Consider the following 72,089-nt stretch of genomic DNA (forward strand, 5'->3'; position numbering starts at 1 on the left):
GAACTGAGAAGTTTGGTCGACCAGGTAGTTAGGGCATCTCCCGAGGACCCTCGGTCGACCAAAGCATTGGAGTACATTTTGGGCTCGGTCGTCCAGGTAGTCAAAAAGTTGAATCCCTAGGAGGTTCGGTCAACCGGGGTCAAATAAACTACATAAGCTCAGTCGACCGGACTGTGGTCAAACTGTTGACCTGGTCCGGGTTCGATAGATCGGGGACTTTTGAACGTGAACGGTCAGTCGACTGAGTGGGCACACATTGTGCATTTCGCTCCTGTTTCAGACAACAAACACCCTATTCAAATGACTAACATATATAAGTATATGGGTGAGTGTCCTAGGGTCATTTCTAGGTTCTTTTGAAGACACCAAAAAAATCCGGTGTCGGTCGACCTTGAAGCTTTCGTAAACTTTGTTTTAGCCCCGATTTTGACCCTAAAGCTATTCTAAAAACTTTATATGATTTTAGTCTTTTTAGAAAGAGGTTTTTGGTGAGATGTGATAGTCCCTAGGGTCTATCTACGGTTGTTTTGAGCATTCAAACACATCATGCAGATGCATGCATTATAACATAACAAAGATAGAAATTAAATACATATACAAATTAAAAACAAATGTCTTCTTCGTCTTTTTGCTCTTCCGACTTCATAGAATGCGCTTGATCGTATAGTCTTTAAGTCCTGCAAGCTTCCATCACCGTTTCTTTATGAGTGTGTTAGATAAATGGACCTATTCATATGCTAAATACACACATAAGAAACATGTACTTTGTCAGCATCAAAATAGGGATCAGACTCAAAAAGTCAACACGCATGTTTTTAGGAATTATGAAATAGTACAGTACATTATGATTTTGAAAATACATGATAATTGATTTATTATTCAGAATGATATGTATGAGATATTCGACGCAAATTTGTGATTGATAGCCAGCTTGAGGCCGTGTTTTACGTATGATTTCGGCGCAAGGCCATATTTATGAAATGTTTGGCGCGAGGCCGTATTTATGAAATATTCAGTGCGAGGCCTTTTTTATGAAATTATAGAAAATGCTATCAATCCATTTATGTTAAATGCTATAATATCATGTATTATATGTTATTAGAACCCAGATGTTAGTTTAGTTCAATTTCAAGAGCACGGTACCGTAGCTATATAGATCAGATATCTATGTTCAGATTGGTGCTAACCACCCCACGAGGGGGTGGAAGATGGATAGTCGATGTGACTTTTAGTGTAGAGTTGTAGATGTCCACCTTCGGGTCCTGCCTTCGGGCTGCACAACCCATCATGGGGGGGTAATACATGACATCAGCTAGCTATTCATCCTAGGTATGTTTTCAGTATTATTAGTTATACCAAACAGCTATGATTAGTATGATTTATTAAAATATGAAGGTATACATTTATGCAGTTGTTAAATGATCAATGTTTTCTGGTATGAAGAATGTACTATATATCTATATAATCATTAAATATTCATGTTGTCATGCAGCTATATTTAGTTTATTTTCCCTTACTGAAAAGTGTCTTACCCCCGAACATTAAATAATTTTCAAGAAACCCAAAAGAACCGGCAGGGTGAGGTCGCCGTTGAGTTAGTAATACTACCCCGCTAGGAGGGTAAGTTTTAATCTAAGGACAGTAGATGTGTGTTGTGGGTTCCTAGATATGCATATATGTTTTGTATTTTGGGAGATGTACATAAATACCATATTTATGGATTATAGTTAACTCTGATATTATATCTTTTGTGGTTATGATGATGATGTTTTTCATTTACTGTTGCCTAGGTTCCGTTGTGAATGACAGGTGTCCCCGTTACCCACGGGTTCAAGTTGACTTATTTATTAAATTTGTATTATTATATGATAAATTAAGTAGGACGTTACAGTTTGGTATCAGAGCCTGGTTGCTAGGTTCTGTAGACTTTAGAATGCAGCAGTAATAATACTAGAGTATAAGATAAGGGAATTTGAGGTCTGACTTTGTAGTCTAGATGCAGGACTTCCGTGGTGATTTGTGTGATTTTCCTAAGGTGACGATTTCAAGAAAGTCGTGGTAAACTATCGTCAGGTTGGGTATTTAGGTTGCAGGATTGAACATTAAATTAAGATCAGGAGAGATGAATTAATTAGGAGTATATACTATATTGGTTGGGTGGTATGTATAGTGAAGGGTTCTGAATTAAGTTATTTCTTTTTAGGATGGACCCTAGTGGCAGTAGTGCCCACGCTAGTGGGAATGAGGGTGCTGGACCCTCAGGCGCTGTGGGCAGTGATTTAGAAGCAGTTTTGCGTAGTGTAGCACAGCAAGTTATGGCAGAAATTGTCGGGAGTTCAAGGGAAAAGGGTGGTCTGTCGGCAGGTCATGGTAGCTTGATAGAGAAATTCATAAAGATGAATCCTCTAGCTTTCTTAGGGGGAACAGAAAACTAGGTGTAGGAGATAGAGAAAGTGTTTGCAGTGATGCAGTGTTCAGAGGAGCAAAAGGTACTATTCGCTACATATAAACTGACTAGAGAGGCTAAGAGATGGTGGTCGGCGGTGAAACTCCTAGAGCAGCAGAGGACAGTACCTGTGGAGATGACATGGGAACAGTTCAAGGAGATATTCTTCAACAGGTATTTTTTGGCTTCGTCCAGGGAAGCTAAGATAGAGGAGTTCCTAAAACTGAAGTAGGGACAGCAAACCGTACATCAATACGCGGCGAGGTTCATCGAATTATCTCGCTTTGCCCTGTACATCATACCAAGTGAAGCAAAGAAGGTATGACAGTTTGAGAGAGGTTTGAGAAGAGAAATACATAAGCAGGTATCGATATTGATGTTACAGGATTTTACTAAATTGGTGGATAAGGCCACTATAGTAGAGGTTGGAGAGCGGTAGGAGGCTGAGGAGCAGAGACAGAAGAAGAGATCCGCACCTTCTGGTTCCTAGTAGGGAGTTAGCCATGGTTTGTGGAAGAGAGGTTGTTGCTACAGAGATCAGAGGCAGGAGACCAGAATCACGGTTTTTCAGGTGTGTAGCCATCTCCAGTTTGCCCGACTTGCGGGAAGAGACACCTAGGGGAGTGTCGTGCCGGGCGAGGTGTCTGCTACTAGTGTGGGGAGTCGAGGCATATGATAAGGGACTGTCAGGCTTAGATTAGTGCTGCTCCTACTTCTAAACCTGCTCGAGGAGGCTACCAGGCGCCACGTGGAGGCCAGCAATGGAATATAGCCCCAGCTAGGGTTTTTGCTCTAACACTGGGTGATGTTGAGATAGCCGGTGATGTGGTGACAGGTACGGTTAATATGTTTTCATTTAAAGTTATTGCACTTTTTGACTCGGGGGCCACACACTCATTTGTATCTTTGGGGTGTGTTAAATTGTGTGGAGCTAAAACACAGACATTAGATGTTGAATTCTTAATAGTTACACCGACCGGATCAGTAGTGAGATATAGTAGGATGCTTCGTGGTTGTCCAGTTGATGTTCAGGGGAGGATTCTATCTGCTGATTTGGTAGTGCTAAACATGCATGCGTTTGATATTATTTTTGGCTTGGATTGGCTAGCAGTTAATTTTTCCAATATAGACTGCCATGCGAGAGAAGTAATTTTTAGACCGCCGGGAAGACTAGAATTCAGATTTACAGGGTCACAAGTGCAATCTCTACCTCAGATGGTTTCAGCTGTTCAGGCGAGGAGACTGCTCTTGAGTGGTTGCCAAGGATTTGTAGCCTTTGTAAAAGAAATGTTAGAGAATGAATTGAAGCTTGTTAACATGCCTGTAGTGAAAGAATTTACATGTGTTTTCAGATGAATTACCAGGTCTGCCACCTGATCATGAAGTAGATTTCCCTATTGATCTACTTCCAGGTACAACGCCGATCTCTAAAGCACCGTATCGAATGGCATCGGTAGAGTTAGCAGAATTAAAAGATCAATTGCAGGATTTGCTTGATAAGTGCTTCATACGACCTAGTGTATCTCCACGGGGAGCTCCAGTACTGTTCGTGAAGAAGAAGGACGAGTCTATGCGGATGTGCATAGATTACAGGGAAATTAATAAAGTGACCATCAAGAATAAGTATCCTTTGCCCCGTATAGATGATTTTTTTGACCAGCTCCAGGGTACACGGGTATATTCTAAGTTCGACCTCAGGTCAAGCTACCATCAGGTAAAGGTGAGAGCAAAAGATGTATCGAAGACAGCTTTTAGGACCAGATATAGGCATTATGAATTCTTTATGCCATTTGGTCTGGAAAATGCTTCTGTGATATTTATGGAATTGATGAATAGGATCTTCCATCCATAATTAGACCAATTTGTTGTTGTTTTTATTAATGATGTACTAATTTATTTGAGGAGTTATGAGGAGCATGAGGTATATTTGAGGCAGGGTATGCAGATGCTCAGGGAGAAGAAGTTGTATGCTAAATTCAGTAAATGTGACTTCTGGTTCGAGAAAGTTATGTTTTTGGGGCATGTTATCTCAGGCGACGGAATTTCTGTGGACCCCCGTAAGATTGAGGCGATAGTGAATTGGGCTAGACCGAGGAACGTCAAGGAGGTTAGGAGTTTCTTGGGATTAGCCGGATATTACCATTGTTTTGTCAAGGGATTCTCAGCTTTATCAGGGCCTCTGACATGATTGACTAGGAAAAATGCCAAATTTGAATGGGACAACAGCTGTGAGCAGAGTTTTGAGGAATTGAAGCAAAGGCTAGTCACAACACCAGTTCTAATCATCCCATTAGGGGGTGAGGGTTACGTTATTTACAGTGACACGTCCTTGAAAGGATTTGGTTGTGTATTGATGCAGCATGGTAGGGTGGTGGCATATGCATCCAGACAGTTGAAAGAATACGAAAAGAACTACCCTACCCACGATCTTGAATTGGCTGCAGTGGTACATGCATTGAAGATTTGGAGGCATTACCTGTGTGGCGAGCAGTGCGAGATTTTCTCTAACCATAAGAGTTTGAAGTATTTCTTCACCCAGAAGGAATTGAATATGAGACAGAGAAGGTGGTTAGAGTTAATTAAGGATTTTGATTGTACTATCAGTTACTACCCAGGGAAAGCAAATGTGGTGGCTGATGCACTGAGCAGGAAGTTTGGGGAATCAACATTGGTGGCTATAGAGATCCAGCATCCGATCATGATGGATTCAGAGAGACTCGACATTGAATTGATTGAGAGTAATTCTTCAGTATGTATTTCCAGCCTAGTGGTACAGCCTACTCTGCAAGAAAGAATTAAAGCTACTCAAAAGGAAGACCTAGAATTAGTAAAGGTGATAGATAGAGTGCAGACTGGCCAAGAAGAGGAATTTTGCATTTCAGATGACAGGGCTTTACGGTTCCATTCCAAACTGTGTGTTCCTGCTGATGCTGGGATCAGGAAGACTATTTTGGAAGAGGCTCACAGATTATTGTATACAGTTCATCCCAGTAGTACCAAAATGTACAGGGATCTGTGAGAGTTTTACTGGTGGAGTGGTATGAAGAGAGAGATCGCCGAGTATGTAGCCAGTGTCTAATGTGCCAACAGGTAAAAGCTAAGCACTAGAGGCCGACAGGTCAGTTGCAGCCGTTATTTATCCAAAAGTGGAAATGGCATCATATATCCATGGACTTCATTTCAGGGTTGCCATCAACATCGCATGGCAAGAATGCGATTTCAGTGATAGCAGATCGGTTGACTAAGACCGCCCATTTCCTCCCTATCAAGATCAGCTATTCCCTCAACCGTTTGGCAGAGATTTACGTCCAGGAGATAATTCATTCTTATGCAGTGCCTGTGTCCATAGTGTCAGATCGAGACCCGCGTTTCACGTCACGGTTCTAGAGAAGTTTGCAGGAAGCTCTAGGGTCTCAGGTATCATTTAGCATGACATTCCATCCTTAATCAGACCGGCAGACTAAGAGGACGATACAGATATTATAAGTTATACTCCGAGCATGTGTATTAGATTTTGGGGGTAGTTGGACTCAGTTCATATCGCTGGTGGAATTCGCGTATAATAACAGTTTTCGGGCCAGCATTGGTATGGCACCGTTTGAGGCACTGTACGGTAGGAGATGTCGATCTCCTTTATATTGGGATGAGATGGGTGAGCTATGAGTTGTGGGACCAGAGCTTGTGCAGTAGGCATACGATAAGGTTCGGCTCATCAAAGATAGAATTAGTGCAGCTCAGAGCCAACGGAAGAGTTATGCCGATAATCACCGCAGGAATTTGGAATTTGATATTGGGAATCAATGTATTTCTAAAGATAGCTCTGTTAAAAGGAGTTATGAGGTTTGGAAGAAAGGGTAAACTTAGCCCTAGGTTTATCGGTCCATTTGAGATTTTAGAGAAAGTGGGGTCGGTTGTCTACAGGTTAGCTTTACCACCTGCGTTATCCAAGATGCACGACGTATTCCATGTTTCCATACTGAGGAAATACGTCTTAGATCCTTCTTATATTATCAATTTTAGTGAATTAGAGTTTCGTGATTCACTAGTCTATGAGGAGGTACCCGTGCAGATTCTGGACAGAAAAGAACATGAAGTACGTAATAAGAAGATTCCTTTGGTAAAAGTTCTATGGAGGAATCATGCAGTAGAAGAGGCTTCTTGGGAGCTCGAGGAACAGATCAGACAGAAGTACTCGCAATTATTCTGAGAAGTTCATATGTAATTAGGAAATGTAAGTAAATATGTAGTATTTCCTTTGCAAGTACATGTAATACTTTAGTTAGTAAGTGGTATTTTAGTTTTGGGGGAATTTTATTTTGATATATGTAATCTCCCAAAACTCAAAATGTAACCACGGTATTCCTCTGCCATAAGTGAGGGTAAGTAATAAAATAAGTAGACCGTTTTGCCTTTAAGAGATAATGAGTTGTATGAATAGTAAATTTCGAGGACGAAATTTTATAAGGAGGGGAGAATGTAATAACCTGAAGTATAGTGGTATTTAAATAATAATTAAGAGAGAGGAAAAGGAATAGAAAAGAGGGTGCAGCGAACTTCGTCAACGAACGCAACACTGCATTTGGACTTATCGACGAGGGTATGTCTCGTCGACGAGAAAATACCGAGGAGGGCTTTGGCAATTCTGAATTTTGTCGACGAGGGGTGAAGGTTCGTCAACGAAACTCTTCAGGGACTCATCAACGAGGTGACGTGTCTTGTTAAATAGCCTAAAACTCGGATTAAACGCACAAAATTCAGAAAATTTCTTACTCACTCTCTCTCCCTATGGTTTCTCTCTCCTCTCTCTTCGATTTCGGCTCCGTCGTTGGCCGGATTGACGATCTAAAGCCACCATGACGCTCCTGGGGAAGTTCTCTTCAAATCTTCCGGAGCGGATCATTGGTGGAAGTAAGTTGAAGTTTATCCTTGAGTTGAGGTAAGGTTTTTTATGCCAAATTTGATCTTTTCGCAGTTATAGGAAATGATACTCACGTGAAAATAATGAAGTTTAGTTCTGTGAGTTATTGTTTTTAGGGAGTTGAACGAGGAACCCTGCGAGTGCAGGACCATAATTTTTAAGGGGTTTCTCTCTAGTGTCAGGAAGGGAATAAACTAAAGTAGTTATTTTTCCATACAAATTAGTATTATTTATGAGCAAATTAATTTTTAGTAAAGCATGTGTTATATTTGAATACTATTGAGTAAATGTATATTTGGGAAAATACTGCTGTTATACAAGAAATGAAATTTTAGAATGAAATGTATGATTTTACTCAGCATTGTGTGGCATGAATATTATTTTACGTGATAAGTATTATGCTATGGCAAATTTCACAAGTAACGCATGTTTTTAGGAATTATGAAATACTACAGTAGATTATGATTTTTAAAATACATGATAATTGATTTATTATCCAGAATGATATGTATGAGATATTCGGCGCAAGGCCATGATTGATAGTCGGCGCGAGGCCGTGTTTTACGTATGATTTCAGTGCAAGGCCGTATTTATGAAATGTTCGGCGCAAGGTTGTATTTATGAAATTATAGAAAATGCTATCAATCCATTTATGTTAAACACTATATTATCATGTATTATATGTTATCAAAACCTGGATGTTTGTTTAGTTCAGTTTCAGGAGCATGGTTTCGTAGCTATATAGATCAGATATCTATGTTCAGATTGGTGCTAACCAGCCCACGAGGGTGTGGGAGATGGACAGTCAATGTGGCTTTCAGTGTAGAGTTGTAGACGTCCTCCTGGAAGTCCGGACTAGGGTGTGGCGGGCCCATCGTACTTACAGGCATTTTTGACTCGACAATGGTCAGCCAGCCATTGTCGTGTCCCGCCTTCGGGCTGCACAACTCATCATGGGGGGGTAATATATGACATTAGCTAACTATTCATCCTAGTTATGTTTTCAGTATTATTTGCTATACCAGACAGTTATGATTAGTATGATTTATTAAAATATGAAGGTATACATTTATGCAGTTATTAAATGATTAATGTTTTCTGGTATGAAGAATATACTATATATCTATATAATCATTAAATATTCATGTTACCACATAGCTGTATTTTGTTTATTTTCCCTTACTGAGAAGTGTCTCACCCCCGAACATTAAATGATTTTCAGGAAACCCAAAAGAGCCAGCGGGGCGAGGCCGCCATTGAGTTAGTAGTACTACCCCGCTAGGAGGGTAAGTTTTGATCTAGGGACAGTAGATGTGTGTTGTGGGTTCCTAGATATGCATATATGTTTTGTATTTTGGGAGACGTATATAAATACCATATTTATGGATTAAAGTTAACTCTGGTATTATATCTTTTGTGGTTATGATGATGATGTTTTTTATTTACTGCTGCCTAAGTTCCGCTGTGAATGACAGGTGTCCTCGTTACCCACGGGTTCGGGATGACTTATTTATTAAATTCGTATTATTATATTATAATTAAGAAGGACGTTATAGTGGCAGCATGCTTTTCAGTGTATTCTAGAATCATACCTCTCTCTCTTACTGAACACAGTATGCATACTCATTTCTCATAACATAAATCAATACTGGAAAACATTTACATCATTACATAAATATACAAATATACATAAAAGATACACCCTAGAACTTCTCGCCATGTATAAACCCCCATGGTGAGGGTTGTGCAACCCGAAGGCTAGACTAAAACCCAGGGGATCAACCCAAGTCAAATCAACTCCCTGCTATATACTTCAGTAGGCTTCCACAAGCTCGCTTACAGATCCGATTGCATCTCGGTCAATCGGCTAGGACAACCCAACACCACACGCTTGTAGATGTGGGCGCACACGGTCAAATGGTGAAACTCTCTCTAGCAACGGTACCGCACTCGCAACACTGAGTTGACGGGTTTCCTAAAGCAAATCATACAATTTAAGAAAATAAAACTGTACTTTAAAACTCATTCCATAAAACCTGGCCACTCGCCATTTAACACCACTTGGGCCTCTGCCCTCTCATAAAGTAAAAATTTCGGGCCTTAACTCTCGGCCGTTTAATACAAACTCGAGCCTCAAAATAAACTCTATTATTTATAAAATCTGACCTCGGTTATTCAATACAAACTTGATCTCGGCCCTCTCATAAGTTCATGAATTTCTCAAAACAATTCCAGTATTTTCGCAAATAGTTCAGTATTACACAAACATATCCATCCTGGTATTTCCATCATTCTAAAACTCATATTCACATGCCACACAATTTTTCATATTTAAAACATAGCTCGTAGGCAACCACGGAAAATACTAAATAAATGGTTTGTAGGATCAAACCAAACTTTCCACCGTTCATTTCTACTCAAAACATCATATCGTATATCCTAAATTTAAAAACAAACTTTTTGAACGGTTGGTTTTCAAAAGAACAACTGAAAACATAAACATACTTACACCATAAACATTTGCATTGATCAAAAATGATAAAAAACTATATTAAACATAATCCCCTTACCTGATTTTGAAACAAAAACCGAAACACTCGAAAACCAAATCCCGACCCTTTTCACCAAATCAAAAATCTAATCTGCTAGAATGTAGATCCTAGCTCTCTGATCCTTGTAGTAACTTTCAATCATTGAAACGGGCGACGAACAACGAAGAACTGTAGAGAGAGAGAGAGAGAGAGAGAACTCGCCGATTCCAGAGAGAGAGAGAGAGAGATTTTAGGATTTCTTAGAGCTTTAGCAATGAAAAATGATATTTATTGGCCTTTTGACCCGGTCAAACTCGTCGACGAATTGGTCCCTCATCGACGAACCATAGAAGTTTGTTCGTCGCCGAACCTCCTCCTTGTCGATGAACCCAAGCCTGATATTTTTCTTGTCTGTTGGGATCTCTTCATTGACGAGACTCTGAATTTTGGCGATGAAGCACTGAAGGACATTCGTCGACAAGAACATTGGCTTCATTGAAAAAGCCTGTAAAATCCTTCTTTTTTTTTTATCCTTTTCTTATTTTTACGGGTTTAGGTCTCTACAATCTCCCCTCCTTATAAGAATTTTTTCCTCAAAATTTGCTAATTGATACTGAACATACTCTCATTTACAACTCAAATTTACAAAAAATTCGGCAGCCACCGACATAGCAACTCTGACCCAAGTTTATCACATACCCTTGCTTATGGGGGAGAAATACCGTGGATACAACATAAAGTCTCATTACATCACACTCTTATACTAAACTCTCTCTCAAATACATGAAAGTAACTAGTAACTATACAACCTACTTTACTTGTTTGGAGCTAACCCTCTCCGAAGAGCCGTGGGTAATTCTGGCATATCTCAGCCTCTAACTCTCAAGAAGTCTCCTTTACTGTGTGGTTCCGCCACAGTACTTTTACTAAAGATATCTCCTTAGTACGCAACTGTTGTACCTTCTAATACAGAATATAAACCGGTACTTCCTCATATGATAATGCATCCCGATCTCTAGAGATTCATAACTGAGCACGTGCGAAGGGTCTGGCACGTACTTCCTCAGCACGGATACGTGAAACACGTCATGAAGTCTGGATAGTGCTAGGGGCAATGCTACTCGGTAAGCAACTGGACCTATCCTCTCCAGGATCTCAAATGGTCCGATGTACCGAGGTCAACTTCTCTTTCTTTCCAAACCTCATCACCCCTTTCATCGGGGCAATCCTTAAGAATATCTTATCCCCGATATCAAACTCTAACTCCTATCGGCAAGTATCTGCATAACTCTTCTACTGACTCTGAGCTACTCTAACCCTTTCTCTAATAAGATCGACCTTTGCAGAGACCTGATAGATTAATTCCGGTCCTAACACATGCAGCTCTCCTACCTAATCCTAGTATAACGAAGATCGACACCAGCGACCATACAATGCCTCATATGGTGTCATCTCTATACTAGCCTAGTAGCTGTTATTATATGCAAATTCCATGAGCAGTAGATACCAAATCCAACTATCTCCAAAGTCTAGCACACACGCCCGCAGCATATCTTCCAAGGTATGAATGGTCCTCTTTGATTGTCCATCTGTTTGCGGGTGAAACGAGGTGCTAAAAGTGAGTTGCAATCCCAAGGCATCCTGCAAATCCTTCTCGAACTGAGAGGTAAATCATAGGTCTCAGTCTGAAACTATAGAAATAGGGACGCCATGAAGCCGCACTATCTCCTATACGTATAACTCTGCCAACCTATTCATGGAATAGCTGACTCTAATAGGAATGAAGTGTGTAGTCTTCGTTAGCTGATCCACTATAACCCAGATGAAATTCTACCCATGCAGCGCTCTGCATACAAAATCCATCAAGATATGCACCCACTTCCACTTGGGAATGTCAAGTGGCTGTAGTGGTCTTGCTGGCCTCTGGTGCTCTACCTTAACCTGCTAACATGTTAGGCATTGCTCTACAAATCTAGCAATTTCCCTCTTCCTGATACTCCACCAGAATGATTTCTGCAAGTCTCTATACATCTTTGTATTTCCTAGATGAATAGTATAGAGAGAGCGATGAGCCTCCTCTAGAATGACCCGCTTAATATTGGCGTCATTTGGTACACAAATCCGGGTATGGAATCTCAACATCCCATCAGTAGAGACATTGAAATCCGACTTCAATCCATTCTACACTCCTTCCATGACCTCTACCACCTCCGCGTCTTCCTTTTAAGCTGTCTTGATTCTCTCTAGCAAGGTTGGCTAAACAACTAAACTAGTGATGAACGCCTATGGTTCTTCATCCACCATCTCTACCCCTAACCTCTCCAGATCCATCACGATCTGATGCTGTAGGACAACCACTGAAACCGACGCACTCACTGACTTTCGGCTCAAAGCGTCAACCATCACATTAGCTTTTCTTGGGTGGTAACTAATGGTGCAATAATAGTCCCTAATCAGCTCAAACCATCTACGTTGTCTTATATTCAGCTCCTTCTGGGTGAAGAAGTATTTGAGGCTCTTATGGTCAGTAAAGATCTCACACTTTTCACCGTAAAGGTAGTGTAATGACCTGAAAAATTTAGTGATAAAATAATTACAAAAAATAATAGATGAAAAAGATAAATAAGGAATAAAAAAATTGGGGGGGGGGGGGAAGAAGAAAGGGAAAAGAAATTTAAAAGAGGATAATAAGCAGGTGCTCGTTAACGAGCAAGATTTTCTCGTCGACGAGTAATGTTGTGAAACTCATCATCGAGTGTGCATGTCTCATCGACAAGGATTAATCGAGAGGGGCTTTGGCTATTTTGAAACTCGTCGATGAGCTCATGGCCTTGTCAACGAGCATTCTTCAGTGGTTCGTCGATGAGTCTTATCTTCTCGTCGACGAGTCCACGTCGCAAGGTCAAGTATAAGAAGGTTTGGGGAAGCTTCTCTACGAAGGAAACTTATTTTCCTTCAGATTTTCTCTCTTTAGGTCATCTCCTCTCCCTTCTCTCTAGGAATCCGGCCCGAATTCGGCCTAAATCACTAAACGGAAGTCACTACGGTGTTCTAGGGAAGATTCTCTACACATCTAGCGGATCGGCTTCTTAAACTAGGCTTTTTGGGAAATGCTCCAGAGTTGAGGTAAGGGTCTGAATCTCAGTTTTGGGTTTTTAAAAGGTTATTTAAGGATTATAGATTTAGAAATTGCAAAAATAGTAGTTTATTTGGGATTATTTAATTAAATTAGGGTTTTTGAGCCAGGGACCAAGTAAGCATCACAAGCATCGGTTTGGGATACCTGTTGGTGCAGTTCAAGGATTCAGGTAAGGGGGAAATTTATATATTAAATCATGATTTCATATATTAAATGAAAACGGATTATATTATATATGTATATATGTTTTCATGTGAGTATTAAATGCCAACTGTGTGAATTATATTTTCTAAGCTTAGGATTACTTATTTAGCTACGTATATGTGAAAATAAATTGACGAAGGTGGAAAATATTTTCAGGATAATTATGTAAGAAATGAAAGGTATTTTCAGTATATAAACGTTAAATGTAGGATGACTTATTTTACAGGCAATGTATGAATTTTATTGCTAAAATTGTGTGGCATGACCAGATGGTAATGCAGTGTAAATGTATGTTATATGTATGAGATGCAGGCTATGTAAGAAATGCATTGATAATGAAATGTTATAAGAACTATGTTGCTTGTGTTTGATAATGAAACATGAATGCAATGCCAGCTAAAAGGAGTTGTAGACTAATTGATGATAGCTAAAAGGAGTTGTGTTAGTAGATTTTAGTGCATATCTATGTAGACTAATTGATGTACAGCTAAAAGGAGTTGTAGTACGAATGAATGAAATGAAAATGAATGAAATGGAAACGGAAATGAAACGAGTATGAAATGTGAAAGGTTAAGTAAAGTGAAATGCTATGGAATGTTAAACCTGAGAACATGAACGGATGTGAATTATTGAAATAACAGACAGAATAATGTATTACGGTATTATCAAGTACTTATGCTAGTAGAACATGTTATGCTAGGGCGGGGCAAACTCTTCGCCTGAGGGCTTGCTGAGAAAGGCGAGTGCACTAGTAGTATCAGATGTAACAGTAGGCTGCATAACACACTAGGGCAGAGGGAAACTACTTGTATGGGCGGGTAGATTTCCTTATTATTGGGGGCCTTCGCTAGTAAACTTTATATGAATTGTGTGAGTACGAGATTAATTTATCACTTGAGGGCTTACTGAGTAAAGTGAGTGCCCTGGTATGCTTTAGTTATGACCTTTGGGTTGCCTAATGTATCAGAGCATAGGGGTGCTACTTGTATGGGTGAGTAATCACCCTTATCCTTGGGTAGTCTCGTGGGTAAATACTTTGCATGTGTTTGAATAGGTTTAGAAAATGATTTCAGAATATATGTTATTGGTTTTGCAAATGATATTAAAATGTTGATTATAATCTCATGTGGACCACAGGCTGTTTTAATATATATTGTTTCTTTCCCTTATTGAGATGTGTCTCACCCGATTACAAATTTATCCTTTTAGGACCACCACGTAAACGAGCTTAGAGATGCTCGAGGTTGATAGCATATTGGGTTCTAGATAGAGAAAAGGGTATAAACATTTTGATGATATTTGGGATGTATATAAGTTATGTTTTATGTTTTATGTTTTAAGTTTTCTAGAATTTATGGATGGCTGTGGAACATACTGGTGTTGAGAATACTGAATATTTTTGGAGATATGTGTATATATGGGAACACAGGTGATGAATGGTTATTTATGGATTATGGATAGAAATAGTAAACTCTGGTATTTATTTTTATGATTGAGGATCATAGTTATGTTTTCCACTGCGTATGTTTAAATGTATTTATGGAATATCAGGATTTTATCAAGTATAACACACCGGACTGGGTTTAAGGGTTCGGGGCGTTACAGGTAGTGTCATCAGATCTTTAGTGCAAACACCACTGCTACCAATTCTAAATCATGCGTTGGGTAGTTCTTCTCGTACTCCTTGAGTTAGCGAGAAGCATAAGTGATAACTTTACCTTACTGCATCAAAACACACCCAAGCCCTTTCTAGGATGTGTCACTATAAATCACGTAACTACCATCCCCTAATGGAATGGTCAACACTGGAGCCGTGACCAGACGTTGCTTCAGCTCCTGAAAGCTCTGCTCACAATCACAAGTCCAGTCAAACTTACTATTCTTTTTTGTAAGTTGTGTCAACAGACCTGAAAGCCTAGAAAAGCCCTCAATAAAACGGCGGTAGTACCCTACCAGACCTAAAAAACTTTGGACCTCGTGAACGTTCTTCGATATCGCCAAGTTTCCTACTGCCTCTACTTTGCCTGAGTCTACTGATACTCCTTCTTTGGACACTACATGTCCTAGAAATGCAACCTGCTCAAGCCAGAATTTGCATTTCTTGAATTTAGCAAACAACTTCTTCTCTCTAAGTACATGAAGTACTAGCCTCAAATGAATTTCGTGCTTTGCAGAACTCCTTGAATAGATCAGGAAGTCATCTATAAATACCACCGCAAACCAATCCAAGTAATCATGGAATACCCGGTTCATCAGGTCCATGAATGCTGTAGGCGCATTAGTCAAACTAAACGGCATAACCAAAAATTCATAATGGTCATACCGGGTTTGAAAGGTCATCTCTGATACGTCATTTGACTTCACCTTCAGTTGGTGATACCCGAATCATAGATCGATCTTAGAGAAAACCCGAGTTCCCTTCAGTTGGTCTAATAGGTCATCAATATGTGGTAACAAGTATTTGTTCTTTATAGTTACCTTCTTTATTATCTCTTTATAGTCGATGCACATCCTCATCGACCCATCCTTTTTCTTTACGAACAACACCGGCACTCCCCAGGGTGATATGCACGGTCTAATGAAGCCATTATCTAGAAGTTCTTGTAGTTGCTTCTTTAACTCCTTTAGTTATGCTGGAGCCATTCTATACGGTGCCTTGGAGATTGGTGTCGTCCCTGGTACTAACTCAATAGTGAGCTCCACCTCACGATCTGGAGGCAACCCTGATAAGTCCTCGGGAAAGACATCGAGAAACTCCCGTATCACTAGAATATCTGCTAGCTTCAGTTCTTCCTTTGGTACTTCTTTCACACACGCCAGATACCCCTGGCAGCCGTCCAGAAGTAACTTCCTTGCCTGCACCGTTGAGAGGATCTGTGGTGCAGAGTGCACACATGACCCTACAAATTTAAACTCTTCCTCCTCCAGAGGTATAAACACTACCTCCTTCTTTCGGCACTCTATGCTTGCATAGTTGGATGCTAACTAGTCTATCCCTAAGATAATATTGAATCCTTGCATCTCCAGAATAATGATACTGACAGAGAACTTCCTCCCCTAAATCTCTATCGTATGGTCTTTAACCACCTTACTGCACACAATAACCAACCCCGTCGGTGTAGCCACTCCTAACTCGACCCCTAACAACTGGGTCTCAACTCCACATACTCTAGCAAATCTCTGGGATACAAATGAGTGGGTAGCCCTTGAGTTGAACAGTACAATAGCATTATGTGACATAAATGAAATCGTACTTGTCACCACATTGTCGGCATTCTCTACATCACCCAGAGTCAACGAGTACACCTACGCTTGCGCAGTGCCCCCTTGGTGACCTCCACTAGTTGCCTGACTACTTCCTCCATACTGCTGTTGCGAAGGTGTGTAGTTCGGTACCGCGCAACAATCCCATATCTGGTGTCTTGTACTACCACACCAGTAGGAACCCGAAAAGCCAACCCTGCACTCACCTGTATGCATCCTATTGCATTTAGGATAGGTAGGGCGCTGAGAATTTCCTTGAGTGGCTCGCGGTCCTAATAACTGTCGTTGGCTCAATGAACTACCAAGCCACTTCCCAGAGTTCTGACCGGTGCTGGACTGATAACTCTGAGATAGAGACCTCTTCTTTTGATTTGCCTTTCTCTCCCCTTCCTATATACTGGCTTCAGCCGCTATGGCTCTATCCACCAGCTCTGTAAAGCCCTAAACCATCAATGTTGCCACCTGTGTGCGTATAGCGTGTCTTAGTCCTCTCTGGAACATCCAAACTTTCCTCGGCTCATCCGGGACCATATGTAGAGCAAATTGGGATAGCTCCACAAATCTAGCCGCATACTGCTGCACGACCATGGATCCCTGTGTCAGATGTAGGAACTCCTCCACCTTTACCTCTCTAGTGGTAACGGGGAAGTATCTGGTGAAGAAAACCTCCCTAAATCGGCTCTAGGTAACCGATATGTACCCTGGACACAGCTCCTTTACTAGCGTAGCCGATCGTCACCATCTCTTTTCCTCCCCCACCAGTTTGAAGGTGGCAAAGCGTACCTTCTGTTCCTCCGTGCACTCCAGCACTTCCAACAGCTCCTCCATCTCCTGGATCCAGTCCTTTGCCGCAATCGGGTTCAGTCCTCCAAAGAATGACGGCGGATTCGTCCGCAAGAACCGCTGGAACGTGCAACCTCTATCAGCCATTTGGCTGACTCCATTCCCTGGAATCTCTCCGAGACTCCCTCTTAGCCTGCCATGCTTTACTACGTAGTATGGATAAAGCTTCCGCATCATCATTGCTGGAGGTATCCACGTGATTGTCCCCTTCAGTCATAACTCCCTTTCCCCTAGAATCAATCCTGAAGATAGGATATGACCCAATTTAAAAATTCCACATTTATCATGGTTAAAGCAAATATGGAATGACTAATAGATAGAACACATAAGTTTGCAGTTTAAAGGATCCACATGTACATCTCTACTACAAGACTTCCAAAATATCCGACCCTAGACACATGATAACACGACGCACATACTTTTCGAATCCAGTCCTTCAACCTAGAACCAAAACCATCAATGTATTTACCTTGATTTTCCTAAAATCATCATTCCAGGAAAAACAAAGAAGACCATCGATAGAATTCCGTTTCCAAGCCTTTAGACTAAAACTCGACCTATCTTACCCTTCCTCATTCTTAACTTATCTCAACCTATACTTTGGTAATTAACATTGACCGTCAAAGTCTGCAGAACCTAGCAAACCTAGGCCCTAATACCACCTGTAACGCCCCCGACCCGACACGTGGGCTTGGGGTGCTGCTTTAGTGACGTCTGTGTACCTGATACCATCTCAACATACAAGATATGCAGCGAAATAATGAAACAATCTCAACATACTATTACAAGAGTCTAAATCAACATATATACCAAGGTTCTTTCCACACTCATATTACATCTCAATCAATAAATCCCCAAACTCAGTCCACACGACCATAAATACAAGCCTGAAGGCATACTACAATAACTACTCATATCTGAGTTCTTGAAGACACTCACAAAAATGACTACACTAGTCTCCACCCCTTGAATCCTACTAAACTCGATCTCTAGGATTCCTTGAAAAGATATGTTGTACGACGGGGTGAGACACCTTGCAGTAAGGAAGATTAAGTTAATGACAGTGTGTGGCAACATGCTTTTCAGTGTATACTAGAATCATACCTCTCTCTCTTATTGAACATAGTATGCATACTCATTTCTTATTTCTCATAACATAAATCAATACTGGAAAACATTTACATCATTACATAAATTTACAGATATGCATAAAGGATACACCCTAGAACTACTCACCATGTATAAACCCCTGTGGTCAGGGTTGTGCGGCCCGAAGGCTGGACTAAAACCTGAGGGATCAACCCAAGCCAAGTTAACTCCCTGCTATATACATCAGCAGACTTCCGCAAGCTTGCTTACGGGTCCGACTGCATCTTGGTCAATCGGCTAGGACAACCCAACACCACACACTCGTAGATGTGGGCGCACGCGGTCAAATGGTGAAACTTTCTCTAGCAACGATACCGCGCTCACAACACTAAGTTCACAGGTTTCCTAAAGCATATCGTGCAATTTAAGTAAATAAAACTGTACTTTAAAACTCATTTCATAAAATCTGCCCACTCACCATTTAACACCACTTGGGTCTTTGCCCTCTCATAAAGTACAAATTTCGGGCCTTGGCCCCTCTCTTACAACTCAGCCATTTAATACAAACTCTAGCCTCAAAATAAATTCTGTTATTTATAAAACCTGACCTCGGTCATTTAAGACAAACTCGATCTCGGCCCTCTTATAAGTTCCTGCATTTCTCAAAACAATTCCAGTATTTTCGTAAATAGTTCAGTATTACACAAACATATCCATCTTGGTATTTCCATCATTCTAAAACTCATATTCACATGCCACACAATTTTCCATATTTAAAATATAGCCTATAGGCAACCACAAAAAATAATGAATAAATGGTTTGTAGGATCAAACTGAACTTTCCACTGTTCATTTCTACTCAAAATATCATATCATATATTCTAAGTTTTAAAACAAGTTTTTTGAACGGTTGGTTTTCAGAAGAACAACTGAAAACATAAACATACTCACACCATAAATATTTCCACTAGTCAAAAACGATAAAACACTGCATTAAACATAATCCCCTTACCTAATTTCGAAACAAAAATCGAAATGCTTGAAAACTAAATCTCGACCCTTTTCACTAAATCAAAAATCTAATACACTAGAACTATAGATCCTAGCTCCCTGATCATCGCAGTAACTTTCGATCGTCGAAACTAGCGACGAACGACGAAGAACTATAGAGAGAGAGAGAGAGAGAGAGAGAGAGAACTCGCCGGTTCTTGAGAGAGAGCTTTTGGGATTTTTTAGCCCTTAAGCAATGAAAAATGGTATTTATAGGCCTTTTGACCTGGTCAAACTCATTCACAAATTGGTCCCTCGTCGATGGACCATAGAAGACTGTTCATCACTGAACCTCCTCCCTCGTCAACGAACCTAAGCCTGATATTTTTCCTATCGGTTGGGTTCTCTTCATCGACGAGACTCTAACTTTTGGCGACGAAGCACTGAAGGGCATTCGTCGACGAGAACATTGGCTTCGTCGACGAAGCCTGCAAAATCCTTTTTTTTTTCCTTTTCCATTTCTTATTTTTACAGGTTCGAGTCTCTACACGGCCAATCTGATGACATAGGTTTTCAATTAACTTATCCTGGTAAGGCAACTGGTGTTAAGTCCAGCCCACGGGCCACACAATCCTGTTATGAGGGGTTAAATCATGACATTCAATTATCCATCTAGGGAAGTTTTCATAGTTAATATATATATATATATATATATATATATATATATATATATATATATATATAAAACTATGAAAACTTCCCTAGATGGATAATTGAATGTCATGATTTATATATATATATATATATATATGTATATAGATTTTCAGAAAACAGAAAGTATATATATGTAATAACCCGAAAAAAAAAAGTTATTAAATAAAAAAATATTATTAATTAATTAAAATTATTAATCAATTAATTAGTTAAACATTATTAAATTAATGTATTAAATAAAAAAATAAAGGGAATAGTAAAAAAGTTAAATTAAATTAAAATTATTTATTAGTAATTAATTAGTTAAACATTATTAACTTGAATTAATTAAGTTAAGTAAAATGATGATTATATGTATAAGTATATGATATAAGTTAAGTTAAAGTAAGTAAAAAAAAAAAAGGATAAAGAAGCCTGAGCTTCTTGCGAATTGCACCGAGAGAGAGCTCTTCCGCTCTCTCTCAGCCCGTCACTCCTCTGTCTCTGTCTCTCTCTCTTCTTAATTTCTCGGTGGATGTTCGGCCGATCAAAAAAAAGAATGTGTCGTTGGATTCCTAACTCCGCCACTGACATTTCTGCTGGAGCGGATTTGTCATGGGAGCGGCGTAGATACCATTCCTAGGGTAAGACAACTTTTCCCTAATTTCTCAATTTCTCTAAAGATCTTCAGTCAAATTGACGATCAGGTACCACCATGGGGTCATAGTCATGATCGTCGTCATTTTGTCGTGAGTAAATTTTCAATTGGGGTTTTCTAGGCCCTACTTCAAAGTGAGAGTGAGATTTTGGGAATTAGGTAAATTGGTTATATTTGAGGGTATAACTATTTATTTAGAATTTATGGGCCTAGAAAATATTAAAATAATATTTTATTTAGGGTTGATTTAATGGAACTAAGATTTTTATTTTAAGGTCCAGGTGAGCGCCGCACGTATCTTTTCGGGGTCCTTGTTGGCGTAATTCAAGAAACCAGGTAAGGGGAAAAATATATATTAAACTAAAATTTTTATGAATTTAATGGAAAATAAATTGTGTTATATATATGTGTATATGTTTTGGTATGAGTTTAAAATGCCAACCATTTAAATTATGTTTTTTTAAGTTTAGGGTTATTTATATGTGAAAATGAACTAATGAAAGTAGAAAATATTTTCTAGATAATTATGTAAGAAATGAAAGGTATTTTCAATATATAAACGTTAAATGTTGGTTGACTTATTTTACAGGCAGTGTATGAATTTTATTACTAAATTGTGTGGCATGAGTAAATGTAAGTTCTATGCATATGTTAAATGTATGAGATGCAGGCTAAGTAAGTAAAACATTAAGAATGAAATATGATATGAACCATGCTGCTTGTGTGTGTTAATACAACCATGTAAACAACTGAAAGATGTTGGGTAAAACAGTTAAAAGATGTTAGGTAAAACAGCTGAAAGATGTTGGGTAAAACAGTTGAAAGATGCTGGGTATGTAATGAAATGAAAATGGAAATGAATGAAACGAAAATGAAGTGTGAAATGTGAACAATGTAAAAAGGGAAAGAGTCACTTAAAGTGAAATGAAATGAAATGCTAAAGTTATGAACATGAATATATGTGAATGGTTGAATAATGACAGAAAGAACAATGTATTATGATACTAGAAGTATCTATACTCGTCGAACATGTTACGATTAGACGGGGCGTACTCTTCGCTTGAGGGCTTGCTGAGAAAGGCGAGTGCGCTAGTAGTTTCAGATGTGGCAATAACTACATAATGCACAAGGGCGGAGGGAACCTACTTGTATGAGCGAGTAGATTTCACTATCCTTGGGGCCTTCGCTGGTAAACCTTTGTTTGAACTGTGTGAGTATGAGATCAATCTAATACTAGAGGGCTTACTGAGTAAGGTGAGTGCCTTGATATGCTTCAGTAGTGACCTTTGAGTTGCCAAATGTATCAGAGCAGAGGGGTGCTACTTGCATGGGCGGGTAATCACCCTTATCCTTGGGTAATCTCATGGGTTAAATCTTTTACATGTGTTTGGTTAAGCTCAGAGAATGATTTCAGTGTTTGTGATAACGTTTTACAAATGTTATTAAAATGATATTTATAAATCTCATGTTAGCCACACGCTGTTTTAATATATTGTTTCTTCCCTTACTGAGATGTGTCTCATCTGAATATAAATGTATCTTTTTCAAGACCTCCTCGAGATCAAGCTTAGAGAGCTCGAGGTTTTATAGCATTTTTGGGAAATAGAAAGAGAAAAGGGTATATTTTTATGTTAATTTTGAGATGTATAAATTTATATTTTATGTTCTATGTTTTAAGTTTCTGAGATATGGATGGTTGAGAATATTGGTATTTGTGGATAATGTTTTGGAGACATGTATATATGTGAGTTCAGGTGGTGAATAGTTAATTTGGATTATGGATAGGAATAGTAAACTCTGGTATTATATAATTGGAGATTGTATTTATGTTCTCCGTAGCGTACATGATATTAGTATGTGGATTATCAGGTAGATGAATGGATTAGTAACACTCCGAGCCCACGTGGAGGGTCAGGGCGTTACAATATATATAGTAGTTAAAAGTATGATTAAGTAGAAAGTTAATAAATACATGTACTTTAAGTGACATAAGTGTAAGTTATGATGTATTTTATCTTTATATGTTATCTTAGTTTCAGCTTGATTAATCAATAAATTGCTTATGTAAACTCATTTGCCATACACTAGTAATAACATTTTTTGTCTTACTGAGAGTTGTCTCATCCCAGTATTTATATACATTTTAGGTGATCCAGTTAGATGAACAAATCAGGCTCGGAGATAGAAGAGACCTTTGTACTGCCCTATCTGTAAAGTAAGTGATTTTGGGAGATGTATTTTTGAATAGTTTCTAGGGGGTATAGTGGATGATTTTTGGAGAGATGTGTATGTATGTTTGGAAACTACAAAGTCTCTCGTATTGTAATTATGGTGATGTAATTTATATTTTCCACTGCATAGGTGTTTTTGTTTCTATGGACATTATAGTTGATTTTATAAGGGGTATCAGAGTAATATAATTTTATAGACTATAAAAAAAAATGGCATGAATTTTTGGGTCGTTACATTAATCATATTTTTATAATAATATTTGATTTAAAGATGAAAATTAGCATTTTAATTAAGTTTTTAATTTGTATTAGTTTTATAAATGTTAACAAAATAGGTTGCTGATTTCTAGTTTTAGTTTTTGTTTCATATTTTTGGTTTTAGTTTTTGGTTTTCGTTTTTCAAATTTTTGATGTGATACCAAATGACCCCTAACTTTCTAGAACCTGCCCAACCCACCTAATTCGACCAATATGAATCAAGCCAACTTGAAAAATCGATTTTGAATGGTTTATGGGTCGACGAGCGGTTTTTCATTTTACATAGCCCCAATTGAATGGGTTGTTTTGCTAGTTTAGTGTCTTACCAACCCGAGTTGTCTCTAGTAATAATGATAAATGAAAGAATGCATAGGGTGGAGAGTGAGATTGACGTTTTATATTTTTGGTTTTGTTTATATATATAAATATATATTAGTGATGTTTATGATTCTTTTGGAAGACGTACGATGGATTTTTTTTTTTAAATAATGGACGTATTTTGTATTTTATGATTTAATATCAGGTGTAATATTTCTTTAATTACTTTCAAAACCTTGTTTAATTTGTGTTAGCAATGCAAATTACAAATTATAAAGTACTTATTATGCTACTATTTTTTATTTTAATGAGAAACCTACTAATGTAATATATTTAACTTATGAAGCTAGTAATGTAGTATTTTTAACATAACATATGTCTATTATGTTGAGTAAAATTCTATACACACATTCTTATACATTTTTTTTTCTTTTTTACTTTATCTTTAATCAAGGAAACGCCAACCTAACCCAACTCACCCGATAAATAAATTTATTCAAATTAAGTCAACTTGCATCTTCAAGGATTTGATTTGGAAATGACACTATATCAAACTAATAAGGTTGGATTAGTTAGAATTTTAGGTCCAAATTCCATTCATAAACACCCCTAATCAAAAGATTAAAAAAAAATGTAACATTCCCCTAGGTGTTGGATTAGGTGGCAGGGAATTTGCGGTGGGCTGCTTGACAGTATAAGTTCGGGTTCAATTTTTGCCTCGCGAAGTAAAAATCTGAATTTATCTTGGCTGTGAGGCCAGACAACATGTGCGGCAAAAAAAAAAATAAAAAATAAAAATGTAACATTATAATTATAATCCGCAAAAGTATATGACCATTTTAACCCTTTGTATATTCTCTCTCACAGAAACAGAGTCCAGTGTGGCGGATGCGGATAGGTGATGTTCGCTGGCGACATTGAAAGAGTTTCTAACTTGCACGAAACCAAAACCCAGGTTTACAACAATACACGCACAGAGATTTTTTTTAATTTCAGTTTTCATCCTCTTCTCTTTTTTCCAGCAACTGCAAAAGGTTATTTCATCATCCGACATCTCTCTCTGTCTCTCTTTTGGCTGTCTGTATTGAGATATTTCTAGCTCTGGAGGATTTATAATCTGTCATATTATAAATGGGAGTTCCAGTCTCTTACTCTCGTCTCAGCCTCACAAGTTGGAGGCATTCGCAATCCCAGCTGTCGTATTACATGCAAGTGGTTGTTGCGATGGGACCAACCCCACCCCTACTGCAATTCTTGTGGGCTGCACTCCCTTGATTTTTCAGGATAACCCATCAACGTCATCCTTAATTTCAATGCCTACCCTCCTGTAAATTCCGCACTCTTTCCGGGTTTTTTTTCTTCCCAAAGCTTGTTCTTTTCCATGGCTCTTTTTGGGGTTTATCAGATTCTGGGCACTCCTAATTCGTTTGCGTTCACAGTGAGGTTTTGATTCGCAATCAGCTTCTTCTTCTTCTTCTTCTTCTTCTTCTTCTTCTTCTTTTCCTGTAATTTTAATTGAAGGTGGTCTCTCCTGCACCTCTCTTTTCTTCCGTTTCTTGCTCTTCCTGCTTCCGAGTGCGCCGCACCGACTTCAAGAAATTCCAATCTGCTAATTAAATAGTTGTTGTTTATAGCTGTAGATCCAACTTCAAAGGACTAAATTTGAAAAGAAAGAGAAAAAAAAAATCCATGGTTTTAGTTATTGATAGTCGTATATTTTAGAGTACTTTGCTAGATCTCTCTCTCTCTCTCTCTCTCTCTCTCTCTCTCTCTCTCTGTGCGTGTGTCTGTGTATTGTTGTGTGCGAAACCCTTTATAGTAGATTCCAACGAAGCCTAGATAACATGGATGAAATGGGCAGTAGCTCTTCCTGGAGTAGAGAGCAGGATAAAGCGTTTGAGGATGCCCTGGCAACTTACCCTGAGGATTCTTCAGATCGATGGGAAAAGATTGCAGCTGATGTGCCGGGAAAAACCTTAGGGGAGGTTAAACTTCACTATGAACTCTTGGTTGAAGATGTTAACCAGATTGAGTCTGGTTGTGTGCCTCTGCCTATCTATAATTCTACGTCAGAGGGTTCGACGGGCCATGTTGGTGATGAAGGAGCTGGTAAAAAGGGCAGCCATTATAGCCACTTCAACAGTGATTCCAATCACGGAGGGAAGGGTTCAAGGTCAGATCAAGAGCGGCGCAAGGGAATTGCTTGGACAGAGGATGAGCACAGGTTATTTTGTTACACTTAATTTATTTTCTTTTACAATGTCTGTCCTCGATTTAGAAATCATACCAATTTTTTTCTTTGTGCCCCAACTCATGGTATAATGCTGCGCCTAATCATCGTTGCTTGAGGTTGTTATGCTTTGATATAGGTGCTAATAATTGTTGCTTAAGATGTTTTTATTTTGTGCATGGCTTCTTTCAAGTTAGTACTGGTAGAATATACTTGTCTACCTATTAGCATTTGGGAGGGTCAGCTCAACAGTCATTGAGCCAATGAAAGAGATGAGCTAGGTGAGAATAGAGAGAATTTGAATTTAAGATAAATGTTCTCACACGTCCCAAGAATGCTATCGGTTTGTAAATCACGCTTATTTCAGGGAGGAAAGGCTTTAAATTATTTATGCTGTTTGTAGTTTTATTTTTTCCTGAAATCTTAGTAATTTAATTTCTTATTTGAAGGGAAGATTAACATAATAATTTCCCATTTCTGTATAAAATTTTGTTGTTCGCTTGCCATTATTCTTTTAATCACATTTGTTTGGAATAGTATATTGCTTTAGAAATATTTGTCGGGTAGTTAAGGGTCTATACTTTAAACGCATGCACGCACACTAGCTGTGGGCACACACTATTGTGTGTATATGCTACAGTCCCAGACATACTTCTATTTTAGGAGAGATGATGGGGTGTGGGGGAGATAATGGGAGTTACAGAAGTATTTTAGAAATTTATAATAAATTTTTTTTTGTTAAATTACTTATGCATCTAGTTAATGTTGCTCTTGAAAAATAACTTTGTATTATTGAGGTCATTGAAGGAATAATGAGGATTAAAAATGTTGATTGAAAATTGTTAAAGCTTGATATAAATTGTTGGCCCACAGCCTAACAACTTAAGCTTTGGATTAAATATTATGTTATTTAAGTTAAAATTATTTATTGTCTGTCGGCATTTTTTATGCCAAAAGGAATGATTTTTTTAGAAGGAACTTGGAAAGTATAAAAAACCCTAAAGATGGCTAGTTGCTGCTTGGTGGTCTCGACTGAACTGTCCTACATGGGAGTGGATGTGAGGTTTAGAACTCTGACATCAGGTTAAGCTTCAGCAACATGGGATCAGTAGTTTTTTCTTTATTTATTATTATTATTTTTTAATAAAAAATTCAAGGTTAAATTTGGGAATTCAATTCAAGGCAAGAGCTTTTTAAAAGATGTAATTGTTGAATCTTGTAATAAGTTTGTGACACATAGGCTTCCAACCTTGAATTATCTTTTCAAGTGTGACAATTTCCATTTTTCAACTTTATTGGAATTGGGAATCTTGAGGGGAAAAGCATTAGTTGTCGATGATATTTGCAGAAGAAAAAAGGGCAGCCCATTGCATAAAGCTTCCATGTATGCGGGGTCTGGGGAAGGGGCGGACCACGATGATATTTGTATGTCAATTGAAAATGGACAATATAAGTTACAAGTTGAATGGCTCATGGATAATTGTTCCCTGCTCTTGTTGGGTGATTGTAAAATTTGGTCGAGTTTTCATTAACAATGGAAGTTAGATTCTTATTATCGTAGCTATAAATCGAGAACTTTAGATTCTTATTATCGTAGCTATAGCTTTTGAAATTATGATTTTTTTTTCCATTTGGAAATTCTGGTTATTTTAGAAGTTTACTTAGTCTATTTCGTGTATTTTAAGTGCTTTGGAATTATTTTGTAATTATCTGTTTTAGTTGTAATGTTGGGTGTGCAAGTACTTTGTTTATTGTATTAGAAGGTTAAATATTTGAATTTCAAACTGGTTTTCCTGTTCCCTTTCTCTCTATCTCTCTCTCTCTCTCTCTCTCTCTCTCTCTACTCTTTTGCTTCCTCACGCATATTTTTTTCTGTTCTGTTTCTATTGCTTTTTGTTCCGCATCACATTGCCCCTCCAACTGGATTCTTTGGAATAATTTGTTATTTTTGGTGAGAATTGGGGTTGTCCCTTCTATGGAGGTTTCTGCATAAATTATGGAGGGAATTTGGTAAGGGGAAGGAAAGGAAGGATTTGTGGAGGTGCTGGTTAAGGCTATCATTTGGTGTATTTGGAGAGAAATGCAATAATTCTTAAGGGTGCGGCTAGTTCCTTTAATTTGCTTTGGAGTGAAGTCATGTTTCTTGTGACGCTATGGTTTTTGGTGAATGTTTTCTTTTGGCATGTATCTTTGGATGATTTGCTATGGTTTTGGATTGCTTTGCTCCATTAAAGCTTATATGCATATATATATATATATATATATATATATTATCATCTTGCTGTTTTCCTTTTTGTATTGGGAGTATATCTTGTTCTTCCTACTTCTGTTGTCCTCTTTTTGTTGTATTTTTTTCCTCCTCTAATACAATTCTTTGTTTATCAAAAAAAAATGATAGAGAGAAACATTTGTGCCCTAGGGTGTGCTGCCAACGAGATCTTAAAAAAAAAAAAAAAAATTGTGCAAGCTTGCAAAAGCTGTTTGTAAAGATTGCTGCACTACTACTCAAGAAGCTGCAGAGCGAAGATCTTTTGATTACTGTTTGCGCAAGTTTCAAACCTTATGGGTGCCAACCTACTTCCATGCTTCTAATCTTGATCTCCAGACCATAAATCTACTCACAACCTAAAGACCTCAAGCCCCCTACAAATTGCAAGTAAAGGTTTCCTCAACCATCCCACCAAGGGGAGTGGCAAATCTGAAGCCTCCTGTTAGAGGTCCTATTTGGAAAGCTCAAACTCATGGAAAATAAGATGGAGTACTGCAAATCAACTTGTGAGAGAAAGAGAGTGAAAAGTTGAAGTTTCTTTTGACTGGAGAACCTACCAAATAGTTAGGTCTCCCATTCTATTTATAATATATCTCAAAGAGGGGAGTGATACATTGTGTGGTAATAAGGGTACTATATGCATGTATATCATATGCTCCTAGCTTGTATGACTCTCCAAGGTTTTACAGGCAACCGACAAGGATTTACTTTAAGTGATATTAATACGTAATACGGGCGGTTGTATTGACCTTTTTGCACAAGCTTTTTCTGAACAAAATGCCTAAATGTTCTGCCCTCTCATGAAAAGCTGGATATGAAGCAATATGAACAACAACTTGATTATCACATGTCAACTCATATTCTTAACCAAATCAATTCAGGCAGTATAGATCAGTTCCTATACTCAGACTCTGCACTTGACCATCCAATCATAGTTTTCTTATTCTTCAGAGACACAAAGTTGCCATCAGCAGACAAAGAGCATTCAGTCATAGATTTTTTTGTCAAAAGGGTGGTCTAGCCCAATCTGCATGTGTGTATAACTAAACCTGAGTGTGACCCTGATCTTGATAGAAAAGACCTCTTCCAAGCACCTTTGACAAGATATGGATGACAATATTCCAGTAACTAAGGAACTAACTCTCAACATTCATTGCGAAGGAGATATCTTGCTGAGTGATTGCACTATAAAACTTTCTAACAATTCTTGACAATCGTTCACAATCAGCTGACAATTCATACTAGAATTACTTTACTGTTAATCAAGAGGGTTAAATCCACCCAATAACCTTGTCTTATCTAGCAGATCAAGAAGAATTTTCTTTTGTGTGACAAGACAATCCTCAAATGAGGTCTCTATAGCTGTCAAGTATTTCAATGTTCTTAGATCATCAATCAAGAACTTGATATGCAAAAATTGCTTCTAATGTTCTATATTTTGACTGCCATAACCTTTGTTTACAATATCAACCACGTAAAGAATAAGTAGAATTTTATTTGCACCAGTATGACGACATAGAATATAGAATGATCTGCTGCACATCTTTGAAGATCAACAATAGTCACTACTGCACTGAGTCAACCAGACCATGCTCTAGGAGACTGCTTCAAGCAAGATTTTTTCAACTACTTATCATCCCTGACTTCCTTGAGCAACAAACTCGAAAGGTTGTTCAAGGTTAACAAGAATATTAGTATGCAGGGAGGCATTCTTAACATTGAACTAGTATAAAGGCTGATGAATTGTAGTAGCTAAAGAGAAAAAACTGATGCATGGAAGTGAGTTTAGCCAGATAAGAGAACATGCCCAAATAATATAAACCATACATGTAAGTGTGACCTTGAGGCTTTCTGCCACTAGTCTAGCCTTCAAGTGAGCAATTGGCTGAGACAAGCTGGTCATCTAAGACTCTAGCTCCATGATATAATGCTTTAGATATAGCTCAACTACACCCCACTTTCATGATCAAGGGTAACCTAGTGAATAAATGGGTTTTGAGAAAGGTTAGGTGTTATTCATAGCGCCACCTTTGTACCTTGACTCAGAATTGGAACAACCTAGTGCAATGATAAGGTTAGGTGTTGTTCTTGAGGCCACCTTTTTCACCCTGATCCAAAACTTGGTTTAGACTTTTCCCAAGTCTTTGTTTTGGAGCAGGGAACATGAATCCCCTTTACCTGCATTTTGGCATATAAGGTGGAGAATATGGCTTCTAGCACACCTTTTTCATGCTGACGTGTTCCTTGGGATTGAAATTGAGAATAGGCCTTCTCCATTTCTTTCAACCTTTAATGTCTTAGATAGCATTTTTCATCCTCTTATGAGCTCCAGAGCTTAAGAATAAGGCTTCAACAAAACTCGTGCATTTGCTTGGAGGTAGGAAATGGGAATATAGATCTTTGTCAATCCCTTTTATCTTGATGTACAACTTGTGAATTTGCAGATTCACTTTTAGGTTGCATTTGGTTCACAGAATGCCTATTCCTAGGAGTAGATTAGTTATAATAGGTTTGTTACGATTAGTTATACAAAAAATTATAGGGTTATGATAAAGCAAATAACAAAGTGAAAGATTTTATGAATCCATAACAAGAAATAAATGAGGAATAACTATTCTCAAATTTCACCATGGGAATGTCTATTCCTTTCTTATTAAATGTTGGATGAAATAATAAGGAATATTTAAGGAATAACTATCACTTCTATTCCTAAATTTCTCACTGCATTCCATCTTATTCCAAGGAATAGTTATTCTGCAAACCAAATGGAACCTTAGCATAGGACAAGAAAAGAACTTGGCTGAGAATTGGTGGAGATGTTCATTGGAATAATATAGCAATCCTGAATACATAGAATGAATATACAGGGGCAACCCTTTTACCATGAAAAAGATCTTGATTATTCATGACGCCTCCTTTTCCCCCCTGGCACAAGCTTGGTTTAGAGTTTTCCCAAGTCTTCTTTTGGAGTAGGGACCATATATCCCATTTATCCCTTATTTGGGATTTAAGCCGGAGGGCAGGGCTTCACTTACACCAAATATTGAATCTTGTCCCAAACCAAAGTCCACAAAGTCTTCTTCCCCTTGAATATAAGAGTGTTCCTTTCCATCCAAACACCCCACAACACAGCATACGACCCACATCTCCAAAGGAATGGGTTATCTTTACTCATTTTGTCCTTCCAAACTCTGAAAAAGAAATGACCAACATATCCTCCCTCGAACCTTGGACAAACCCAGCTTTCCCCAATAAAAGCAATAAATAGCCTATTTCAAATTGTCAAGGAGAAAACATTGTAACAATAAATGAGAGGCAATTTCAGAACCATCAAAACAAAGAAACACGCATCTACGGATAAAGCCTTAGAACCTACAATGGATTGTTGGTGTTAACTCTATTAAGAACAACCAACTAGATAAAAGGCTTAATTTTAGGGGAAATTTGGACTTCCAAATACTATGATAGAAAAAATCAGTTCCTTCAAAGAAAGATTTGCAAGAGAAATCCCCTGAAGAGTCCAACATACACTTTGTCACATCCTCCCTATTAATTCAATGTCCAAGCTATTACCTTGAAGATCTTTTAGCTTATAAGTTCCAGCGTTGATTATCCCAGCTATCTAAGAGGGTCCTTTCCAATTTGGTGAGAGCTTATCCATATTTGATCGTTTCTTTTTAAGTTTTGCATAAGCCTCTGTGCACTCTTGAAAGAAGATCTTAGTTGGCTGTGCAATAAGCATTGTTTAGGTTAGCCTTGATTGCATTCGTAAATTTGCTATCTCAACTAGAGCCACCCATAAGCCATGTTGGGAGTCTACACGTCATTCTATTAGCCTAAAGTATCCTTTGTGGCACGCTTGCGATTTCACAAACTGGATTAGGTAATCTGATTTGTCAACTCAGCCTAACAATCCCTATGCGGTTTCAACTACTATGATCCATAATTTGATTGCAGATGGCCTCCTCAGTAATCTGACATAAAGGTTTTGCTTCCACCTATTTGGCGAAGTATTCTACTACATCTTCAAGAACTTCTGTCTTACCAACCTTTGAAGGAAGTCCTAGTATATCCGTCTGATGTAGGAAGAGAAGCGGCTAATTGGATGGACCATTTCAACCCAATTTGGAGGCCTATGTCAAAGAATAGGGTGAATGGTTTATTGTGTCCGAAACCTTAATGTGTTTAGTTAGTTAGTTGTTCAAGTATGTGTGTGTAGTTTGCTTGTATTAGGACTATTTATTTTGGGGGCTTGTTTGTAGTAATTGTATATTTTAGGGGTAAGTTTGTAATGTAATGTAGTTTTAGGGGTATGTGTGTAATTTCATGTGTTTTTAGAGGCTTTCTTATAAATAGTGTCTTGAGTCCATGATGTAGGCAGTTATGAATTTGAATTGTTGAATTGAACGTGAGTAACCCTGGTATCTCCTTTCTCCTTCCTTCCCTTTCCTTCCTCTCTTCTATTTCTTCTAAATTCTACCATGGCTGCAGAACCTTGATGCTGCCCCTGCATCATTTGGTATCGAAGCCCAACTACGATCTCTTTCTTCCATTTCAATCCTCCATCTTTTTCTTTCAATCTTCTTCTACCCCCTCTGCTTCTCTTCTTCCTCTTCCCCACCTCCCTCTTCTGCTGTTTCTTCTCCTTCTCTTCTTCTTCTTTCCTTCTCCTCCTCTGGTCTGTAACTTCTCCCTCCTTCTCTGCTGTTGCTTCTTATTTCTTCTCTTCTTGTTCTCTGGTTTTCTGCTCTGTCTCTGTTCTGTTCTCTCACTCTCTGCTCTGCTTTTACCCTCCCTTCTCTTTTCTGTCTCTCTCTTCTTCTTCTTCTTCTTCTCCTTCTACATTCTTCCGTATTGTCTGTTCCTTTCTCTATTTTCCTTCCATCATTTTCTCTCTCTGATTCTTCTCTGTTCTGAAATTTCAGTCAAAAAAAAAAAAAAAAAAAAAAGAGAGAGAGAAAACCAAAATGCAGTTCTGCAGTTTCTGAACTTTTTCTGAAGTTACAATTGTGTCCCATTTTTCAAAACCCTGATTTCAGCCTAGATTCTGTAACACCACCCATATCACCAAAAACAGAAATCCCCGAAACCTTTTCCCTCTAAATTTCATCATCAACTGACTAGCCGTGAAGCCCCACATGCCACCTGAAATTCTCCAGCTGTGGCGCCCTTCAAAATCCACCATGCAGGAGTTGTTTTTTCTTTTTGACACACCACCACCATTTTACTCACCACCCTTCAATCTACCACTCACCAGAAAATCATTGCTGGAAAGTTGCTGCCGGCGACTCATGTGCCCCACACGCCAGCAACTGCGAGTGGGATTCTGCCAGACTCCCCTCCTGCTGCCAGAATCGCAAGAAATTGGTTCCAAACTACGAGAAATTGGTGTTTTCTCCACGATTTTTTTATATGTAGCATGGTATTTTGATCACTGATGACATACTACAAGCAAACACGATAATTTTGGCACAAAGCCCTGAAATTGCCGCTGCCTGCATAAAAAAAAATCAGGTCTTTTGCTGCATTTGTGAGTTTTGCTAGTGAATTTGTTTTGTTTCTGCGTGATACTGAAGATTAAAGGTGAGTTGAAGATTGTTCTTAAATAATTGAAAGTGAAGTTTTTGATTTGCTTCATATAATTGCATCATGGTGACCAGTGTTGAATTGTTTGCAAAGGTGGAGTTGTTATCTGGTAGGGTACAAAATATGAACATGCTTTGGAGACTATTACTCGTGCTTTGAATAGGGTAACAACTGAAATCGCAGCCTTAGGTAAATGTCCATGGAATTTCCTACCAAACAAGATGGTGGAAAATAGCTGCTGTCCCTCATGCTTTTGAGTTGTGTGAAGGCCGAAATATTCATTTGAGTAAGGGAATTAAACAAGTCTCAGATTTTAATGGTGATGATTCTCCTGATGAATTTGTTGATTGGGTTTATTCTTTGGAGTACTATTTCCAATGGTATGACATGAATGAGGTTAGAAAGTTGTACTTTGCTGAATCAAAATTGAAGGGAACTGCTTGAATTTAGTGGATTAAACAAATGGAGATCTTTAGAAGAAGGAGATTTGGTGAGATTACAATGTGGGACGAAATAAGTCGAACTATGCAAGAGAAATTTGTGCCTCTCAATTATAAACAGCGTGTTCATCTCCAACACTTTGATTTGAAGCAAGAAGAAATGACAGTTATGGAGTACAAAAGTAGATTCTATCATTTGGATACTCGTGCCGATATAGAATGAAAAGAGGAAGTTATGATAGCTTTGTACAGAAAAGGGTCAAGGCCGGCTGTTGCCTCCAAACTTGCTGCATGCCATCTCATTACAATTGGGGATGCAACACAGTTTGCCACTCAGATTGAGGACATGCTATGCAATCTTCCTAGAGCTACATCAGCACTTCGGTTTGAGAAGAGTACTAGTGGAGTTGTATGAGAGAAGACAGTTGAGCAATTGAGTAAAGGTGCTCAGACTAATACCTCTTGGAAGACTCCTGAGCATTCTGGAACAACTTCTAAGAGCCAACCAGCACTCATATGCTTTAAATGTCAAGGTTTTGGACATCGAGCTGCACAATGTCCTAACAAATTGATGGCTGTTGCAGAAAAAGAAGAAGAAGATGATGATGATGATACTCAGGTAGTTGAAGCTGAAACAGAAATTCCAAGTGGCTTAGATGATGGTGGCAATTTGAAAACTTGTTTAGTGCTTCGACATATGCTCTCTTCCCACAAGTTTAAAGAGATAGAAGATTGGAGGCAGACCAACATCTTTCAAACTCAAGTGATATGCCAAAAACAGCCTTGTACATTGGTTATTGATCCTGATTGTTGCACAAATGTAGTTTCTGAAGAAGCTTTGAAGAGGTTAAATTTGGAAGTTGAGCCTTATCCCAAACCATACAAAATTGCTTGGGTGAATAATACTAACTTGAAGGTCAATGATCGCTGCTTACTTACCTTCAAGATTGGTTCCATTATGGAGACATTACAATGTGATATCCTTCCTCTCAAAATTTGTCATATCCTTTTGGGCCAACCATGTTATTTGATAGGAAGGTGAAGCATGATGGACATGAGAATTCTTATTCCCTCTCCATTGACAACAAGAAGTATAAGTTGATGCCATCACGAATTCTTTCACTCACCAAGTTGAAGCATACTACTGGTTCCTTTCTTATGAAATGAGATGACTGTATTCATGTTGATGGACTTCTTGGTACTTTGCCCAACGAGACGGAGTCAAGTTCTTTTCAAAAGGAGGGAATTAATGTAGGACGAGAAGCGGCTATTTGGATGATTCATTCCACCCAATTAGGAGGTCTATGTCAAAGAATAGGGTGAATGATTTATTGGGTCTGAAACCCAAATGTGCTTAGTTAGTTAGTTGTTTAAGTATGTGTGTGTAGTTTGCTTGTATTAGGATTGTTTATGTTGGGGGCTTGTTTGTAGTAATTGTGTATTCTAGGGGTATGTTTGTAATGTAATGTAGTTTTAGGGGTATGTGTGTAATTTCATGTGTTTAGAGGCCTTCTTATATATAGCGTGTGAAAGCCATGATGTAGGCAGTTGTTAACAAATTTGATTTGTTGAATTGAACGTGAGTTTTCCCCTGGTATCTCCTATCTCCTCCCTTCTCCTTTCTTCCTCTCTTCTATTTCTTTTAAATTCTCCCATGGCTGCAGAACCTTGATGCTTCCCCTGCATCACTGCCCCCTCTAAATGAAAGGCCACTGACCAGCCATTGGTGTCAATGCAGCAGCTAGCTCCTTAGGTTCAGGTGAAGTCCTCCGCTTTCCATTGGACTTTTTTTAACCATGAACCCATTCACCAGCCAGTTAGGATAATGCACCTTTCTGGTAAACTCAGCTTTTAAAACTTTTCCATTTCACTAATGGCGTGGATCTTGTCTTGTGCATGCTTTCTTCTACCAAATAGGCCAGAATTTTGGATCTACTCTAAACTTGTGCACCTTAACCTCTGAGTCCATGCTCAGGATATCTGTGGCTGACAACATGAACATGCTGGCTTTTGCCCTCAGAACTAGGTCGACTTTGATCTTGATGGCTCTTGAAGCTTGGAATTGATTTGGAATGCTTAATTTTCCTCACTTGGGCACCGATCCTATTTCTGCCAACTCCTCCACTATCTGATTTGAGGAGGAACCAAGTTGTCCTCTCTGGCTAGATAACTAGAATAATGTGAAGAAACCCTTGCTTTAGCTTGATTGCATAGTTCTCACGTTCTCTATGCTCACAAATTTTCATTCTAAGAACCTAACTTCATTAAGTACTCAATCTCATTCATTATACCCTTGCAGTCTTATGGTCATGTTCTCAGTGAGATCAACAGTATTTATTCATATTCTTGCCTGGCAGATTTGCCCTTTATCTTTCCCAGCAATCAAACTTGATTGTTGTTCTAGATTTGCATCAGGATCTCCAACCAAGGAAGATTTAGGTGAGTCTAGTCTTGTTATAAAGTTGTATCGGTTCCCATTTCCTCTTCTTCCTCTCTATAGATCAGATATATCTATTAACCATGAAAGTAGATATGACAAGTCTTTGGTTGAAGATTTTGAAAAGGAGAAATTAAACTTCACGTATCTCATTCTAGCCATGTAATCAATCATCTTAATATCTTGGTTTAATACAGGAATTTGTAGGCTACCATGTTGAATCTCTGGGAATAATCACAGAGAGATTCTTGGAATGCTGGCCTCGTAGCCATCAGATCTAGTATTGATTAAACATGTTTCAAATGGTTCATATAATTGATCAAGATTACTGACATTAGGTACCATTCAGCACCATCTAAAGTTGCCCCTTTGAGTATTGCAGTGAAACATTGATGCATAATAGCATCCAAGATTTATGGAGCATCACGCTGATTTTGAAATTCTCCATGTTGGTAAGTTGGATCTTGCATGCCATCGTAACTCTTAACTGTCAATCTGAGACTGCCTGAATGTCTTCAGCAGCTCATCTAGCATACCTAGTGATGGGTAGCTAATATCAGTGGTTTGTTTCGCCAGCATGACTCACTTCTTATCATCCTTTGCTTCTTTCTTGGGCCTTTTTAACACATGATCAAAGAGTCCTGCCTGGCTCATGTTTTCGTAATCTAGGTTGCACCTCCGTGTATGGTGATCATACTTGTTGCAGTAGGACTGATGGCTATGATGTGATGGAGAACCACCGATGGAGAACTTTATATGTATATATTGTGCCCGAGATTTTTATTTAAGTTTGGGAAATTCTGGTTATCTTAGTATTTTTTGTTTTTAAGTACTTTCTGGTTATTTGTTTTAATTGGGGTTGTTTTGTAATTATGTGTATTAGTTGTATTATACTATTATTGGGTATATAAATACTTTCTTTGTATTGTATTAGAGACAGTTATCAGATTTGAAGCAAAATTCCAATTCACTTCCCTCCTTTTTTTTGTGCAGTCTTTCCCTCTCCTCTCCTCCTCCTCCCTCTTTCCTTTCTCTTTTTTGTTATGTTCTGTTCTGCTCCTCTGTTCTCTCTCTCTCTCTCTCTCTCTCTCTCTGTTCTTTTAACTCTTTCTATTACTGTTTCTGCATCTGTCCTACCACCTTTTCCCTTCTTAATTCTTCTTCATCTCTTCCTTCTAAGTTTCTCTTGCTCAATTCTCTATCTGTTTTTTATTTTTTCAGTTTCTTGTCCTACATCAATTTGGTGTTAGAGCAAATTCAATTTACCCACAATCTTCTGTCCTGCATCCATAACTGTCTGTTATCATTTCCTTCAAATAATCATCTGAAAATTTGAACCTTAACCGCCAAAATAACTGCAATTCCACTTCCAATTTCTGCCCACATTATCTTGGATCAGATACTTTCAACAATTTAGCAAAGAAATTAAGGAAAATTCAAAATTTGAAGCACTGTTCATCATCCACTTCTCTGGAAATTACAGTAGTGTCCCTGAAATTCAAAACACCAGTTTCCAGCTAGAATATTACAACACTTCCCTCACCATTAAAAATAGGAGCCCCTGAAACCCTATTCTCTGAAATTTCATTGGTGTCCATCCACCAGTGAGACCCCATGTGCCGACTGCCAGCCAAACATCTCCCGGCCAACCACCATTCAAAATCACACACTTTGTGGAAACATTATCAAATTGATTGTGTGAATAGGGGGGAAAGGAAAATCAGAAGATGGGATTAGATGAAAGAGAAGCTGAAGGCTCAATTCCTACCCTGGGATTTTGATCAAACCTTGGACCAAAGGGTTCAAAACTTGAGGCAGCATGAGAAGTCAGTCAAAGAATACACTCAAGAGTTTCATAGGCTTTTATTGAGGTGCAATCTTGCTGAAACTGTTGCTCAAATGGTTAGTTGCTATGTGAATGGTCTAAAAATGACCGTATAAGACCAAGTAAGCTTATAAAATGAGTGATGCCTATCAGCTTGCACTAAAAGTTGAATGACAAGACACCTGCAACATGCCTAAGAAGCTTGGGACAGAACACAGCAGTGGTGCATCAAGTAAGGTGGGTGGCAACACTGGAAGTGGTCAAACAGCTGTCCTATGCATGATAACCAACCAATCAGCAATAATAGTGGTAAAGCAGCCCAAGTAAACTAGGGGAAACAGTGGTCTAATGCTATAGATGCTTCATGCTTGGCCATAGGTCCAATGAGTGTCCAAAAAGGGCTGAAGGTAGAGTTAATCTTGCTGAGGATCCAGAGGCTGATGGTGAAGAGAATTTTGCAATTGTGGACCAAGAGCAGCAAGTGGAAGCTGAAAATGATGTGGCAGAAGAAGGGATTGAGTGTGACATCCTTGGTGAGGTTTTAGTCATTTGAAGGTCATTACTTTTCCCTCCAACCAGCAGTGACAGTTGGCTGCTTAAGAATATCTTGCGAACTGAATGTTTGGGTAATTGATAGTGGGAGCAGTGAGAATATAGTTTCTCAAGAGATGGTAGACAAGGATTTAAAACTGGAAGACATTCACAACAATACCGAATTCTGTGGTTCAAGAACGAAAATGAGGTAATTTTCTCTTAAGACGCCTCGTTAATTTCTCAATTGGTTTCTTTAATGAATATGTTTATTGTGATGTGGTTCCCAATCCCATGGATGCATGTCATATTCTTCTTGGGCAGCCTTGGCAATATAAGAGGGGCACAATCCATGATGGTATCAAGAGTAGTTATTTATTTTTTGTGAATGATGGTGAGAGAAACGAGAAGCTTGTGAAACTGATGAAGGATGATGTTGTTGAGAGGCAAGAAAATGGTTGTTCACTTGCTCCTTAAATAAAAGGGATGCTCAAGAAAGTAAGGAAAGTGGGCTAACTTATGTCCTCTTTCAAAAGGAAGAGAAGCTGCAGTTGGAGCTTCCAAATGGTGTCAAGGAGATTCTTAATAAGTTCAAAGATGTGATGCCAAATGTGTTTCCTGATGGAGTCCCTCCTATGAGGGATATACAAGATCAAATTGATCTTTTACTAGGTGCTACATTACCTAATTTGGCCCACTATCAAATGAGCCCAAAGGAGCATGAAGTACTTCAAAAGCAAGTTAGGGAACTTCTTATGTTAGCTTTGGTGCAATCCCAAGAGGGAGGGGAGGGGGGGGGGGTGAATTAGAGATTTAAAAATTCTTCCTAGGTTTGTCTAATCCAACAACAGTATAACTTAACCTAAGGTCATCTAAGTATTCCCCAATAACAGATAAATAATTGAGCAAATATTTAAACAATTAATCACAATCTTAGTGTTTCCCAAGCATTCACAGAATTTGAAAACATAAACAAATAACTGCGGAAAATTAAATAGTGCAGGGAAAGAGAATGACACTGGATATGTTATTGGGATTTGGCCAATTGTGCCTACGTCCCCGCCTCTAGCTCGCAAGCCCAAGGATTCCACTAATGCTCACTTAACGTGTGGAGCGGCACTGGTTACAATTAGGTCAATTAATAGGGTTGACCTCAACTTACACCTTACCAGGATGGTGCACCTAACTTTCCTAACCGGGTCGAAGCTAATCCGAGACTATTCCACAGGACTAGTTTCCCTCTTTAGGCCCATGCTTGGAATACAATCGAATTACAATACAAACCGTGTACAATATAATGCTTCTCCGATAAGCAGATATGTACCAATACAAATCAGTCAATGCACATCAATAACATAGGAATTGTAAGCTCAGTGATGTAATTTTGTGCAAGCAAACACTCAACAAGATGTGATAACTAGTATGCTCAGGAGTGTTCTAATCAAGCTATATCTTTGAAACAAGTTAAATTAAATCTCAATAATGAATCAGGGTTTCAACTAATTCAAATATTCAAACTAACTCAAAATATTTTTTTTCAATGAAAAAGGCACAAGAGTAGTTTGAAAATATTATAGTTTGTAAAAATTATTTGTACAACAAAATCAAAGCTATAGGAATCTTGCAATGACAATGCAAAGATCCTTAAGCTTGTTAGTTTATCCCAACACAAGATTTATAATGTTCAAATCTGTGGGATAAATTTAACTAAACTCCCTCAAAATCAATATCAAAAAACAATCAAGGCAATGGGAGTATTAGTAATATTTAACAAGCACTAGCACAATCAATATGCTCTCACAATATTAAAATGTATCAAGGGAATGAAGAAATGAGAGTATTTGTGCAAAATAGGATTTCAAAAATAGAGAGGATATTTGCTAATGATTTTTGCTAATCTATTACTAATCCTCACAAATGAGCTCATATATATAGACCAAGGCCTAATTATGACCGTTTAGGACATGTAGTACATTATTAGATTTGTTTAAATCAATTTAGAAAAATTAACCCTGTTTAACCCTTTAAACCACGGTAAATTATTAAGTAACCCGTGAGGTTTTGGGTGGCTAAACTATGGTTCGGTCGCCCGAATAGACTCAGCTAAAAAAACCATCTTTTAAGGTTCGGTTGCCCAAGTTCAAGCTCGGTTGGCTGAACAAAAGTCAGAAACTTTCTGTCCGCGGTTTGGGTGCTCGAAGCTAAGTTCGGTTAACCAAACTCAAGTGTTTGGTCGCCTAAGGCCTATTTTGAACTAAAATGTTCAGCAGCCTGAGTTGGTGAAAAATGCTCTGACATGGGTTCAGTTGCCCGAGAGCGATAGGATCATTTCTAGTTCGGTAGCCCGAAAATAGGTCAACTCGCCGACTTTCCAGCGGTTCGGGCGCCTGAGGTGTTTTGAACACCAAGGGTTCGGTCGCCCGATCTCTCACAATTTTGCCTATATGGTCTAATTCAATTTCAATTTGATCCCCTAATTGAGCAAGTTATTATGGGGATTGTTTGTGCATATGTGTAGGGACCTAAGGTCTTTTTTAAGGCTGTTTTGAGATAGTCCCAAAAATCCGGCGTCTATCCGAAGGGTGCCCTAAGGTCCTTTGGCTCCCTATGGTCAAACTATGGTCTTGTTGAACTTACAATTACCTACATGCATGACATACAGAGATTATTACAGACCAATATAGATTATTACAGACCAAATTTAAAACATAAATGTATTTACAATAAGAATCTTTTTCTTCTTTCTTCTGCTCTTCGGATTCTCCATGGAGTATGCTAGGAGTATGATCTTTAAGTCTTTCAGGCTTCCAACAATCCTTTCTCATGTGTGTGTACTGAATTAATGACCTATTCAAGTACTAGGCACACACATTAGTAATATGTAGTTTGTCATAATTAAAACCAGGGATCGGACTCAAAAAGTGAACATCTTAGAAAGAGATTTATTCAGGAAAGCCCAAGTCCTTGTGTCATGCTAGCTTTACTCACTCCCAAGATGGATGGAACTTGGAGAATGTATATGGAAAACAGGGCTATGAACTGCAGCCATAGAGATGAATTTCAAACTACAAAAATTTCAAAAATGGTTACTTGCAAAGGAGAAGATGTGGCGAAAAGGGCAATCAAGGTGCAGGAAATTAGATGAGAAAATGATAATCACTTCAGAATTCTAGTCATGTGGAAAGGAAAGTCTGACCATCAAAAGTATTAGATATTAAAATGGGAGCATATGCTGAATGATGTCAAGATGTGTGAACCAACTCTATACGAAAGTTGTTAATCAACATAGGTAGGTCAAGGAATATTAGGTTGGTGATTGGATGATGTTTTTCTTCAAAAAGAGAGATTTTCGTGCTTACCACAAGTTGAAAGGTTGAAAGATTTGTGCATAAATTTAGTGAAGTGCCTATGAAATTGAACTGTGTCATGGCTTGGATATATCACCAATCTTTAATGTGGCTGATTTGTACCTGTTCCTTGATGATATACGAAGTGTTGAGTGCAAGAACTTTAGCAAAGTCACTTCCAGCAAGGTAGACAAAAATTGAGGCTGTCATACATGTGCTGATGTGCAAGGGGTGTAGACTGGGGTTGGAATATATTTCAGATTCTTGGTAAAATAGGTTGGCAGACCTGATTATGACAATTCATGGATCCACAAGGAGTTCATGAAGATTGAACCTGCCATGTGTTGAGCAATTTGCATGGAGGTGAGCCCTTTCTAAGGGGGGAATGATGTAATCAACAACTTTATTTATTTTTCTGCTTATATCAAATGTTGCTATTTATGGATGCTAGGAGAATTTTTTGCAGTTTCTGAAATTTTGGGCTCATTTTGGTCAAATTAGCTTTGGGGTCTCTTTTGTAATATTCAAGCGGCAACTTTGTGGAAGGATTTATTTTTGGTGGGGCTGTAGAACACAAGTGGCTTTCAGAGGGGGTTATGAGCAAAATTAGAATTGGCTTCTCTTGGAAGCTTCAACCCTAGAATAGATAGGAGTCTTTAGCCACTTTTTTAGGAGGTATTTTGGCATTTTTTCTTTGAGAAGATTTTTCTCCAGAGCTCAGCTCAAGTCTAGCTAGGGTTTAAAGATTTAGAGGCTAGTGTTTTGAGGAGTCGATCCTGTGGTGCCTACTAGTACCTTCATTGCAGCTAAAGGTGCGAGTGGCTAGCAGAAATCCGTTGTTACTGGTACTAATTTGAAAATTAAGTTGTGTTTCCTAGAATTAGTCTTATTTGTTGAATTGAAATTAACAGCATTCGTATTTTCATTATTCTATGGATTTATTAGTTGCTTGGATCAAAGAAGGTTTGTGTAATACTACTCTAAACTCTCAGTTTTTATTTCTGAATTTTCCTTATATTCCTATGCCTTGATTTGCATCACTTTTCCTCCATTCATTTAGCATTTTCCTTTTTATAATAGTGTTGAATAGATTAGTTAACCATATACTTCCTATATCGCTTAAAAATTTCCAAACTTCAATTGGGATATTATCTTAAAGCGATCTTAACTTTAGTGATTCTAAGCGAACAGATCTCCTATTTTTAAGATTTTTCTCATTTGTCACTATTAGAGGTTCTTTTAGTGTTATTATTATTGAGTGTGTTAGTATGTTAATTATTGGGAGTTAGTAAGGGTATTATTGTCATTAGAATGTATTTAACTTGTATTATAAATAGAGGGAGAGACCTATTTTCAAGTTAGGTCATTCATTTTAATGAAAATCTCAACATGGTATCAGAGCATAATCCAATCTAAACCCTATTCTTCTCAGCCATCGCTAGAAAAGCCATTCCCGCAACTGTCCTTCCTAGATCCACTTGCACCCCACAAAACCAACCATATACCCAAACATAGAACCCGCTGAAGCCTAACCTTACAAAACCCCATCGCCAGAGGAGCTCCCACTGCCGCCACGCGCTAGCCAAATGCTGGCAGTGCCGACCCCATGCGCTAGCGTGTGAATGAGTTTTTGACCACCTTTTTCTTATTTTTTACCTTTGCCATGTTCTGATTCCTTTTGGAGTAAGCTGTTGGGCCTATTTTTTGCTAAAAAATCCAACCTTTTTCGACCATGCACTCGCGGTACTCTGTTAATCTCTGCTTGGGATTTGTGAAGGCTTCTTTGTGAGTTTTTTTGGAATAATGGCAGTGTTTGTATGTCCAGTTGTGAGGCTGTGGCAGTGCTAGATCTATTGGTGGGTCGTTCACCTCATTCGTGGTTGTGCCGGTGCTTTACATAGTTTGTGATTGTCTAGATTAATTTTGATTGTTCTTCTTGTTTGACATTGGTGTGGCTGCTGATTTGTGAGTGTCGGGATGGAATTTGTGAATCCCAAAAATTTGTTTCCTACATCGCTGCCACATATAACTATTCAAAAGTTGGATGAAAAGAACTATGTTCAATGGTCTAAAGTTGTTCGGGTTTATTTAGTTGGATTAGGAAAATCTGACCACTTCCTCCAATCTGATCCTTTTGATGAGAAGAGAAAAGAAGTGTGGGTTCAAGAAGATGCCTTGATCGTTTTCCTTTTATGGAATTCGATGGATCCCCGGATTGCACAGATGTGTATGCATCTTGATACGTGCAAGGAGATTTAGGATTATGTCAAACTTCTATACTTTAGTAACATTATACGTATGTATGATTTATCCTAGGAGTACTTTTAGTTACAACAAGGAGATAGGAGTATTTCAGATTATTTTGGAGAGATGAATCATATTCATGAGGAGCATAACGTTGTGCAACCTATAACTGCCAACGTTTGTGAGATACAGAAGCGGAGGGAGCAAATGACAGTCCTTCATGTTCTAGCGGGCTTGAGCTTTGAGGCCCCGATACTTAGTAGTGTTGATCTGCCATCATTTGTTGATGTTTATTCTCGTGTCCTTTGTGCTTGCTTTAGCATGCATTCTCCTGCTTTTGCATCTGGTTCTGAGAAGATAGCCTTTGCTACACAGGTTGATTCTAGTTCTCTACCAAAAAACTGCAAAAGTTATTGAGGTGGTTAGAGTGGTCGTGGAGGTAGAGATGGACAAGGTAGAGGTACTCCTTGCAAGTGCACTCATTGTGGATGGAGTAATCATACTATTGAGCAATGTTGGGATATCGACGGTAAACCTTTATGTGTTGCCAATGCAGCCACCACCGACCTCACACCTTTGGGGGTAGCCAATGCAGGCACCACCTCACCTTTGGGGCTGAGTGGGGGATACTATATTGTATCCATGTTAGAGGAAGAGTATTCCAAGTTCCAGCAGTATCAAGCGTCACAACAAGCTTTTCTTCCCATTGCATCTTTTGCCCAAATAGGTAATCCCACAGTATGCTTATCATTTAGTACTTCTTGTCTTAGTCCTTGTGTAATAGACTCCATTGCCACTGATTATATCATAGGTATACCTAGCTTCTTCTCCACTCTTTAGTATCTTGCAAATTTACCTTGTGTTGCTCTTGTTGATGGATCCACCACTGTATTCAAGGGAATTAGGACTGTAAATCCCACTTCTTCTATTTCTCTTCCTTTAGTTTTTTATATTGCTAAATTTCCTTTCACTCTTATGGTAGTTAGGAAGATTACTAAATCCATGAATTGTTCAGTGACATTCTTCCTTGATTCTGCGGTTATTTAGGATTTGAAGACGAGGAAGACAATTGGCGGAGGGCGGGAAGCCGGTGGACTATCACTTTGAGCCGCTATCTCCTTCTATTGCCTACACTGCTATTGCCACACCTTTCCAAATTCATTGTCACCTTGGTCATCCTTCACTAGAAAAGTTCAAATGTCTTGTCCCTAGTTTGAGTCCTGTTTCTAGTCTTTATTGTGAGTCTTGTCAGTTGGGAAAGCACTAGTGTGTCCCTTTCGCTTCTTGAGTCAATAAACGGGCTGCAAGCCCTTTTATGTTAGTTCATTTTGATGTTTGGGGTCCTAGTAAAGTTGTGTCCAAGTTGCGTTTCCGATACTTGTAGATGATTATTCAAGAATGACTTGGTTTTATTTAGTAAAAGATTGTTCTGAGTTATTTTGTGCCTTTTGTTCTGAAATAAAGACTTAATCTGGTTTGCCAATTCAAATACTTCGAAGTGATAATGCTAAATAATATTTTAGTGCACAATTCACTACTTATATGACTTAGTTTGGTATTGTCCATCAATCATCTTGTGCCCACATTCAATAAAATGGGGTTGCTGAGAGGAAAAATAGATGTATTCTTGAGATCATTCGCACCTTACTTTATCAAATGCACCTAAAATGTTTTGGAGTGATACTCTACTTACGGCTTGTTATCTGATTAACAAGATGCCATCCTCTGTTCTTACTAGTAAAATTCCCTACTCTGTTCTCTTTCCTATCTAACCTTTATTCTCTCTCTCCTTGTATATTTGGGTGTGTGTCCTTTGTTTATCAACTAACTACTAGGGTGGATAAGTTGGATCCTCATGCTATAAAATGTGTCTTTTTGGGCTACTCATATACTCAAAAGGGATATCATTGTTATAGTCTTGTATTGTATCGCTTCTTTGTTTCTGTCGATGTTACCTTCTTTGAGTCAACACCTTACTACACCCAGTCCTTGAGTGCTTTTGAGCTCAATAAGTCTTTTTCTTTGTCTAATCTTTTAGATTCTACTTTGCCGTCCTTGCCCAACCAACCATTTGAGCGTCCATGTAGTTCAAGTCCTTATTGTCTTGATCATTCTAATTTGTTGGTGTATTCATGATGGTAGCTCCAAGGAAGAGTCCCCTCTAGCTTCTACCACCAAGCCTTTGGTTTCCTCGTTAGATGATTATACTCCCTATGAAGTTGATCCTCCTATTGCTGTTTGGAAAGGTAAATGCACATGTGCTCAACACAATTCCAACTACGTTTGTTATGACTCCTTATCACCCTCCTATTATTGTTTTGTTACTGCTCTATCATCAACTACCCTTCCTAAACTTGTTTTAGAAGCCTTATACCATTCTTGGTGGAGGAATGCTTTAGTTGAAGAGATGAATGTTTTACATGACAATGGCACTTGGGACTTGATATCTCTTCCTCTTGATAAGTTTTTGGTTGATTGTTGCTGGGTTAACACTGTGAAAGTCAACCCTGATAGTTTTGTGGCTCGTCTAAAGGCCTATCTTGTTGCTAAGGGAAATACTCAAGTGTATGGTCTGGATTATTATGATACTTTTTCTCTAGTTGCCAAACTTACGTCTATTCATTTCCTTGGCTTCTAGTTGTCACTAGCCTTTGCATTAGTTAAATGTGAAGAATTCCTTTTTGCAAAGTGATGTTGAAGAGGAGATTTATATGGAGCAACCGCTTGGGTTTGTTGCTCAGGGGGAATCAGGGTTGGTGTGTCGGCTCAAAAAGGCGCTTTATGGTTTAAAACAGTCTCTCGAGGTGGAGGAATGCTATGGTTGAAGAGATGAATGCTTTATATGACAATGGCACTTAGGACTTGGTACCTCTTGCTCTTGACAAGTTTGTGGTTGGTTGTTGTTGGGTTTACATTGTGAAAGTCAGCCTTGATGGATTTGTTAGCTCAAGAAGGCTCTATATGGTTTAAAACAGTCTCCTAGATCATGGTATGGTCGTTTCAGTGCTGTAATACTTGAGTTTGGTCTTCGATTGTGTACAATGAATCATTTTGCGTTTTATTGTCATACTTCATTGGGTAGGATCCTTTTTGTTGTTTATGCAGATGATATTGTTATTATAGGTAATGATGATAAAGGTATTTAGAGTCTCAAACTTTTTCTATAGGCTAAGTTTCAAACCAAAGATTTGGGACTGTTGAAATGCTTCTTGGGTATAGAAGTATCTGGATCTCATTTGGGAACTGTTTTGTTATAAAGGAAGTATGTTTTTAATCTGTTGGATGAAACTAGATTGTTGGGATCTAAAAACCTGTTGATACACCCATTGATCCTAATAGCAAGTTAGTGTCGGATATGGGCAATTTGCTACCTAATCTTAGACAATACTGGAGACTTGTTGGAAAATTGAATTATCTCAGTCACTCGGCCGGATATATCTTTTGCTACATGCGTTAGTTTCTATATCCTTTGAGGACAAGTCATTGGGATGGAGTAATTTGCATCTTGAGATATCTCAAAGGTGCATCCAGGAGAGGTCTTTTATATTGTGATTAGGGTCACACTTATATCTATGGATATACAGATGCAGAGTGGGATGGGTTGCCTTTGGACCGAACATTCACAATCGGGTATTGTATCTTGGTTGGTGGTAATTTGGTTTTTTGGGAGAGTAAGAAACAAATTGTGGCGGCTAGGTCAAGTGCTGAATCATAATATAGAGCTATGATTCATACTACTTGTGAACTTGTCTGGTTGAAGAACATATTGGAAGAATTGGGTATTTCTCATTCTCAGCCTATGAAGTTGATGTGTGACAATCAAGCTGCTCTTGGTTGGTGGTAATTTGGTTTATTTGAAGAGTAAGAAACAAATTGTGGTGGCTAGGTCAAGTGCTGAATTATAATATAGAGTTATGACTCACGCTACTTGTGAACTTGTCTAGTTGGAGGGCATATTGGAAGAATTGGGTATTTCTCATTCTCGGCCATGAAGTTGATGTGTGACAATCAAACTGCTCTTCATATTGCCTCCAACTCGGTCTTCTATGAGTGGAAAAAACACATTGTAGTTGATTGCCACTTTGATTGGAAAAAACTTGTACAGAAGCTTATTACTACCGCTTATGTGATGTTTGAGATGCAATTTGCTGATTTGTTTACCAAAGCGTTTTTTTTTTCCCGCCACCCCGCGGGCGCCCGGGGGGGGGGGGGGTGCTCGTGTTAAATTTATTTGTAACAAGCTAGGAGCATGACATTTATATGCTCCAATGTGAGGGGGAGTGTTAAAGGTTATTTATGTCTTTTAGTATCATTGTTATTAAGTATGTTAGTATGTCAATTAGAGAGAGTTAGTCAGGGTATTATTGTCATTAGAATATATTTAATTTATATAATAAATAGAGGGAGTGACCTATCTTCAAAATCTATTAGAGTAAACAACCAAATTCAAGCTTCCAATTCAGTTTTCGGTAAACAACCTATTAGAGTAACTCCACTTTTTTTTTTTTTTTTTTTTTATGTTTTCGCCTTTAGTTAAGATATTATCATTCTCTTCCTTTATACGTTTTACATTACCTAAATAATTTAACTTTTTTTTTTTTTTCTGTAATTCTAGAAAATTTATATATATATATATATATATATATATATATATAATCTTTTTCCTTTTGTTTTTAATCTAGTATATAAAGTATCATAAACTTCATGTTTAGCTTCTCTAATGACCTTTTTTTGGATTTTTTTCTTGCCTAGTTATACTTTTCAAAGGTTTTCTATAATTTTACAATTTTGCCATGCTTTTTACCAGTTTCTTTTTGTTTTTATGGCATTTTACTCTAGGAACATGCATCCCATGTGCATTTGTAGCAATTGAAGTTCTAATGTGTCATTGTGTCATTGAAGCCTGTAGTTCTAGTCTACTGCAATTGTATGGATTTAATGTAGGAGGCATGATGCTGTGTTACCTGCATAGTAAACTAAAAAACAATTAACAATCTGTTCTGATGTTCTTGTCTTCAACTTTATATTCGAGTCCCTATTCTTAAAAAAAGCTTCTGTTTTCTTGATCGCTTTTATTGTAGTTTATATTTACTGTATCTGTGTCGTCTGATAGAACAGGTTGTTTCTTCTTGGTTTGGATAAATATGGGAAAGGAGATTGGCGGAGTATATCCCGAAACTTTGTAGTGACAAGGACACCTACCCAGGTGGCGAGCCATGCACAGAAGTACTTCATTCGTTTAAACTCTATGAACAAGGATAGGAGGCGATCCAGCATCCATGATATCACAAGTGTTAACAATGGAGACATCGCAGCACCACAAGGGCCCATCACTGGTCAAACAAATGGTTTGGTGGCAGGAGGTTGCTCTGGCAAATCAACAAAACAGGCCTCCCAAACCCCAGCTGGGACACCTGGAGTCGGCATGTATGGTGCTACAACCATCGGGCAACCGGTTGGAGGACACCTTGTTTCAGCGGTGGGCACTCCGGTAAATCTTCCTTCCCCGACCCACATGGCATACGGTGTCAGAGCTCCAGTTCCAGGCCCAGTAGTTCCTGGTGCCCCTGTGAACATGGGTGCCATGGCATATCCAATGCCTCACCCATCTGCTCATAGGTAAACATGCCTCTCTTTAAGTTTCGACATCTTGTACAAAAGTCATTACCCATTCCCTTATAATATGTATATTTGGTTAATGGGTGCATCCCAAGTTGAGGCAGCATGAGTGTACTTGTTGGCGAGCACTGTTTTCTGGTGTGGGAGTCCATCAGTTTGCTCATCAATTTTTAATAAGTGGGGAGAGAAACCATGTTCGTCTGTATTGTATAGGGCAGGTCTTGATGCGGCATTAGTTGTAGAGGGACATTAAATTCCTAGTTTGGCAATCTTCACTGCAAATAATTAGACTTAATTTGATGATGTTGAAATTCTGCGTTCCATGGTATAGTATATTATCTCCCAAAAACGTCAGTTTGACCCGAGAATGTGATGACATTCAGTGCCCTTGCAGGCATTTACCCTCTTCAAAGGTTCGTTTTGAATTTTTAGAATTTTAGAATTTTCATTTTTTTTTTTTGGTTTAAATGAAACTAATATCTGCATTCCATTTATTGATATTTTATTGTATGTCGTCGTAGAAATATTAATGGCCGACTTATTTTTATAGTTCTTTCATGTATTTTCTTTTCCTTTTATTTTTTGGATATATTGTTCATCCTGTAAATAAGACTTTTATTTTCATTTTTTTCTTCCACTTTTCATTCGTTTGATTTTAAAATTAATATTTGTAAATATAGAATATTAGAAGTGTAAATACAGAACAAGGCTGCCTTTTTTAGTTTTGTGTTTTTGTATTGTTTATATCTAGAATAATTAATACGATATGAACCTGAATTATTCAAATTAATATTTATATGAGAACCTCACTAACCTTACAAGCATATACAGGGGTGATTTAATTTGAGAATGCAAGCTTAGGCCACTAGAAATACCGGTGATTCCATCCCATTGTATGCTTTTTTAAGATAACTAATGCAAGTTCAGACGTATGATGGAGTTTAAAAATAAATACAAAAATGTAATCTAGTAAAATTCTGAAAAATATGCAGTAATTGTTGGTTAACCCAAGCTCAAGCATGGAAGAAAATCAAAGACATGCTATCTCTACCTCTAATCATATCTTTGCAATCTTGAAAACAGAAATTAAACTCAGCATATGGATGATGCTTGAAAAATATCAAGTTTGTATTGACAGCCATGAAAATTTTGCCATACATGTATTTGGACCCTTAACCCATCCAAATTTGGAAATTGGAAATCTCCAGCAAATAGTGGGATATGAACATGTGCATTTGTTGGCCCACGCGGGTGCAATAAATGTAAAGAGAGGAAGTAAAAAATTACAACCTAATCACGCATGATCCAACATGATTATTTTTCGGCAACAACTCCTCCATAGTCTAGATTTGTAGCTTGAAATTGTTGGCTCAACAAATACTGCTCCTTTCTCCCCTATAAAATAGGTTGTGTTGTAGAGGAGAATACAACAAGTGTAATTAGCACTGTAAATAGCAAGTGAGTTGTCTTGTGTTAGAGAGGCATAGAGGGTGAGCTGAGAATTGAGTTTGAGTGTGTTACTTCTCCTCCATTGTATTTCCTATTGATATAGTGAGGCTCTCTCTCTCTCTCTCTCTCTCTCTCTCTCTCTCTCTCTCTCTCTATGTCTCCTGTGGATGTAGGCCGAGTTTGCTTGTATTCCTTGTGATTCCTTGCTTGTGTTTGTGTTATGGACCATTCCCTATCCTCAACAACTGGTATCAGAGCATTTGGAGAGGGTAAGGAGTGTTCATAGTGGTTTTTTGCGCAAAACCCGAACACTGCCAGTGAAGGTCCAAATTTTCAAAGTGCTCCAATTGAAAATTTGAGCACACCATCAGGTCAACGATGACGAGACGAAGCTGGGACAGCAAACTGCGTCGCAAAACTCATCCCAAGAAGTTTTCACGCGTCGCCATTAAATTCTTCTCATCTGCTAACTCCTCGAGTTGCTTCCCTATGAAGATCATATGTTGCTGATTGTGTCGGAACTCTCAACCGTGATAGTGATTGCCGTGTGGTGAGGTCTTGAAGAAGATCTCAATTTCTTTGCACAAAGCATGAGGTGAAAAAGACATTGAGTATTTCCACACCAATTGCATTAAACAACAAAAAAAAAGGTCACATTATGGGCCCTTTATTAAATAATAAAGAAAAAACATCTTTACTTTCCTACACAATTATAATTGCATTAAAGAAGCAGATGCAGACGAGTGTAGAAGGAGTCTGACATGCCTCATCACTTAACACGTGTGTTGACTTTGGTGTATTCCCAAGAGGGGGGGGGGGGATGAATTGGAATTTTAAACTTATTCTTAGGTTAAACCAGATGTTAGTAGTATTTCACAACCTAAGGTCTTTTTATGCAATCCTAATCAAATATTTAAACAATTAAATGCAAACGTTCAAATGCTAAAATTTAAAGTGTGGAAGCACAAGAAATGTTATCGGGGTTTGGCTAATATTGCTTACGTCGCCACCTTGGCTTACAAGCACAGGGATTCCAGTAAAACTCACTTCATGAGTGGAGTGGCACCGATTACAACACCTTACCAGGATGGTGTACCTAGCTTTCCTAATAAGGTCAAAGCCAATCCGGGACTTTTCACAGGGCAAGTCTCCCTCTTTAGGTCCACACCTGAAATACAACCAAATCACAATACAAGATGTGTACAAAATATATGCTTCTCAATTAAGTAGATTTGTACCAATATCAATCAATGCACATCAATAATACAAGAACTATAAGCTCAGTGTTATATGTGTGCAATCAATACTCAATATAATGTCTATATTCAATCAAGAACAAGAGTGTTTAACAAACTAATCTTTAAAACTATGTATAGATGTAAATCTTAATCACAGTTTAGGGTTTCAAAGATTTCTATCAAGAGTATTCTAAATATCTCTAACAAAAATATTTTCTCAATATTCAAGCACAAAGAGATATTTAAAAATGTGCTTGCGAGAAGATTTTTGCACACTCAAAAATACAAGCTCAATGAGTCTTACAATAACGATGCAAAGACTCACTAGTTACAAGATTTTTCCCACACACAGATTTATTAAATAAAATTGAGGGAAAAATCTTTGCTCAACTCTCAATCTGAAAATCAACCAATAACAAATACAATGAGAGTTTCTGGAAAAATAGAACAATGTATAATCACTCAAAGAGCTCTCACAAAGATTGATTTAGTAAAGGAATGATAGTTTGATAGAGTATAGGCTTTGTATGAAAAATAGGTTTTGAAAAATTTTAGAGGATTTTGCTACTAATCAAAATGTTAATCTCTTTTTAATTGTTCAAATGAACCCATATATATAGATTTGGCCAATTTTATAACCATTGAGGATACATAGGGAATTATTAAATTTGTTTTAAAAGAGTTTAAGGAAATTAATCTTGTTTAACCCCATTTAACCTTGTTAAAAATTAGGCCAACCTGAGAGTTTCGGTTGATCGAGCCATAGGTTCGGTTGCTCAAACTCTCATATACAGAAAAAGTGATTTTTGAAGTTCGGGGTGCCTGAATGAGGGCTTGGTTTGCTGACCAAGGAGATTTTTCAATCTGTCAGAGGTTCGGTCACCTGGTCTTAAGTTTGGTCTGCTGAACTTGCATGTTTCGTCGCCCGAGGGTGATTTGAACGTGAACGTTCAGGCGCCAGAGTTGTTGGAAAGGGTCAGAATATGAGTTCAGTTGACTGAGGACGGTAAAGTCCTTTTGGTTCGGTCACCCAAAGTTAGGTCAACACGTTGTCTATTCAACGATTCAGTCGACCGAAGTGTTTTCAACACCAAGATTCGGTCGCCCGAAACCCTAACAACTTAACACCTTAAGTCCTGTTTCAATTTAATAGATTCCCCTGATAGTATATGTGATAATGAAGACTAACTTAAGCGCTTGTGTAAGGTCCTAAGGTCTTTTTAAAGACTTTTTGAGCTAACCCTAAAAATTCGGCATTGGTCGACTTTTGGTCGACCCAAGGGTAATCCCTAAGGTCCATCTATGGTTTTGAGCTTATAGCCCCTACATGCATGATATGCATCAATTATTACAGACCTTGAAATAGTTATTACTGACCCAATGAATTGAATATAAATTACAATAATTAAAACACTTTGGGTCTTCATTTTTCTTTTGAGTTATTATGTGCCACCATATGATTTTGCTAATTGATCTTGCATACAAACTCGACAAACATTAAATACGAATGTATTTGTCATGATCAAAACGAGATATGACCCATAAGATCAACATTTTCCTCCTTTTTTATGATAACAAATACTTTATGCAAAAGTGGGTACAACCAAGAAAGACTCCTCCTGAAAATATGCATAAAGAAAATGTAAATATTTAAACATTTAATGACTACCCAGTTTTGCCTACTTCTCCCCCTTTTGGCAACAACAAAAATGGCATGTAAAATATTGGTTTTTGAAAAATATAGCAATTAAGTACACGAACAATATAACTAGTCATTTAAATTTAAAATGACATAACAAACATGTTTAAACCAAAATTATCTACAAATCATAGCAATTTAAGTCATATCATAAGACCCATAAAAGATTTTATTTTAAAATATACGACATATGATAACAGGTAGAAGATTTGAGTATAAAACAGTCTAACTTATTCGTATGCATTTTCATGTGTAGTTATCGAACTGGTTATGCAATTTAAAAGACATATATATTTGTATAATAATAAGGTAAGAGATAAAGAGTTTAGTTTTGAAAATAGTTCTTTTCATAAAGCATAAAAAAAATATTCCTCCTTTGTTGTTTTTCAAAAATAAATGGGGGGTGCTTGTTGAAAAAGAAATTTTAATTCAAAACAAGCAAACAACATTTTTATGATTTATCAATTAAGCACATGCTAAAATATAACCACAAAAACACAACCATAATAATCCTAAAGATGTTAGACAATTTAAAGTAAGGATCATATGGCAAAATTAAATGATTGTGATAAATCAACATATTTCAAATTATGATTTTCAATAATGACTTTCATTTAAGCACAAGAGCCACATAGAATTCAAGAACTGATCTAAGCAAAAGTTTGTGAGCATAATAAGACATTTTAATTTTTGGATGCTCCCTTTATCGATTTGAATTCTACCTTAGATGCAATAAACTGCTTATACTAGTTAAAGACTAATTTCATTATGCTAAGTAGAAGTCATCAATTTAAATCTTTAAAATCAACTATACTGAATATTAATCAACTATATTTATCCCTATCAGTATAGTTGTCCCTATAGACCATAGATGAATCAGAAAAGTATATATTAAGGTATGCTATATAGTTCATGACCCTAGAACATTCCATATCAAAACATAAAACTTTAAGCGTAGGATATAATGTTCAGAGATTTTAGAAGAACCTCGATATTTCAGTAGACGAAAGTGATGCATATGGGTCATTTATGCGTGCTTCCTATAGGGATGGATATGAGTCTTTCTAAATGTTTGATGATTATGCTAGGATGAAATTTAATATATTCAATTTTCACTCATCTTTTCAAAAAAATTTTAACATTAATTTTATCATAATCATTTATGTACAAGGATCTATTTTGAGAAAAATTTTCAAAAATTCGGCAATATGCCGTCTATAAATCGGACATTTTTTTATAAAACTTGTACTTGATAGGTTCAATCAAACAATTTATAATTCAATTTAAAGCACACGAGAACCTAAAACCACTAGCAACATGTCATACACATCAACTACACCCGTCATGCAGGAGACATTCAATACAAGCATACAATCTAGTAGTATAATAAACTCAAGATATACAATACAACTCAATAGTAGTTCGTGCTAAAAAAAGATATAAACTATCCGTCAAAAAAAATTTTAGCCATTAATCAAATCATGGATAGTGTGCTGCAATGCTATACACATATGGGCATAAAAGCATAAACGATATAAAAATATGAGAACATTCAAATTTATATAGACATGAAAGATAAATGCTCCCCCTCAATTATGTACTCTATTCATTTTATGCCATCATATGCTTTAAATTTTTTGGTCAAGTGACTTAAGGGTATTCAATGATATAAATTTGGCATTTTGATTATAGGCCTATCGAACCAAAAAGTCATAATGAATATCTTTTCTGTGTGCTAAGCCTATCTTGCCTCTTTTCTTATGAATCTCAATACGTGTGAGAGGCACAAGTTCAAATGACATTAAACTTTAAGGTTCATGCATAGGTTTCTTGAAACTTTGCATTTTCATATATGTTGAAACTTATACCAATCATATTAGCCATTTAATTTAATTCACAAAGGTGAAGCTCTAAAATATTTGACTTAAAGTTTGAGAGCATGTGAAGATGATTTAAATATTCTTAAAATTTTTTTTTCTTATTTGGTTCAAAAGAGTATTTAGGAGACGCTAGACATCTTCCAAAATATTTTCGTGCTTGTAATTATGTCCAGGCTTGAGCAAAGAGCATATAGGTGAATATGGACGTTATGAACAATGCTCTTTGGAGAATGGAAAGCATCCTTTAGATATAATCATAAGGATACTTGTTAATTGGCACTAGTAGAATAGGCGTTTATGATTAATAAGTGCTTAACCCTAGAGTGATGATTGATATCTAATCAGGCTTTTATGTTTCTGGAATAAGCTTAGGATATATAACGATATATGGCAAGATTGATTCTCTAAGGCTCAAGCCTGTGTAATGGACAAGAGGTATGCTTAACTTAAAGTTTAAAGTTTTACATTCAAGTATGGATTCAACATTTAGAATTATTTACCAAGCAAGAATGCCTTGTCCATTTGGAAGTGGATTTCATTCAAGTATGCTATAGCCAATGTTTTCATATTTTATCCAATCATTATGATATTTATTCGTGTTAAGTGCATATTGTATATATTACTCGAGATTGCATATTGGCTAGATTTTCTAGTGATCTTTGTATATAATGAAAGTGTATAATGAATGCACATACTAACATTTGATATTTTAAGCATAGACCACTTCCTAGCCTTTTGGTCATCACTACCTCTTAAACCTAGGAACTTAAGGAAGAATTTAAAACGAATATTTAATTCTTATTTGATCCCACTCTCCCTCAAGTCCTACAGGGTTTGCTCTCATGATTACCCACACCATTTCTTTGTCTAAACCTCTTTCACTTCTAAGTAAATAATTAAACCATATGTGCGACATAGTTTTGCAAAATACGCAGGTATAAAATATACATAATAAATTATGCTTATTTATTCTGTTTTTACCTGATGAGGCATGACTGTGGGTTTGATAAGCAGAACATGAACCCTTTTTGAAAATATTTTTCATTTTTACTGCGAAGGGTTCGTTATGATTATTCTTTTTTTTTTTTTTTTTTCAGCTTTGATTATAACTCTAGAATAGTCATTTACTTCTTTCCTTAAGCACATAATTTTCAATATTTTTTCAATATTTTTATTTTCTAAGGTGGAATGATAAGCTTTCAATTCTTTTAATTGTTTTGCCACCTTTTTATCCTCATTTTTCAAAAACTTTTTCATTTCATATATCTTAACTAGAAACTTATGTATTTTCAATGAAGCATTTTCTAGTTCTTCATACACATGCATGTTTTTATTATTGAATTCAACACATGATTCATCACAAAATTTAATACAATCATTGTTACCAGAATCAGTGCATGCATTATAATCATCCAGTATATCACAAGTTTTAGTAGATGATTCATCACAAGTTATATCACAAAATTCTTCATGAGAATCATCGCATGCATTACAATAGAACTATCATTATATTCAATAGATGATTCAGCACAAAGTGTATCACAAAATTCAACAAATGGATCATCTATAGAGGTTGAGATAGGATTATGTACCTCCTGTTTTGTAAACGCACTATCTCTATGATTTACCACTTCCAAATCATTAGAGCTTGGAGCTTCTGAAGTGACATTACCCTTTCATTGGGTCACTTTATATTTCCTTTCCAACTCTACCCAAATTTCCTGTGCACTTTTACAAACCACGATCTCATGAAAAACATTAGTCTCTAAAGCACAGTACAGTATATCCATGGTATTAGAATTAATAATATTAAAATCATTTTAATTTATTTGTGCACATCTTCCCCTAACAGTCACAAGCTAGACCCTCTAGTCCATAGATTTTATAAATATGTTCATTCTAATTTTTCAATGGGTGTAATTTACACCACAAAACAATGGAGGGTTAGAAGGTGACTGCCCCTTGCTGAATGGGGATACACCAATGTAAGTCATTGCGATATTTTGCAAAAAAACGTTTAAGTCTATGCAACGAGCCTCTGATACCAATTGTTGACTTTGGTGTATTCCCAAGAGGGGGGTGAATTAGAATTTTAAACTTATTCCTAGGTTAAACTAGATGTTAGCAGTATTTCACAACCTAGGGTCTTTCTATGCAATCCTAATCAAATATTTAAACAATTAAACGCAACATTCAAGTGTTGAAATTTAAAGTGCGAAAATTAAAAGTAGGTACAAGAAATGTTATCGGGGTTCGGTCAATATTACCTACGTCCCCGCATTGGCTCACAAGCACAATGATTCCACTAAGGCTCACTTCACGGGTAGAGCGACACCAATTACAATACCTTACTAGGATGGTGCACCTAGCTTTCAGAATCAGGTCAAAGCCAATCTAGGACTTTTCACAGGGCAAGTCTCCCTCTCTAGGCCCACGCCTAAAATACAACCAAATCACAATACAAGATGTGTGCAAAATATATGCTTCTCAACGAAGCAAATTTGTACCTATATCAATCAGTGCACATCAATAATATAAGAACTATAAGCTCAATGTTATATGTGTGCAATCAACACTCAATATAATGTCTATATTCAATCAAGCACAAGAGTGTATTAACAAGTTAATCTTTGAAACTATGTATAGATGTAAATCTCAATCATAGTTTAGGGTTTCAAAGATTTCTACCAAGAGTATTCTAAATATCTCTAACAAAAATATTTTCTCAATATTCAAGCACAAAGAGATATTCAAAAATGAGCTTGTGAAAAGATTTTTACACACTCAAAAATACAAGTTCAATGAGTCTTGCAATAACAATGCAAAGACTCACTAGCTACAAGATTTTTCCTACACACAGATTTATTAAATAAAATTGGGGGAAAAATCTTTGCTCAACTCTCAATCTGAAAATCAACTAACAACAAATACAATGAGAGTTTATAGAAAAATAGAACAACGTATAATCACTGAAAGAGCTCTCACAAAGATTGATTTAGCAAAGGAATGATTATATGACAAAGTATAGGCTTTGTATGAAAAATAGGTTTTGAAAAATTTTAAAGGATTTTGCTACTAATCAAAATGTTAATCTCTTATTAATTGTGCAAATGAACTCATATATATAGACTTGACCAACTTTATAACTGTTGGGGATACATAGGGAATTATTAAATTTGTTTTAAAAGAGTTAAGGAAATTAACCCTGTTTAACCCCATTTAAACTAAGTAAAAATTAGGCCAACCCAGGAGTTTCGGTTGACCGAGCCATAGGTTCGGTCAATGTGAACACTCACATACAGAAAAAAGTGATTTTTGAAGTTTAGGTGCTTGAATGAGGGTTCGGTTTGTTGACCAAGGCGATTTTTCAATCTATATGAGGTTTGGTCACCTAGTCTTAAGTTCGATCTGCCGAACTTGCATGTTTGGTCGCCTGATGGTGATTTGAACGTGAACTTTCGGGCGCCCGAGTTGTTGGAAAGGGTCAGAATATGAGTTCGGTTGACCAAGGAGGGTAAAGACCTTTTGGTTCGGTTGCCTGAAGTTAGGTCAACACGCTGACTATTCAACGATTTGGTTGACTGAGGTGTTTTCAACACCCAGGTTTGGTCGCCCGAAACCCTACCAACTTAACACCTTAAGTCCTTTTTCAATTTAATAGATTCCCCTGATAGTATGTGTGATAATGAGGACTAACCTAATTACTTGTGCAAGGTCCTAAGGTCTTTCTAAGGACTTTTTGAGCTAAACCTAAAAATTCGGTGTCGGTTGACCGATCCCTAAGGTCCATCTATTACATGCATGATATGCATCAATTATTACAGACCTTGAAATAGTTATTACAAACCCAATGAATTGAATATAAATTACAACAATTAAAACACTTTGGGTCTTCATTTTTCCTTTGAGTCATCATGTGCCACCATATGATTTTGCTAATTGATCCTGCACACAAACTCGGCAAACATTAAATACCAATGTATTTGTTATGATCAAAACTGGATATGACCCATAAGGTCAAAAACGTGGCGAGATTTGATTTGTCAACTCACTAGTGGGCCTATGTGCCACGTCATTAGTGGGGCTCATCTACCATGTCATTACTAGAACCCATATTTACCGGGTTATACCCATTCCTAGCTATTTTGGCTATTCCGGACTCACTGGTGTGATCAATTGTGTCAAAATTAGCCTCCAAGTTGTTTTTTTTTTTTTTTAATAATGAATAATAATTTATCCAAGTTCTACATGGATAAATTTGATGATTGAAACAATTTCAGTTTATGATAGAGTATAGTCAAGGATATCTTGATTCAGCATGACTTGATCAAGCCTCTAATCGAGAAGAACCTAGATAATATCGAAAATGGTGTTTGGACTGAAATAAAAATGAAAACGGTTAGTATCATTCGTTTATTCCAAAAAAAATGAAGTTAAATATTATGTGTTAGATGAATCATCACCTGTTGAGCTATGGAAGAAACTAGAACAGAGATACATGTCAAAATCTCTAACAAACAAGCTATTTCTGAAGAAAAAACTCTATCAGCTAAGAATGGAGGAAGGGGTAAATATTTTTAATCACATAAATGACTACAACAAGATCATGACCCAGTTAATAAGTCTTGGTGTAAAAGTTGAAGAAGAGGATAAAGCGCTTCTTTTTTTGGCATCTATACCACCTTCTTATGATAGTTTTGTCACAACATTGCTTGTTGGGAAGGAAACCTTGAAATGAGAAGAAGTGATGGCTTCACTACAGGATACTAATTCCCGAAGAAAGCCAATCGTTAACTTCCAAGGGCGCGCCTTGGTCACACTAGTTAAGAAACAAACTAGGGGCAGAAATCAAAACAGAGATTTTCCTCACAACCGCGGAAGATTAAGAAGCTGATGGTCCAAATCTAGAGCTCTAGGAAATTCCAACATTATTCAGAGCAAAATATAGATCGAGTGTTGGAATTGTGACAAGACTGGCCATTACAAAAATCAATGCTGATCCAAAAAGAAGGAGCTAGAAAATAAAACTGAAGCAAATGTCGCATCTTCTTCAAGAGAAGGAGATGCACTGCTATGCTTTTTGGAAAGGAAGGGAGAGTCTTAGGTATTAGACTCTCGAGCCTCATTTCATATGACATGCAATAAAGAAATGCTTATAGGTATATACCTGGAAACCTTGACAATGTTTATCTTGGTGATGACAAATCTTGTGAAATTGTAGGAAAAGGAGAAGCAAAAATAAATTTGATAGATACCACTTGGAGTTTGACTGAGGTCAGATATATCTCTCATCTCATGAAAAAGTTAATATCTATTGGGCCGCTTGCAAGTGAAGGTTACCCTACAACCTTCTATGGCAATAGTTGGAAAATTTCCAAAGGTGTAATGACATACTTGCCCTGTAAGAAAAAATGGACTCTTTGTATAATCACAGATGCTTGCATGTCAATTTTTGTTGTTGCTGGGAATGAAGATTCAAACCTGACAGTTATGGTGTATTCCCAAGAGGGAGGGGGGGGGGATGGGGACTGAATTGGGTATTGAAAAATTCTTCCTAAGTTTGGTGTGTTCAATTTTAAACCGCAACCTTACACAACCTAGAGTCTTTTTAAGCAGTCTTAAATCCCAAAAAAATCAAGTATACGAATATTTAAAAACAAATATAGCATTCACAACAAGTCAACTATTAGCATACAAATGTGGAAAATAAATAGCGTAGGGAATGAGAGAATGACACAGTTATTGTTATCAAGGTTTAGCCAATCTTGCCTACGTCCCCGCCTTGGGCCAACCACCCAAGGATTCCACTATATGCTCACTTAAGCGAGTGAAGCGACGCTGTTTACAAATCTCCTTACAGGGCGAAGTCTCCTTAGTTCACTTACTAGTTGAAGCCAAACTAGTTCTCCTTATAGGGCGGAGTCTCCTTAACTCACTTACCGAACTGAGCCAAACCGGTTCTCCTTACAGGGCGGAGTCTTCCAAGCTCACTTACCGGGCTGAGCCAAACAGGTTCTCCTTACAGGGCAGAGTCTCCCTAACTCACTTATCGGGTGGAGCGAAACCGGTTTACATATATGAATATTGTGTACAAATAAATTGCTTCTTCAATAAGAAAATGTGTACATTATTAAAACTAATGCACTGTTGTATGATGAGAAATAATGCTCAATAGAGTAGATATATTTCTCTCTAAAAAATGATCTTCCCAATAAAAATGAGAGAGTGTGAAAATATTTTTCTTAAGATTAAGAGACCTTTCAAGCAAAGCTATATATATATATATATATATAATAAATATATGCTCAAGGCACTCTTCAAAAACCCAAAGTTTTTCTCAAAAAGATTTTCAAAAATGAAAAAAATAGGAGAAGTTAGGGTTTTTGCATAAAATTATTTTTGCAATAAAAACTAATGAGCTTTTGAATCTTACAATGGATGTGCAAAGATTCACAAGCAATAAGAGTCTCACCAAAAAATATTTATCAACGATATAATATGAGAGAAACTTTAAGCTTATTCTCAAAAAATTGATTTATGAAAATAAAACTTGAGTGAGAGTAAATGCTTTTGAATAATGAATGCCCCAAATGAATGCTCCTTTCAACAACTCTCAAATGCAATTAATTTGCAAATGAAAGAAGTAAAAATAGAAATAATAAAAGCACTCTTTCAAAAAGGTTTTTCAAATGAATAATAGAAAGAGAGTAACAATGCTTTCTTGTTTTTGAAATAGAGCCCACAAATATTTTAGAGGATTTTCAATATAATCAAGAGGTGCTAATTAAGTTTTTGAATGGGTTATATATTGAGCTTTTAAAAATACGACCGTTAAGGGACATGGAGGTCATTTTAAAAATATTTAATTAAAAAATTAATAACCATTTAACGCTGAAAATTTGACCAATCTGAGAGATTCAGTCGACTGAGGGCTTTTCCAGTCGATTGACCTTAAGCCAAAATTCAAAATTTGGAAAGGTCCTATTGACTAAGGAAAGGATCGGTTGGTTGGCTTTTGGCGAATTTCCAAACCATGAGAAACAACATATTAGCTTGAGGAACCTGTCGGCTGGGCATTGAAGTCCGGTCGGTTGGGGCTTTTTGAATTAAAATGGCTAGTCGGCCGAGCTTTAAAAATTTTGCCATAATACAAAGGTTGGTCGGTCGGGCTTTGGTGGTTAAAAACAAGTCAGTTAGCTAGGGCATTTAAATCAGACCAAAAATAATTGGCCATTCAATTGGTGCAATTTTAACCGGAAAGGACTGGTCGACTGAGGTCATTGAGAATCTTAAGTTTGGCCCTATTTTTGACCTAAAACCTTTCAACCCTATGTGTACGAGATTGGAATTATGAGTACAGGATTTTCCATGAAAATTTGAGGTTCCCTAAGGTTAGTTTATGGTCTATGTTTGAGCATTCATCCATATTATGCAAGATATGTAATTATTACAGAAAAATCTAAACTAAATGTAATTACAAATAAATATATATCTTCTTCTTCTTCTGCTCTTCATTTTTCCATGGAATACGTCAAACTGTATGATCATTAAGTCCCTTCTTTACCTTATGTGTATGTTGAAATATAAACATGTTCACATTCTAAATACACACTTAAAATACAAGTGGTTTGTCATAATCAAAATGGGATCAAACTCAAAAAGTCAATAATCTTCCCCTTTTTGATGATGACAAACACACGAGAGCAAAATGTGTTTAGCCTGAAAAGGCTCCCCCTAACAATATGCATAGATGAAAAGATAAGCAATGTAGCTCAAACATATCCAAAGAAAGAAGACATTTTAAAATTATCATGCATTTAGTTTTAGCATTAAGGCACAAATGCTCATCCTATTTAAAGTTTAAAAACTTAGGGAGTGTAGAAGATAAACATTATTTTGTTCAAACATCTCTCCCCCTTTTGGCATAAGCAAAAGGGCTAAGTTAGGTGTAAAACTATTTGGGCATTAAAAAAATTAGTTTAAAAGAGAACTCCCTTTTTAAAAATTTTGACTTAAAAAAATTGGGCATAGAAAATAGCTTTATAACTGTTTGAAAAGATTTGACATTTTTTGCGCACAAAACAATATAACTGGTCATTTAAGATAAAAAAATGACATGATAAACATGGTCTGACTAGAAATATCCTCAAACCATTGCAATTTAAACATTACATAAGACCCGTAAAAGATTTAAGTTCAAAACATATGACATATGATAGCAAGTGTAAGTTTGAGCATAAAATTGGTCTAACTAGTTCACATGTATTTCATGTATAATTGACAAACCAGTCATGCAATGTCATTTTCAATAAAATAAAAAATCTTTAATTTATATAAACTTCATGACACAAAAATTTGCATAACAATCCTAATAGCACATTTCATAAAGGCATTTACTTAGACAAGCAAGAGACAAGAATTTTAGTTTAAAAAGAACTTCTTGCCATAAAACATAAAAATTTCTCCTTTGAAATTTTTAAAAAATATTTAGGGATGATGCTTGCTGAAAAAGAAACTTTAATTCAAAGCTTAAGCAAGCATTAATTTTTCTGGTTAAGCATTTGTGAGCATTCCAAAATATAACCAGAAGAAGTAACCACATGAATCTTAATGATTAAGCCATTCAAATCCACGATCATATGGCAATTTGAGAGTAATTGTGACTAAGCACCAATTTTCATTTACTGTGAGCAAGTAATAAGATATCATGCTTTGAGAGTCCTATGCCATAGTATGCTGTGATTCTAAGCTAAAGGTAGGGTAAGCATAAGAAATAGGATTTTATAAAAGCTCCCCCTTTAGATTTGAATGCTAGTTTAGATGAAATGGCTTACTTATACCTGATTTCACAAAGCATACCAAGCAATATAAGTAATTATCTTAAATTTTTTAAACTAATTATACTGAATATTTATCAATTAAGTTTATCATTTGATCAGTATAGTTTCCCTAGAGAGCACAAATGCATAAGAAGATAGATATTTAGGCATGACAAAATGCTCATAAACCAAGAACAATCCATATCTATTTAGAGAGTTTTAAGAGTAGGATATGATGTTCAGGGTTTTTAGAAGAGTCTCAATATTCAAAAGGCGAAACATGATGCATATGAGTTCTTTATGCTCTTTCTCTAGGAATGGAATTTAGCTCCCAAAATATGCAATGATTATGTAAGGATGAAGTTTAAATTTTCATTTAACATTCACTCATCCTTTCAAAAGTATTTTAGTATGCATCATTTCATAATCATCTTAGTGCATGGTTTATGGACTTTGATTATTTTGGAAAAAATCTAACAAAATTTTAACAGCATGTTGTTTGTAAATAAAACATTTTCCATAAAGACATGTACCAAAACTTGGTTGTTTTTAGCAAATAATTCATTTTAAGCATGCAACAACCTAGATCCACTACCATCATGCAATTTCAAAATACTGCATCAACCATGCAATTGGCGTTCTTGTTCAAGCATGCAATCTAGTAGTCAAAAGCATTTAAATAATGGATAATAAGAGTTCAGTGCAGTTCTTATGAAGGCATATGGGCATAAACAGAGTATGATCATAAGAGCATTTAATTTGCATAGCCATGAAAATATAAAGAGAAATGCTCCCCCTCAGTATGCACTTTACTCATCACCATCTTATGCCTTTTTCTTTTTATTCTTCAAATATTTTATCCAAGTGCCTTAAATTTTCAATGATTTAAACTTGGCTCTGAAAGACTTGGCTCTGAAAGCTTAGTTTTAGAGAACCAAAAAGTTACAATGAATATTTTTTTTAGATGAACTAAGCCTGTTTTGCCTCTTTTCTTATGAATCGCCACACGTGAGAGGCTCAAGTTCGAATGGTTTTGAATTTTAACTGCTTATGCATATGTTTCTTTGTATTTTATGCCTCTATCTAGATTGAAACCTGTTAGCTTTACCGTGATCCCAAGAGGGGGGGTGAATTGGTATTTTTAAAATTTAATCCCTAGGCCAATCTCCTAACAGCAGTATAATCACAACCTTATGGTCAATCTAGTACAAGTAAAGTAAATGTATACCAAAAAGTAAATAAAGCAATTTAATCAATCACACAAGCACCAAAAAGTAGTAAAGATAGGGTGACACGCATATATGTTATCGAGGTTCGGCCAATTGTCTACGTCCCCGCCTCAGCTAACAAGCACAAGGATTATCACTATCACTTGGTCACTTAACCGGGTGGAGCGGCACCTATACATACCAGGTCAATTAGCATAGGGCTGATCTCAACCTTTACAACAATCCTTACCGGGCTGGATTACCGCCCCCCTTAAGTCATGCCTGGAAACACTCATATTTTACAATCAAATGGTACAACATAAAAGTGTCTTCACGTAAAGCAGATTTGTACCCAAATGCGTTCAATCACATACACCACAGATGATTTAATATGTAAGCTCAATGTGGTCTAAATAGTTCAACTCTCAAATGTATTTTTTGTCAGTGTTGTGAGTACGTGAGAGTGTCAACAACAATCTGTGAATCTCAAAATATTCAATTAAACGTGTTCACACAGAATATCAAGCGAGTTTCAAGTATGTCAATCAATAGGATGTCTCAATCACTAATATAGTGTATATGCTTGGTTTGCAAAAGCTATGCAATCTTTGTATTCAGCAAATGATATATACTTGAATAAATATTGCCACAAAGATTAATGTAACAAACACAAATATCTTTTCACAAATATATCAATACATATTCCATAAGATATTTGAAAATATTTTAGCAAGCCAAAAATAAATACAAACTTCCTAAGTTATTGCAATGAAAATGCAATACTCGGAAGTTCAACACAAGTCTTCTTAGGGTAGGCTTATTAGAAAAACCTCCTATGAATACTTAGGTTATGCTCTCATGAAAAATCGATTCAAACACGCAAGGAATGAGAGACCAAACCTCTAAATAATAACACTCAATACACTTACAGATGATATATAGAAATGAAGGAGGTAAGCTTGAGTGGTTTTAGAAAGAGTATAAGCAGTAGGATATACTTTACTTGAGAGAAAATATTGGGTTTTAGTTTTCTAATTTTTTCTCTAATTTTCCCAAATGAAGGGGTATATATAGACACCCCATGAATTATGACCGTTGGGGACCTATTAGGAATTATTAGGAAAGTTTAATGACATTTCAAATGTTTTAACCCTGTTTAAAAAATGTTTAACCGCGGTAAAAATCAGGGCAACCCGAGAGGTCCGGTCGATCAAAACCATTTCGGTCGACCAGAGTTCATATGGTTCGGTTGACTAGGAAACTTTTGAACTGGAGACTCGGTCGACCAAAAGTGCCTGTCCAAAGGGCGATTTTCCAATTTACCGAGGTTCGGTCGACCAGACCATTTTGAACTGAATGGTTCGGTCGACCAAACAGTTAAGATTCTCCCGAGGACCCTCGGTTGACTAGGTAGTTGCAATATAAATTTGGCTCGGTCGACTAGATGGTCAATTTGTTGACCTGAGGAGGTTTCGGTTGATCGGGGGATTTAAACTACACTGGTTCGGTCGACCAGAACCTTGGTCAACTGTTGACCCAAGCGTGTTTCGGTCAACCGGGGCAGAATGAACTGCCAAGGTCAGTCGACCGAAAGTGCACAATGTGTGCATTTCGGTCCTATTTTGAATCACACAAACCCTATTCAAGTGCCTAGCAACATAGGTGCAATGGTGTGTGTCCTAGGGTCATTTTTGTCCAATTAAAGACACTGAAAAAATTCAGTGTCGGTCGACCTAAACCCTAAGGTCTTTCTACGGTCACTTTGGGTTGTATTTGGTTTGAGCTTACGTATTATATCATGCATGTGATGTGTGTGACCTTATTACAAACCAATCCCTATTTACTATTACAGACCCTTTCCATATAAATGAATTATATTACAACATGAAATAGAGTACAATATGTAATGGGTCTTCCAACTTTAAGCTTTCACGTGCCATCAATATATTTGCTAATATAGACCTGTACATGAACTAGATATCCATTAAATACATGAGTATTTTGTCATTATCAAAACTGGGATATGACCCATGGGGTCAACAAAACCTTGTGCAACCATCTTAGACATTCAACACATTCAAAAGCTTTAATTGATCTGATGTTAATTTGAGAGCTTCTGAAGGGAGCTTGGATAAATACTTTAAAAAGTTAAATCACTAATGAGTTTAGTTGAGTATTTTGGGGAAGCAAGACAATATTAAAAGATATTTTTGTGCTGGTGTATATGTCCCAACAGTTAAGGCAACGAGCTTTTGGGAGAATATGAATCTTTCTTAAACAAAGCTCTTTGGTGATTTCTGATCTACCACGGTTAGAGGGTATCCTTTGAATATGATCACAACTTTGAACAAGGATATGAACCAATAAAGGGATGATACTATACCAAATATGATCATGGAAGGTAAAGAATTCTTTTAGAAGAGAGGACCTTTGAATAAACCAAAATTAGAGAATTTTTGCATTTAAGGTACAAAGGGAATAATTTGATTTAACTCAATGAAAAGCTTGAGTCCCTTGAAGGATGCCTCTAATTTGATTGAAAAAGGATGTCTTTTGATAAGCAGTACAAGATTTGGAATTTATGATAAATAGTGCTTATGACCAAAGTGATGACTAAATTTTGATTTAGGCTTTTGTATTCAAAAATGAGTTTAGGGTAAAGTGATATATGGTATAAGATGGATCCCTAAAACTCAATTTTGTGAAATGGACAAAAGATGCTTAACTTAAGATGTTCGTATTTAAGCATGAATTAAGCATTAAGAAATATTTACTAGGTAAAAATACCTTTGTCCATTTGGAAGTGGATTTTACTCAAGCATGCTTATGAGATATCATACGAAAAATGATGATTTTTGTTATTTATCTCAGAACTTTAAGGTTTCAGATATTTTACCTAGTTATGCTCTCAACCTTTTACTTTGAACAATTCTAAAGAATGATATGAATAGTGTGGAGACTGACGTCCCACTCAAGCAAGAATTATCTCATTCCTTTTCAATTCAAGGTTTGCATGCTATTGTCAATATTTTCATATTTTGACCAATCATTATGATGTATACGCATTAAGTTTATATTGGATAAATTACTTGAATTTGCACATTGACTTGATTCTTCAAGATTCTTAGTATAACCAAGGTGTATAATGAATACATATACTAAGATTTAAAATTTTAAGCACACGCCATTTGCCGAGCCTATAGACATCACAACCCTTTTTTCTAACTAATTCTAAATTTTAAAGTCTAAGGAAGAATTAAGCAAATATGTATTTCCTACTGGATCCCCAGGGGTACGCCTTCATGAAAACCCATAACATCTTTTTATCCATGCCTCGGGCACTTCTACATAGACAAGTAAAATAGACGGGCCCTTTTCTTTTATAATACAAGCAAGCTTTACGTGCAAGTGAAGAATTTTGCTTACATATTCTATTTTTGTTTGGAGAGGCATAAAATGACTATGGGATTTTATTAAATGTTCCCTTTTTGAAAGTATTATTTCTTTTAACTCTTAAAGGTTTCTTTGAATTGTTTTTCTCACTTTTAGCCTTGGAAATTATTCTAGAATCTTTCTCCAAGCAGATAATTTTCAATATCTTCTCAATCTTTTTCTTCTCTAGAATGACATGATAATATTTTAATTTCCCTAATTGTTTATCCAACATTTTATTTTCATTTTTCAAGAATAATTTTTGTTTAGACATCCTAGCTAAAAGCTTATGCATTTTTCCTAAAGCATTTTCTATTTGTTTGCAAGAAGGCATGTTTTCATCATTAAATTCATCACATGATTCTGGAGAATTATCACCATATGTACCACAAGAATCAGTATGTAAATTATTGCATGCATCAATCATAGTTTCATTACTCGTGTTATCAAATGATTCAACACAAGATATATTGCAATACTCAACACAGGAATCATCAAATGAATTATTAACTGAGATAGAAGGTGAATCATATACCTCGTCGTCTACTAATTCTACATGACTGCACCTTTCTCCTTTTTAACCATTCGAGCTCGGACCATTTGGAGAGATGGCCACTTTCTCCTAGGCTCCTCTATATTTCCTATCCAGCTCTTCCCATATATCTCTTGCACATTTACATGCCATGATTTTGTGAACAATATTAGAATCTAAAGCACTACATAGCATGTTCATGGCATTAGAATTTGCATGAAGTAAACTAATATCATTTTCATTCAAAGGCATACGAATTCATTTAACAATAACTTGCCAGACCCTCTAGTCCATTGATTTTATAAATATGCTAATTCTTAATTTCTAGGCAATGTAATTCACACTACAAAACAATGGAGGCCTAAAGCAAGAATGTCCCTCAAAGAATGGGAATACATCAATACGAGCCATTGTGATCTTTAACACAACCGATTAAGTTTTTTGCAACGAGGATCTGATACTAATTGACAGTTATGATGTACTCTTAAGAAGGGGGGGGGGTGAATTGGGGATTAAAAAATTCTTCCTAGGTTAGATGTGTTCAATTTTAAACCGCAACTAATATTACACAACCTAGGGTCTTTCTAAGCAATCTCAAATCCCTAAAAAATCAAGTATGCGAATATTTAAAAACAAATATAGCATTCACAACAAGTCAACTATTTGCATACAAGTGTGGAAAATAAATAGCATAGGGAATAAGAGAATGACACAATTATTGTTATCGAGGTTTGGCCAATCTTGCCTACGTCCCCGCCTTGGACCAACCACCCAAGGATTTTACTATATGCTCACTTAACCGGGCAAACCGACGCCGTTTACAAATCTCCTTACAAGGCGGAATCTCCCTAACTCACTTATCAGACAAAGCCAAACTGGTTCTCCTTACAGGGCGGAGTCTCCCTAACTCACTTACTGAAATGAGCCAAACCGATTCTCCTTACAGGGAGGAGTCTCCCTAGCTTATTTACTAGGTGGAGCCAAACCGGTTTACAGATATGAAATATTGTGTATAGATAAATTGCTTCTTCAATAAGAAAATGTGTAACAACCTACTACTTATTTAGCATTTTTTTTACTTACCTGAAAATCATAATATCATCTGTCTAAAATACTACTAATAACATCTCAGGCCCAAAGAGCACTGAGGAAACTTTGTCTGTCATACATAATTAAGCAGCGGTACATACAACTGGGAACTTCTAAATGCAATACAATACCAGAAAACTATAGAACTCTGAATTAGATTTACAATACAAAATACCCAGTGACGTCACTATAATCTAAAAACTATCCCAAAGCACTATTATCTCAAAAATACCTACCCTTCCAACAAGGATAGCTCAAGTCAACCTCTACCCACGAGCCTGATCTGCTCGCCTAGCTGAATCTCCTGAAAAATGATAAGTCACTAGGATAAGACAACGCTCAGTAAGTGGAAATATGCTATTACTAATGTGTGGCGATTGAGTTACATATTTAAAATACTGAAATAATACTGAAATCTGAGAAAACTGATAAACTGTACAGAATATATCTATCTATCATGTAATATTTAAAATATAATTGTGTATCTGAGTTTGCTATCTGAAGGTACTGCTAATATAATAATATAAATTGCTGCTATGTGATATACATAGGAACTTTTGCTATTCCCTGGGATCTGTATATCATGATATAACCTCTCATGAAAGGGTTGTGCGGCCCGTAAGCTAGACTTAC

General features: G+C 37.0%; 1 protein-coding gene across 1 annotated transcript; it reads left to right on the forward strand.

Annotated features, from left to right (window-relative positions):
- The first annotated feature begins 24,463 nt into the window (after positions 1-24,463).
- On the forward strand, positions 24,464-50,438 carry LOC131153059 (transcription factor SRM1). The gene is made up of 2 exons (XM_058105088.1): positions 24,464-25,806; positions 49,610-50,438. Exons 1-2 carry the CDS (start codon positions 25,427-25,429, stop codon positions 50,112-50,114), a joined length of 885 nt encoding a protein of 294 aa, XP_057961071.1. The 5' UTR covers positions 24,464-25,426; the 3' UTR covers positions 50,115-50,438.
- The last annotated feature ends 21,651 nt before the right edge of the window (positions 50,439-72,089 follow it).

The sequence above is a fragment of the Malania oleifera genome, chromosome 4, assembly GCF_029873635.1.
Source record: "Malania oleifera isolate guangnan ecotype guangnan chromosome 4, ASM2987363v1, whole genome shotgun sequence".
Classification (NCBI taxonomy): domain Eukaryota; kingdom Viridiplantae; phylum Streptophyta; class Magnoliopsida; order Santalales; family Ximeniaceae; genus Malania; species Malania oleifera.

Coding starts and splice junctions, on each gene's coding strand:
- LOC131153059 (XM_058105088.1), top strand. CDS start 25,427: ATGGATGAAATGGGCAGTAGCTCTTCCTGGAGTAGAGAGCAGGATAAA. Junction 25,807..49,609: donor TGGACAGAGGATGAGCACAG/GTTATTTTGTTA, acceptor CTGATAGAACAG/GTTGTTTCTTCTTGGTTTGG.